The 72089-nt window shown below is 37.2% G+C and overlaps 1 protein-coding gene across 1 annotated transcript; it reads left to right on the top strand.

Annotated features, from left to right (window-relative positions):
- Positions 1-43396: 43396 nt before the first annotated feature.
- SLC6A15 (solute carrier family 6 member 15) lies at positions 43397-68611 on the top strand (the record flags this gene model as incomplete). The annotated part of the gene is made up of 11 exons (XM_084206316.1): positions 43397-43685; positions 52435-52592; positions 53087-53213; positions 54738-54919; positions 56159-56269; positions 59650-59891; positions 59998-60190; positions 61358-61550; positions 64007-64166; positions 66738-66900; positions 68240-68611. The coding sequence occupies 11 exons, from the start codon at positions 43397-43399 to the stop codon at positions 68609-68611; spliced, it is 2190 nt and encodes a 729-aa protein (XP_084062442.1).
- Positions 68612-72089: the final 3478 nt, after the last annotated feature.

Below are 72089 nucleotides of genomic sequence, written 5' to 3'. Positions count from 1 at the left end.
ATTAGTCATAATTCAAGTAAAACTACCTTAGAAGTACTACCAATTAGAAAATTGTGTGCAAGAAAGAGGGGGAAAAAAGAAATAAAGAAGAAAAGGCAGAGAAAAATGCAATTTTTGATAAAGATGAAAATGGGTATGTATGACATCCTGCTACATGAGATGGTCATTCAGTTATAGCTGAAAATAGTTATTGATTGCTTGGATTACCGTCACCTGTTGGCATTAACTGGATCTTTTGTCCAGCTGTTCATCCCAAGAAAAATTATCTGTAGCATCTGTGATTTAAAAAAACCCACACTTTGCAAATGTACGGATTTATAAATTGTATTTTCACTTGCAGTATTTTAATAAAAATTAGTTCAATTGTGACAGCTAGGTATTTTGCTTTTAACTCTAACAGAACTAAGATTTGACCTCAATTTTCTGCACATGCCTTTTATTTTGTGCTTTTGTATTAATTTTGATCCAAATTTGCCATCTTCTGTTTCATTTTATGGTGAACATAAGATTCTGTGTAAGCAAGAGAAAGGGAAATCTTTGAGACCTCTAATTTCAACCTGTGATCATTATATAAACAGACTAGAAGCCAGAAATGTTTCATCCTGCCCCACAGCCAAAGAAAATCGCTTATGACTGTTGATGGAGACAGATTTAATTACGGCACAGTTTCCCAGAGACCTGGGCGTACGAGCACACAGTGGACATGAAGTGTTGTCAAGGTCCATTTGGCAGTGTTTCAACTGCCAAGGGCAAGACTAGAGGTAAAAGAAAAGAGTCAGAAATCCTAATTGCTGTATGAAAGCCTCGTTTAGACCAGGCTTGCTGGCAGGCCTAGATCAGACTCATTGTTACTTTTGCTATTTCTAGTTATAGAAGAAAAATTAGGCTTGCCTATGAATGTTTAAAGAAAAAAAGACAGAGATACTGAAGAAAATCCTTTAGCCAGGGAAGACCTTTATCCCTTAAATTCATTCTTACTTCAACACTAAGAATTTAAATTTTAGAGTTAAACTCAAGTCCCTTGTGAACTGGAAATTCCACCAGATTTTGCTTTTGTCCTCTAAATCCCGACGGCCCTGAGGAATAAATCCCTGGTTGACTCAAGCAGAGTCACCTGATAGCTGAGTTTTTGGATATAGAAAATAGGTGTTTCCTTTAACTGTTGCTTTCAGCATGTGCCAGCAGCAACCTATAGGTATGAGACTGCTGAGACATTTTTGTGTAAGTCTGTGCACTTTGTTAGGAGGAGTGAATTTCTTTGAGGACAGGGAAGACAAAAGAATTTCTTGCTTCAAGAGAAGGGAGACAAAAAGAGCTGTCACCTCCCTTCTCCGTAGAAATTAAGGAGGGGTCCAACATGCTCTTACTTCCTACATTCCTCTCTCTTGAGGGTTAAAAAAGTCTTCTCAATAAGAAGATGAATACATGTCTGTAATCTACTCTTCTTTTCCTCTGAACCAGAGAATCATTTCTTTGCTTGGCTAACATGAGTTTTCGGACCCTAAGCCTGTTTCAAAAATAATTGAATTTCCCAAACTTTAAAACATGTTTTAAAAAATAAATCCCATTAATATTTTGGAATGTGATTAATCAGACATAGTTGTTGGTAGGGCAGTGTAAGGTAAAACAAGCTTCAGAATTGGGGTTTTCATTGGCTGCATAAAACCTTTGGTGTTAGAAGGCTCAGATCAGTAGCTTGGTTAAAGTGAGGCAAAGGCAGCTGTTTTGTCAGAAAATTGTTTCATAGAGAGCCTGCGTGTGGTGATTTTTCACCAGGTTCTGGGGAAAAAACCCCAAAATTAGTGTGTCTCTGTTTTCTCCATATTGCTCAAAGCGCAAATGACCTTTCACTATTGCTAGAGAGCTCTCTGAAGGCATTCTTTTTTTGACATAATGTAATCTTATTACTGAGAGAAATTGGGGTAACATTTATTGTGCACCATCTATACTGCATATCTGATAATTCCTGTGTCTCTTAACAGCTACAACACTGACACATTTCTTTTCTCCGGAGCATCTGAGTAAAATTACATGATCATGAAATTATCTTTTTCAAATATTTTTCAATTGCCCCTTATTATCAGCTTTTTTAGTGCTTATACAACCTTACAATCTGCAATAGCAGAACAAATTTTTGATGTTACATTTGAAAATACATCCTGATTCAAAATTCATCATTTCACTTACTTGTCTCATGAAATAGACTCTGGAATTATTTCCCATTAATCTGATGGGAATTTTTCTATTTGAGTTCAGTGGGAGGGGGACAGGACCAAAAGATATTCTTTATACTCTGGGAATAATTCAGAATGAAGACTTACTAACTTATTTTCTGATAAAACATTTAGGATTTGATTTTTTTTTTTAAGTGATCAATATTTAACTGTCAGAAAACAATCTTTACTTCTACTTTACTTGTTGTGTAAGCTATGAAAGGAGGAAGTGGGATGGAAAATTGCTGAAGAAACCTGTCAGACCAGAGGAGGGGGATTTTCTGTAGTCACCTAGTCCAGAATTCCCACGCTTCCAAGGGCAGTATATCAATGTCTACTCCTATTTCTGTCCTTCCACGTTTCCTTTCCTTACCATGGCATATGCATCCTCATCTTAGTCCCTCATTTCTGTAGTGATAAAATTCTTATGCCCTCATTATTGAGAAACCTTGAGACAACTCAGTTGCATAAATACTTTTTGGTTTTTGTTCTGCATCTTTTTTTCTTCATATTTTACAAAGTTTATGGCAAAATAACATTCCCATAAAAATGTCTGGAGCTTTCAAGACAGAACTGAAAACATGACTCTTAGTCTGTAGTTGAAACCTAGTAATCAGGTGACAAATATCCTTTGACAGATGCATATGCACACACCAGACCAGATGATAAATTAGTCTGCAAAAGGGATTTTTTGTGGTTATGTCTGAGCCGCTCAGGCTGTATAAGGAGACTTGACAGAAATAGTTTGTAATAGCTAAGTATTAAAAATAAATCTTTTGATTCAATTGGATTTAATTTTTACTAATTGCAAATCTCCTCTTAAAAGAGGCAGTGTAAAATATCCAAGAAGGTGTGAGTTTGGATTTGAAAACAAAAACTCTCTGCATATGTTTATCATAAGTTCTATTTTAATGTTTTGGTTATGTATTCACTTTTTCTTAAAACAGTAACTGATCGCCAGTTGCAGAAGAAGCCTAACTGCTATCTATAGTGTAAAGCCTCTCTTTTCTCTATGATACAACCACAGGGATTTTTCTAGACTGAGGAATTGTGACCTGTTCTTGGTCCCTCTTGCTGGGCTGTTTCACTGGATGATAAGTGCATCAGCAGAATTTAGACAGAAGTGTTCACCTATGAAGATTAGTGTAAACACATTTCTTTTAAATAAGAATTACAGAATCACAGAATCAGCTGAATTGGAAGGGATCCACAAGGATCATCAAGTCCAACTCCCAGCCCTACTGGTGTGATTCTCTCTAAGAATCACAGCAGTGCCTGACAGTATTGTCTAAACTCTTTTTGAACTCTATTAGGTTGGTGCTGTGACCACTTCCCCAGGGAGTCTGTTCCAACCACCATCTGAGTAAAGAACCTTTTCCTCCTATCCAGCCTAAATCTCCCATGACCCAACTTCCCTCAGTCCTGGTATTGGTCACCACAAAGAAGAGATCAGTGTCTGCCCCTTTTCCTTTTCTCCAGGAAAATAGTTTCATGGTCATGGATTAAACAGTAAGATACCGATAGAAAAGTTTTGGTTCTCTATCTTTCAAATGCAGTTTCAAAGAGTATAATATTTTTTGTTATTTGTTCTCTGAGATTGCTAAAGTATCACATATATTCAACCTTTCTCTGTGACTATTCAAGATAAACACTTTAAAATGGCACAGAGGAACAAATGAGAGAGATTAAATCGTGGCCTCTCAGAGGAATGCTGAACATCATGTGAATATCCACACTGCGGATGAAGAATTATTAAGATGACCTTAGGAGAGCACTTTAAAAAAAATCTGCTAAAGAATTATATTTTTCTGTGGACACACTCTCTGAAAATGTTTAACTCATTGTGTTGCAGGGGAAATGATAAAAAAAAATTAAGAGTCCAGCACGACAGAAATACTCAGCTCAAAATACTCAAAAAGGAACAAACAATTTATGTCCCACTTATGAACCCAAATAGCTGAAAGAAGCAATAAGCACCTTTGAATTACAGACGTCCCCTAAAAAGAGAGAGATATTGTAAACACACACGATAGCATAATTCACTACATGTGCTGCAAATGTGTTCTTAGTTCATCATATCATTGAAAGATGCAAACACTTTAGACATTAAATAACACAATTGAAACTTAAAAATGGGAGTCTTCTAAATGGCATTAAGTGTATTTATTAAAGAATACCATGTACAGAAGCACAAAATTTGAGAAAGCCATCTGTAAAACAGAAATTCAATAATTTCTACTGCAAACTGGTGGACATGCCTGCTTTTACATGACTGCATCATGAGCTTATATGTTTCAAACTACCAGCACAGAAGACCACTCTAAGTGTGTCTGGTCCTGGGTTGAGACTCGCTGGCTGAGGCCCTGCTGGCAGCACACCTGTGCAGCAGGTGAGCGCAGCGGCAGGATGTTCACTTTGCTTCTTGGGAGATTTTCCCTATGTGACTATTGTACAGATGATGAATGAAAGGTCTGGGAATTAGGATGCCATTTCAGTACTGAGAAACTTGCTTTTGTTGTCACTCGGGGAACACCACGCTCAAATCTCGAGCTGTGTAGTGCATCAAGTTCAGAAGGAGTGCTCCACAGCATCCATAGCAAAGATATTTCTTGGGCTACCAGTCATCTGCTGGGGGGAAGATGTAGCTTGACCTGTAAGTTCTGTAATATCCACAAGCCAGGCCTCTCACTTCCCAAGAAAGTGCTGTAACTTCTTCACTGCTCAGCTATAAGGTAGGTATAGTTACCATGTGTTTCTCTTCTGGCAAATGAGATCCCAAGTGGCTAGAAGTTCCTACCATCAACAAAGGCTTCTTTAGGGTAAAAAGGGAGTGTCCAGCTTAGCAAGATTTCTGCCTCTAGTGAACTTCCCAGGGTTTATACTTTATCATCTAATGTATGTGAGTTTTTCAGACTATTAGTTCAGTAGCAGGCCAGCCACTGAATCTGAGGGAAACGGTGCTTCACTGAAGTAACCTAAATGGAAAGGCACTCAGAGTATATTCTTGACTTTATATTTTTTGCACAATACATCAGAATACACTGATGTCTGGAGTGAAAATGAGAGCTGTACTGCAACATTAAAATCTGCATAAACTACAGCCAAAAAAAAAAAAACCCACAAACAAAAACAACTCAAAACCCAAGCTTTTTCTTTTTTTTTTATAACAGCTCCCCAAATAAAATAAATTGTGTGCTGAAAAATCTGTGTAAAACGTGATGGCCTGTGGATCAATTCTAACATTTTTGTTAAAGACATCCCCTCCTCCCTCTGAAAATTAAAACAACTAACTTTTCTCTTCTGCCACAGCTTTTGTCATAAACACAGCTTGAGACAATAACATTTGCATCATGTTCCTGAGCAGAGGAAAAAAGAAGTGTGATAGAATGGGGATTGCTAATGGACTCTCAGTATAATAGAAAACATTTCTGTCCCTGAAAGCTGGGTGCTCTTCTCTGCCAGCTCAGCAAAATATAGATTATTTTTGAAGTTTGCAACAAGATGATCAGGGTTTTTTTCTGCATTTAATTCTTTTAGCATTTGCGTAGATATAATTTTTATAAGAGGAAGCAAGATGAAAGAGATTTATCTGTAAGATTTTTTAAGGCACTCAGAGTATTTATGGATGTAAAAAGTTCAGCTTCTTGCCATCTTGACATTGAGCAATAGAATAAAATTTATACCATAATGTTGAGATAGTTTAAAATAGTTTCTTTTTTTGTATTATATGTATATAGCTGCAACTTTTCAAGAACTGTAGCTGTATTAGGATGCTGAAAATTATGTTCAATTAGAAATTCATAAAAGAAGAAACATTCAATTATTTTGGCAGGCAAATTTACCTGAACATGTATCTTCATGCAGCAAGAATGTATTGTAATTAATCACAATTATCTTTTGTACATTTAATCCACAAGTTAGGCCACAGATCTGTGTAAACATTTCTGAGAAGTCAGTTAGCAGACATTTGCTATGGAAAGTGAGTGACACATGAATATTGTATTTAGGACATTTCCTGAAAAAGAGTAACGAAGTCAGAGAAAATGATATAAATACTGCACCCAGCAATATTGAATAGGACTACAAATCAGCAATGGAAAATCAAAAAACAAACCAAACACCACTCAAGACCATCTTCCCCCCTCCCTAACATGACACCACTTGAACAACAGCCTTTAGGATGTCTTTTCCAAAGTTTAACTAAAAGTGAATAAAATGCCTGTAGGAATGCAGTAGTATTCTTTCTGAAACAGGTTAACCAAGTAGCCTCAAGTGTGTCAAGCCTCCATTGCAAATTTTAGTTGATTTACACAAAAAGTTTCCTGCTGCTCTAAAAACCTCTCCAAGAAATACCTGGATGAAGGTGTTTCATCTCATGAATCTCTGTTCAAACGACTTCTTGAAAAAGTAATTAGATTTTCTGGATTCTTCAACACTAACTAAACTGAAATGCATGTGAATCAATTCCAACTTGCTGAGTAAAGAAAAACCTAGGTGATCCTTAAACATGTAGAGGGCAAACAGAACAGCCTGGCAGTTTTTACAGTTATGTGTATCTACTTGCACACATACAGGCATGAACAGAGCCCTGGAAACACCAAAAGAACTATTAACACAGGAAACTAAGAGTGAATTCTGGCCTGGCTCTTGCCAGGTCACTGTACTTCATAGCTTGTACATTTTGGGAAAAACATTAAGAAAATAAGAACGGCAGACATTTCAAAATATTTTATGCATCTTTAAATAGCTTCTTTCTGCAAGGTGCTAAAGAGTTGCTATAGAACTCATTGAGGAGTAATGTACAATTCAGCATGAGTCATGGAGGCATAATAAAGGAATAAACATTTTGTGGGTGAATGATGACAATGTGTATTCTGTTCTCATTCAAAATACTCAATGCACTTTTATGTAATATGAAATTAAAATGACATCTCCACGTGAATATTGAGCAAAGTTGGCCTAAATATGAATGTAATGTAATTAAAATCTCACAGATAAAACTATTTCAGATAAGTATTTCATGTGTCCTAATCAGGCTAAGGCATGACTAAATCAAAACCAAGTGTTGTCATGGTGTATAAACACCTCTGTCTCAGAACTGCAGTAAGTGTGTGATACAGAGATTACACCATTTGGATGAATTTATGCATCTGTGAAGTCTGAGAGAAGTGGATTAGGGTGAGGAATAAAGAAGATATTTTTCTATCAGGTCAAGATGACCTTTAAAGGATAGTGCTGAGACAGATCCTGGTCATGCTCCTGTTTGGCTTCTGCATAGTGATCATTAAATTCATTTCATTCCATGAAAATATACATTTTCATACTAGTTTAAACGTGAAATTACAGATTTGTTTCCCCCTGAAGAGATAAATTTGATATCTTCATCTCGGGCTTTTTTTCATTGGTTTTTTTTTCCCTAAATATTTTCAGTATAATTGTTTCATGGATTTTTCAATTTATGGTCATATGGGGTACAGTAAATGTGATTCCTGGCCTTTTTTTGTCAGCCATACAAAACAACTTATGCAAATCCCAACAGTTCTAAATTCTTTTTAGTTCTACAGTGGAGGAACATGCTCCTGAAAGCGCTGTTGGGGTCCAGGTTTTTATGAAAGGAAGGTGATGGAAACAAGTTACATCCTGGAATGCATTTGTCTGAAAACTAAAAGCAAATCTGAAATTAAACACAACACAATACTTATGACAAGACAGATATATTAAAATATATGAGAGCATAGTATCGTATATATATGTATTTTTTTCTGCATATCAGTCCAAAAAGTTATGAATCAGGATTGTTTATATTCCCATAAACAGAAATCTTTTCATTGCATAAATTATTTTAAAAGCCTCAAATGTTTGCAAACAAATAACCAGCCCAAAAATATTACAATTAATTTTAAAGTGTGTCTTCTATTTTGTATTTCAGTATCTGCTTTTCGATTTTTTGGTCCTTTCAGCACACATGGGTCAACTTTTTAAAACTTTCTGTAGCAGAAAAGATGGAAAATTTGTGTGGGATTTTGGACAACACTTAGATTTTCTACAAAATCTAGTCTTTTTTATAAAAAATAGGATTAAAATTGTAATTTGTTGTATATGATTTACCTTCATCTAATACTACAAGAGAACAAAAGGGAGATCAAACTCCATATGTACTATTGCTTACCACTCCTTCCCATCATTTCCTGTGGTAATAAGTAATTGAAGCACTGTGATGAATCTGGGCCTCAAATCCTTTTCTGTGTACAATTTCAAATTATGTCTCTTTTGTAATACTGAAAATGTAATATTCACTTCAATATTTTAACATGAGTTATCACAATTAGAAAAAATTGTGAAACCATATTTATATGAATGCAATTATTAATAATTTTACAGAGAAGGGACTTCCTTTTTAAAGGACTGATGGTTCATGAACTGATAGAAAAGATAAGTCTTTCTTCAGGAAATGGCAACATGCAAAAATACATAGAGTAAATGAAGATTTGAATTTGTGCATAGCTAATTTTTCTACAGGTGAGAAACACTTGATTCAACAAAAGGGGTATTTTTTGTTTGTCTTGCTCTATCTATCTATCTATCTATCTATCTATCTATCTATCTATCTATCTATCTGTCTATCTATCTGTCTATCTATCTATCTATCTATCTATCTATCCATCCATCCATCCATCCATCCATCCATCTATCCATCTATCCATCTATTCATCTATCTATCCATCTTCTGTGTATGTCTATGCATATAGGATGGCATTAAAACACCTCAGCTCCAGTTTTCATTGTAAAGAGAATGATGAATTCAAAGACAAAATCATGTGTGTACAAGCCATTCCTTATGGCTGAAATGCTGGCTTTCTGTGGAGGAGAGATACAGCAGTACCAACAGATAAAACTCTATAGGCATGGACAATCTTCTTTTTAGTTTGTCCAGCTTCAGAGCAAAGTCACATGCAGTGGACATCTTGTGTAGGTTGTCAAGGGATACATACTCTTCTGAATACTGGAATTGCAGAAGCCCAGTCACTTATAGAAATGATGCTATCACAAGTATAATTCAAAAAGCCCAGCAACATAATACCCTAATCTGAAAGATATTTCCTCATTGAGAAAGAGCTTAAATACTCTTCAAGGACACAATTGTACTTGAATATCATTTCAGAGACAACCATGTGCACCATCTCTGGGGTTCACAGGACACAGCAGCCTTTCTTTTTCTTGCAAAGGTTGCAGGCTTGAGTAAAGGGGGAAATAACAGGAAAAAAAGATGTCTCCATTAATAAGCAACACTGATTAACTAATCAGTGTACGAAATCACTGGCGTGACATAAGTTAGCACACAGAAATCAGTGTGCAGAGAAGCAGAACAGAGTTAGCAGAGACTAAATTATCAGAGAAGCATGTGACTCATATTATGGTCAGAATGAAAGCAGAAACTAGAAGGATTGTAATTAAAATATCAAGGTCTTCAGGTTACAGAAACAGTAATTTCATACAGTTTTCAGTTCCCAAGAATCAAGTGTGATGGTAGCCCTATAACTGCAGTCCTTGGTGGGAGTATTGTTGCAGTTCCTTATTTACACTTGAAAGAGTTGGTAACAGAAAAGTAACATCCCTGCAATAGTAGCCACAAGTGGCTATCTAGGGAAGAGGGAAAGGACACAGAAAATACACATTTCCACAGAAGAGTGTGGCAGTCCCAGACATCCTCCCAGCTTCTGGTCTTTGTCTCCCATGGTGGAAGCTTTGGGCTTAACCTGCCTCTCTCTGCTCCTGTCAGGAACCAGACAGGTTCTGGGGCTGCTCAGCTGCTTCTGAAATTGTAGAACCACAGAATGGCTTGAGTGTGAAGGGATCTTAAATATTACCGACTCTGAAGCCCCTTGCTGTGGGCAGGGACACCTGCCACTAGACCAGGTTGCTCAAGACCCCATCCAACCTGGTCTTGAATGCTTCCTCTGCTGGGGCATTCACAATATCTCTGGGCAACCTGTTCCTTCAGTAAGGAATCTAAACCTAGTTTCTTTCAGTTTAATGACCACAGCAGATTACAGCCTGACATCTAAAGGTAGACCCCCATGAATTTCAGTTTTCTGTACTATGTAAGTCTGTCTTTCATGGCAATTCAAAAGCAGCAATGCACCTATACCCATGGCTTAGTGTTTGTTAAGTGGCAGCATGCTGTGGGATTGCACGTGTCCTAGTGTGGAACTTGGCTTCTTTAGGAGTATTGAGATGTTGGTATGCAATGCCTAAAAAACCACAACACACAACAACACCTAAGAGCACTGATTTGCAACATAATTTTTATGAAATATTTAGTAGTTGATAATGGGTAATAAGTGTGGTAGCTCAGTAATCTCAATTCTCTGTGACAGACATAAGAATTAATATTTCCTCATCTACAAGTTGACAAGAGGCTGAAATATTGCTACTGGTTACTGCTATCAATTTTGCCTCCCACTAAGGTGTTTTTGTAGGCTTTAGTATATATTTCTGTGAATAGGACAGGATTTACTGTATATGATAGTGCCATGCAATTTAAAAGAATTATGATTATTAGCAGAAATAAAGATTCCAGTAAGGTTTTACAAAATAATCTAATACCAAATAAAAATTCATATTTTTGATCTTGAAAATGTGATATATTTAAAACTACTCATCAGACTTCCTTTTACTCACACTTTGGATAAACTGTACAGTTAAATATTCTCTCTTGTTGTCTTTAAAGTATGATGTGTTTTATAGAATTCAATTACTTCTGAATTCTGTATAACAATAAGCAAGTTCCATAGAAGCATATAGCGTAAACAGACAGCACAATCATAAATGAAAATATTGACCAATTCATAATGAATTTCCCATTAAAATGCAGTTTCTCTTATTCCTCAAGAAAATGAATACAGGAAAAAGCAATAGATACATACCTATATATTTGTTGCCGACAAAATAAAAGATATTTAGTGACACAGTCAAATCTACTAAAACATAGGGAGAGGTTAAAAGAAAACAGGGACCAGAATTCAATTGTATGCTTGTTTAATTGTATGTTGAATCTCTACTTAAGATCTTTTAAGATCAGTGAATCATTCCAAACTAGAAGATCTATACTGACTTGGAAATTAAGAGTTGATGTGTGAAATGGTACATGGTAATCTTATTATCTGTTGAGACCATAATCTGATATATTTAAATAATTATCTTTGGAACAGTATTTAAAAGCAAACTATGTAAGCCAAGACTGAGAAGAAATTACAGGCAAGTTTATTCTTGTACCATTCTTTTCTTCTCTTAGTGTTTTAGCTCACTTTAGTTTCTGATTTTCCTTTCCTTCTATCCCTTCTACATCTTTTATTATTTCTTTTCTCATATCATTTTAGCAGACATTTTTTGGTCAGAAGTTCTGATATTTATTTACCTTATGATTTCTATCCTGTTTTTCTGGTAGTGGGAGCAAGATCTTGAAAAAAATTAGTCCTGAAGATTGTAATTATTTATTTATAAACTACATAAATCTTTGTGTCCTCACCCTGCCTATATTCCAAAGCAAAAAAAATTAAATGAAGCAAAGAGTATTATTTCTTCATAGGTCTCCTGTGGGTGTAGTTTATGCTATTCAGTATATTATTGGGCAACTTGTGTCTTATATTTCATTAGAATCCTTTAATTATCAAGATTAGTTAAAGGAAACTAAAGAAATATAAGACATCAAATTAATCTTATAAAATTTCTTTGTCTCAACAGATTGAATTTGAATCAGTTTTGGGACTTCTGAGGAAAAAAAAAAAGGAAAAACCCCTCAAACCAATCAAAAGAAAGAAATGCGGTCAGAAAAAAATGCAGACAGCTTTCATCCTTTCAGAATAATTTTGAAAATAGCTAGAAATTTTCTTTTCTCTTGTGATGAGAAAGAAGTTATCTTTCATGTTACCTGAGAAGTGATGCTTGGAATGTGTTAAAAAGAAAACTGAAGGTGAAAAATTCAGTTTCTGGAAGTTTCTAAATTAGCAGTCAAGTACAAGATGGTCTGACTGGTAAATCGAAGACTATTGATCAGATGAGAGAAAAGAAAGAAAAGAAAAAGTCAAGACACTTCAAAATGCAGTCAGAAAACTCGTTTGCTATAAAATTCATTACTAGTTGGGATTACATTTTTCTTCTTACCTATGAAAGAACCACAAAAGCAACCTAGTCCTCTGAGATGAAGATAAATTATTGTACCAAAATGAAGATAAATTATTGCGCAATATATTATAATTATTGTGCAATATATTATAACTATAACATGATCACAATGTAAGACAGAGGAGCTTGAATTATCTTTACATGACTGGTTGAGGGAAGGGAAGAATTTCAGTGGCAGCACAGGGACACAGTGCACTTGGGCTGGGACACAGCTCACTTAGCAAACAGCAGTTCCCCAGACGTGTGTGTGCCCCTTCCTCTGCCGGAAGTTCTCACATCCATAACCCAGGATGAAGTGTTTGCTTCCTAATTAAGGTTTTGCAAAGTTGGGGGCCAAATCAAACAGCTGACAGACAATTTTCAGTAGGAAGAAATCAATAAGTTGCATGGCAAAAGAAAAAAATCAATGAAGAATCAGTTTGATAAATACAACTGAACCTTTAAATATTGCTTATAAAGCTAAACAAGATTCAAATAAACTCTCCACGTCCCAGCCTTTACATTGGAATATAAACCTAAATTTTAAGATTTATCTTAAAAGGAAAATTGTCTAGATGTCGTTACCATATCAAAATTAATCTTTTTTCAAAGGTGAATAAATATTGCCTTTAAATTTTTGATTAGCTTTCTTTCCTTTGCAAATTTTGCCAAAATTCTTTAAGACAACAAATTACTGTGAATGATAATTATAATGGACATCAGTTGCTGGCTTTTCATCCACTGATGAAAAAATTATGGGAATATATTAAAAGACAGGTAAAAGGTTTCAAATATGTGATTCATTTAGCTATTGTAAGCAAAAGTTGCTTAGATTTACTTTTGCTAGATGGTACTGTTTAAAACATTTTTTTCTTGCTTGGAAAAGTTAAAGGAAAAATAAACCTCTTCATTCTTTACACTTTGATTTGGTTTATTTACATCTGTTTCCATAATTGAAACTAATTTTCAACCTCTTATGGCTGAATCCTATCCCATACAGCTCTTGGCTTTGGTGGGATTACACACAGAAAGGCTGAAAGACTCAGAAGCACTTGCTTCTTTGACTTGCCTGCTATTAGAACTACCAGTTTTGTTGAAAGTATAGGGCAGCAAAGAATCACATTGATGCTTACTGCATTTATTTTCCTTTGGAATAACTGGGAGGCAAAAACCTCTTAGGCTTTGTATTCACTTGTATTCCTTTCACTAATGTCCCTCAGAGAGGCATCTTTTTAACATAATGTTTTACTAAACTAAGCAGTAACAGGGGAAATGGTGTCTCTCAGTCTGTTATCAGTCAGAAACAGATGGGAAAATTGTGGCTTTGATGCAGAATGCATTAAAATGGGGATTGTTGGGGTTTTTTTGAGCATGTTTTCCCTCAGTTTTGTCCAGTTGATTTGATTGTTTCATGTGCTATTTATGTCCTATCCTTCAGACTGAAAGCTTTTAGGGACACAGACCATATCATCAGTTATGCTCATGCAGTATTTCGCACAATGAGACTAAGACTTGTTTTTAAGTGGTAGCAAAGTAAAAATGACTGGCAAATACAGACAATAATAAACAAACAAACAAATAAATAAAATTAATAATAATGTAAAACATTGACTTATCTGTCTTGGTTTGAAGAGGTGCTATTTATAGTTGACAAGATGAGATCAATCAGGTGGGATGTCTGGACGGATGTTGCATCCTTCCTGTGGAAACTACAGAGGGGAAACGGCAACAGAAAGAGCTGCTCAGTCTCACTGAGACGCTAAAGAGAGTGCAGTGGGCAGCAAGGACAGACACACTTCAACCTTGCCAGATTGTGCTTCTAGGGACCAGCCAGAGGTGGTGTCACTGAGAAAGTCACTGACATTCAATAACAAACACTCAGGGACTGAGAGCAAGGTCTGACCTTTGGCAAATGGCAGAAAGAGTGTGGATGCCATGGGACAGAGAAAGAGAAATGGCAAGCGTTTCTCACAGCAGCTTGTGAGAAGTTCCAGGGAGCTGGAAAGATGTGATAGCCTGTTGACTGTAAACAATTTGCAGGTGGTGTTTTCCTACTTTATTTTTCTGTTCCTCTCAAGGACAGTGTGGGAGAAAGATGTTTCTGTTAGTTAGCCAATAGAATAGAATGCATCGTACTGCTCAATAAAACCGTGTGGTTCTTTTGAATAAAGCCTTCTTTGCCTTTTCTACACTCCTGCCTCTCACCTGTTCCTGTCCCAACCTCGGCACAAGAGTGACAAAAGAGAGCAGTGTGAAAGCTCCTAGTTTAGACTTTCTCCAATTGAAAGCTGCACATCTTGTTTCAAAATGGAATTTCTATTGTCACTTTAACCAAATAAAACTGATCTCAGAAATTCTTACATCCTTGTGGAGAAAGTTAAGTACCTCTAGATCTAGCCTTATGAGCCTATTGGAAACTACATAAGATTTGTAAAAATATGAATCTGTTATTAAGACTCTGTGAAATGTATAAATAACAGATTTTAAATGTCATAGGACAAATTTCTGACAGAGAAAACCATATAGGACTAGTTGAATCTTCAGTCTGTCTTGCACCTTAATTATCATCAAGACTACAGCTTGCACTTACTTGGTTTAAGAAATACAAGCTGGCTCATGTGCACTCTGGCTGTGAAATAGACTAAGAATGAACAGAGAAACCATTGTTTTCCCCTTAGAACATAAGTAATTAGTAGTAATAAAAATATTTTAACAGGACAAGAACCTGCATGATACTGTTGTTAAAATAACCCATCTTCTCTTTGCTTGAACACTTTGAAAGACAGTCCTTTTTCTTCAACTCTGTGTAGAAGGTCATATTAATTTGTACAATTTGATGTCACATTCTGCTGTTTAATATTAATTTTATATGGCTGGGCGAAAAACTCACTTTAGTCTGTGTAGTCAAGATAAGCATCTGCTGCCATTTTATAAAGTGTCCTTCAATTTGTGCTCATGCTGCTTTATGCTGTGGAAGAGCACTGCTTTACCATGGTCCTCTCCTCACCATGTGTCTCCAAATTTCCATTCCCATTTTATGCAGGTGCCACCTTTGCAGCAAATTGCAGAGGAAGCTGTGAGCTGAATTGATAAAAGGACAGGAGGGCTGCTGAGCAAACGCATGGATTGTGTTGACTGCCCTTTATAGTAATGGCTCTCAGCAAAGAAGGGGAAATACAGGTTAGTCTTCTTCAGATGAGGATATTGTCCTGGACTTTGCAAGATTCAGTACTTTTGCAGTCCTATGGTCCAGATGGACCTGATCAGCAGCATCCTGAAAGAGGTCAAGGAGGTGTTTGGAGCTATGGTTCTGTTCTGCCAGCTGCCCAGGGTTCCCTGACCAAGCAAACAACATGCAGCAGAGTGTATAGTGCCTCATGATTTAGTAAAGGAGAAAGTCAAAGGGCATGGGCTACACTGAAGAAATCTGCATAAAATGTGCTTATTTATCACATCTTGATGTTTGATCAAAACAATATTAAACCCTTACCAAATGTGTATTACTCTAATGTTATTGTAATGTTCAGGTCAGAGTAAGTTTTTGCAGTCACATACGGAAGCCAAATGAGATTGGAGTGAACAAAGAGGAGGAGGTGGACTTTAATTTTTAAACAAAGTCAGCACCAGCATAATTGCTGATCTTCACTGAGGAAATAATGTGTAAGTTACAGATGGCTATTTATTTGCATTCAACTGTGGAATAGTTTTAACAGTTCAAAACATAGCCTGTAGTTATATATTCATATCGAAATAGGCCTCTTTAATCTGTCAGCAAGATTCTGAAATCTCTGTAGCTGACCAGATAAAGGACTGAAATATTGAAGGATTCTTCTGTTTGTGTGAGCTTGCAATTTTTTCCAAGCACTTACCTTGTTCCACAATCTCTACCTTCCCCTCACAAAAGAAGGTGTAGCAAGCTGCTGCACTGAAAGAGAAGTTTGGATGGTGGATCTGAAACTAAGTTCATGAGCAACAGAGCACAAGGGCACAAAGCTAAGTTAGTGTCATTGTTTCTGACAAAATTTCTGTCTCAGACCTAGGGCTTTTAGCATGAAATCAAAATTATATTGAAGAAGTGATACTACCTATATTTGGATTTTGCTCATACCTTTCTCTTAACAACTTTTTCCTTGAAGAGCAGAATTCGAAAAATAAGCTGATGATCTCAAATGAGAATTTTTCTCTGCCTTGCTTGCTGTAGTTATTATGGCACATGATATAAGCCTTAGCTGCACAACAGAAAAATAGATTCTTTGGAATGTGGTAGGCTATTCTCTGAAATCAATGCTGATTTTGACATTTCTGCACCCCTTCAAGTTATTATTTTGCAGATTGGCTTTTTATTTTTTTGGCACACTCTATATCTGTTCATGTTTTTCATTTTAGCAAAAGGATGCTAATGGGATATTAAATGTTTCAGAAATTACATGAAAAAGCCACCTATAATACCCATAGTAGAAAAACTATAACATTAGTTTGAGTTTCTGACCATGTACAGTGGAATACTTCCTTATGTGCATTTTCAGCACAGGAATTTGGAATAGATTATGCTTTGGACAGTGAAACCTTTATCTCTGATTCTCATACCTACATTGAGACAAGTCTCTCTGAATGTTGGAAACTCATATTTGCTTGTTGGAACAATGAGAAAAGATAATATTGTTGTGACTCAAAAAGTAAAACTGCAGAAATGCTTAACATATTTCATGATCATAATTAGATTACAATTTCAATATTGTCTTTAAAATGCTTGACATGCATATATAGTATAAATGAGAATGATTTGCCTGTTTAATATACAAGAGAATGTGTGCTTCATTACTAATTTTTCATGCTCTGTGATCTTTCAGAGCTGCAACTTCATCTACCTTTGATTAGTTCACTTGTTTCGATTGCATCTCTCACACAGGATTGGATAATGAGCAGTAGGATAGGCTTTGTAATCCTACATTGAAAGGAAAGATTAGAAATCATGATGCTCATATCAGAGACAGAAAAGTAACTTTGAAGACAAGATATTTCAGTTTAAAAGGGTGTTTTGTTTGATGTAGAATTTTTATTCATCTTATTCAGGTTAACCCCCCCAAACCTTTGGCTTATATTAGTTTAAACTGTTAAAGCTGGTGGAGCTTTCAGAGTCTATCCTTTAATCACTTTCCAACATCTTCCTAGTTTGAAGAGCTCTTAAATTGAACATGAGTTACATTTTCTCACTTAATACTCTTCTAACACCTAATAAGAATAGAATAAGGCCCTATTAATTTGATATTTCACAGGTACCTGAAACTCATAAAATGCTAATTAATTCAAAGGTTTTATTTTTTAGCCTGTATAAAACTTATAATCCTTTCATTCTATGACCTGATGATTACAGGTCCAAGACTTCATTTTTTTATTACCTGCAAGGTAAAGGTTATATTACAAGGAAAATAAAAATGCACTGTTCCAGGTTCAGAGCCTCAAAGCAAAACTTAATTAAAGTTGAATGGAGTCTTGTAAAGAAAATATGTCAAGGAAAGCAAAAGAAAAAACCAATGCTATTTCTTAATTATCCTCTAAGGTTATACTTCAATTGTTTCTCTTCACTGCCAAGCAATATTACTCAGAGTGAGTACTGGTGTGTTGTAAATGAGCTAGAAGTAGCACACTTTAGGTTGCATATTGAGATTTGTTTTTCATATGTATTATCATCACCTCGGTAGGGAAATCTCTCTGAGCAAGAAAAGGGGTGCATGCGCAAGCGTGTGTACGAGCTGGTGTGCAAGCAGAGCAGCAGACCACAGCAGCAAGCTCACTGCTGCAGGCAGGTGAGTCACAGCAGCTGCTCCACCTGCCCTTGGTCTGTGTGTGTCTGCAGGGACCGTGCCAGGCTGGCTGTGGGCAGGCTGGCAGTCACACAGGCGGCCGCGGTGCCGCGAGTGCCACGGCGCGACGGGCAGAGCAGCCGCGAGGGATGGTGTGTGCATACATTGACATTCTATATCTGTGTCCCTCGATGAAGACCTTTACAATTCATGAAATTCTGTTAAGTAGCAGCAATAATTGATTGTCCTTAATTCAGGGTGACATGGTTTAGTTTTATTTCTAGACCTCAGATATCTCCCTTTCTATAAACCCCCCAAACTTGCAAAATTTTATTCCAGTAACATTTTGGGGCATTATTTCACAATGCACACTTAGTATCAAGCAGTTAAGAGAAAGTGCTGTAACAATTCGTTTTGATTTGAACATCAGAGGTTGAACATCAAGATAGGTCTTTGAAAAACAAATTGTGCAATAAGCAGAGAAAAAAAGAATGAAAGAGAGGAGGATGAGACAGGAGGAACACACATCCATCTGGTATTGTACTAATAATGAAGATGTAAAAGAAGCCAGTTTACTCTTGCTGACAAAATGCACAGCACCAGCCAAACATAAACAAACTTTCAGTTATGGAAAAGAGGAGCCAGAGCAATTTCCCTTAGCTGGGAGGGAAGAAATGTAGACAAAAAGCTCTTTCAGCCAAGCTAAGACATGCAGAGTAACATGTGATGCTGCCCAGAGCTTTGAACATGATGAAATACTCCTAACAAGATGTTAAAGCAGAAAAAAAACCCCAACCAACTAAAATACAAAGCACTGGTGAATTTGCCACTCTACTGATCCCTAAAGATGTGTTATGAGCCAGAGGTGGGTGAGTAAACAGATGAGGAAGGTGACTACCTTCTTTAGTACCACAAAGGGAACCTTGTTCCTGCTATCACTGCACAATGGGTGTACCCTGCCAGAGTCCTCGCTCAGGATCTTGAACCTGGCAGCTGCAATTTAAATTCTGGTTATCTCCTTTCTGGTTATCATATGTCTAAAGGATGACATATCCACTTTGTTGATGCTTTTCCATTCCTCCAATATTGTCACTCACAGAAGAGAATGAAACTGGGCTCTGAGTAATAGCTGTTTTATTGTAGAGTATATGGAAATCATCAGGGAGACAAACTGCTTTGACTAGTCTATGCTTCCAGGGTTTCCCAACCTGTTGTGGATTGCCTTATTTATCCCACAGAGTTGTAACCCTAAGACCCTCACTGCCCCTTTTTTCAGCATATGCAGCATATTTTTCCATTTCATATCAAAGTGGTCAACTTAAAAATAAGAGAGAAGAAAAATGATTGAATGATATAAAAATAAGATATAGTATATCCAAGCTGGCATATAAAATGTTCCCTACTCCCCATACCTGAATGTTGAATTAATTCTGAACTTGGTTGTTATAATAAAATCAAGTTCAGAAGTTTCTGTGGTCCAAAACTTGTGTCTGTTTTAAATCATATACGCAACCTAATTTTAGGTTATTGGACAATTCAGTCATTTAGGGGTCGAGTAATATTTTCATTTTACTGCTATCATTGTTTTATCTGAGATGTGACAAAAAGTATATTTTTTTTCCTATGGGTGAATTGGAATATTCCCTACACTATCATCTAAATGAAATATCACCCAAAACAAACAAACAAACAGACAGACAGGATATTCTTTCTCATATATAGAAAGGTAAAAAGATAAAAAGCGGTTTGTGTCCATATACTAGGGAATGTGAGTACATGTCACTAACATGAAAGGAAACCAATTTTAAAGTATATGTATAATTCAGAAGCATACCTCCATTTCAGACTGATAAAAATCATACTTTGAAGTAACTTACTTACTTATGATTTTAGAAATCATAGCCAGAAGCAAATACCTATTGTCAGGAGAACAGAGTTATATCCTAAGGGAAAGGATTATTATCTGTATACCAAAATATGGCAGAGGAATGTACAACTTTGCTGGTTGTTTCAGATGATTTTATTTCAGATTTAATTTGGCTGTGATCTTCATCCCCAATAGCTTTCAGAATGACTTTCTTCTACTCCTCAGGAAAAGAATAACTGGATAATGAACAATAAGTGTTACAGGTTATATTTAGTCTAACAAGGTGCAAAAAATTAAATAATTTCTGTATATTTGCAAGTTAGGACAACATTTTAAATTTGAGATTTGTGTAGCCAGAAGACAAATTTTGTGGCTTAAACTGGGAAGCTGGCAGGATATCACTCTTTTGATTATATGCAACAGACATAATGTCATCCAATATATGGTCTAGAATCTGGCATTAGCTGCTGAATTATGTCAATCAAATAAAATAAGCAAAAATATCAATTAAGTATATTTCCCACATGCTGCTTTACCATCACCCTCCTTTGACCCGTTTTTAAGTAATTCCCACAAGAATTCACTCACACGGATATGGAAAGCAAATAACATTTCTACCATGCACTTCTTCACTCTGATGCCCTTTTTTGGAGGGACAGTCTCTCCCTGTAGTTATGGATGGAAAGGTGTTCATCCAGGAGACACAAAGTTCCAGATTTGATGCCACCCTTTGACTAACTCTCTCCACTGATGACACTTTCAGGCCTGGCTGGGTCACCTGTCACCACTGAGTGTCAGCACATAATTCCTGAAGCAAATCCATTCTGGGCTTAGAAACAGCAGCTTGTCAGTCCCAGTCTTCACATGCAAACAGTGCTGAGTTGTGGGAGTTGGTGGACCTGACAGATGGATATGCATCTGTCTCTGCCTCCCCTCTACCACTTTCTCTCATTCTCGATCTAATATATGATTTATCCATAGGTTAATGTATGTATGTATACCCTCCCCACCAGATATCCATGTATAAATACATGAAAATGCATGTGTACAGGTGCATATATGGGTGAACAGTTTAGGTAGGCATTCTTGCAGAAAGAGAATATTTGTCAGCTCCAGTAGAAATATGTATAATTTTATAAGTACTATCTGGTAAGAACAACCTGTTGGTCAAAGAATTAAATTTTGAAGCTTTTTTCATGTTAGTCCATCATTTGTAGGATGATTGATCTCATTTTTGCCAGACTTGCAACAAAAAAGAAAATGGTATGATGATGAGTAATATAAGCGCTGTATAAGTCCAAGTACCACAAATGTAGAGTCACCCTCTTTCTTCCCCCATTGTGAAACAAAATCCTTTTGCCAAATTAAAACACTACATGTTTACTTGCTCATTTGTTTTCCATGAACTTAAATATGAGCCACAGGTGTTTTATTTTATACAGAAGCATTTAGTAACAATGTTTTCCTTTTTTTTTTTTCCCTTTACCTGCTAATCTGTATAAAAACTATGGCTAACTCAAAAACTATGGCTAACTCCCACCAAGCATCTGCACAAAATAGCTATCCTCCTTTGGCTGATGTGAGCTAGTGAGAACTATCTTTTTTCCTTCTTACTACAAAAGCTGTTTCAGTTTGGATTTCACAGTGGTGTATCCGACTTAATTTACACAATTTTTCCAACAGACTTAGTAGATTCTGCTTGCAGGGATTTTGTGATTTATAATCCTTCTATTTCTCACATCAAAGGAGATGACATAGAAGAGATTTCAGTATTTTGGCTCAGATATAAGAGAGAAAATTTTAAAGAAACCAAACATAAAATCTGCTAAATCACTGCAAAGTGAAAACAAGAATATCTGTTTGTTGTCTTTATTTTTTTAATAAACTTTCTAAATATGCAAAGTTGAAATGTCTGAAGCCATCTTCCCCTTCTCTGACCCCATTTTAGTTTCTAATGCCAATCCCTCAAGTATGTACTGTACTGTAACCCTAGCCAAATTCAAACCACATGAACAAGAGAGCTGGCTTAATGAAGTTATACAACAGATAATTTTCTCTTTTAAATACAAAGTCAAATTGTCAAATATATAATTATTCTACTGGTTCAGAAAATAATTAGGCTAAAATATTAACAGTTTTAAATTATCTAAGATTTTTAAAGCATTGTCTTTGAATTTTTGTTTTAAAGAATTCTGTTTTCAAAAAATGAGCCTGTAATTTCTATTGAATAAAAATGGAACATTTTCCCACTCCCAACTGATGATTAAAGCCCTGTTATGAGCCAGTGTGAGTAAACAGATGAGGAAGGTGACTACCTTCCTTGGTACCACAAAGTGAACTTTCTACTTGCTATCTACTTGAACCTTCTGCTTACTTCTGCATGGCGCTGCAGAACACGTGTACCCTGCCAGAGTCCTTGTTCAGGACCCTGTACCTGGCAGCTGAAAATTAAATTCTGGACCTCCTTTCTGGTCTAAAGGATGATGTATCCACTTTATTGGTGCGTTCCTATTCCTCCATTTTTGTTACAGAAGAGAATAAAACTGGGCTCGGAGTACTTATACAAAAGTGGAAACATAAACATATGTTTGAAGAACTTTACTTGCTACACTAAATCACCTTTTTCAACATAGTCCACTCTTGACTCTTTCACTACATACTCAACTGAACTCTTGGTGCTGCTGCTTCTCCAAATCCACAATTTGTGCAAATCCTCCAGCAAACACCAGAGTTCTTATGCATATGTGAATCTGGTTGCCAAAAATTACACAACATTCAAGTTGCCACCATGAAGTATGTACCAAACCTCATCCTCCCAACTTTTGGCATATCAGTGAGCTTATTTATTTAGCAAGACACTCTGTCCTTTATTAACTTTTTTTCTGATTTTGACAGATTTATGAAAAGCTTTTGAAAACACAGTCCTCTGTTAAACAGCTGGAAAAATACTCAGTTGAATTCAGTAGTATTTATCATTTCTATTGGGTAAACATGATTGTAACTCTCTGACCCCAATATGAATAAGCATTTCCCATAATTAAGAACTGAAGTTTAATTGTTTGCATTTAGTTTACTTTTACAGGTTAGATAATAATATTACATGCTTTTTCACTGGCATCCCTTATGAAATCCATTATATATTTCCACTTTTTAAAATGAAATCCATCCTTTTCATTGATTAAACAATGATATCAGCACTAGGAACTAGACAAGGCTTGTTTTGCAGGGTTTTGTCCTCATTTGTCTTGTTTAAATAGGGTCACTGCATTTTAAAGATAAGACACCAGGAAAATCAGCTTTCTAACTGGTGCTTTCATGTAATGCATCCAGTATTAATTGTCTCCTTGTGCAAGAGATTCATTGCTTTGAACATACTATTTTTGTGAATAAAACATGTAAATATGAGGAAGCTTTCTGTCTTTCTAATCATATACTTCACCTGAAGTGTATGATTTACCTGTGTATGATTATACAGACATCAACCTTGACAAACTTTCTTGATCAGTTACCACTTGAAAGTTGGTTACATGTGCTGACTTCCTGAGAGCTTTTGGCTTAAAGCAAGTCTGGTGCACAAAGCAGCAGAACTTACAAGTACCGTGTCTGTCTGCCCTGAGGCACTCATTCCTGCCTACTTCTCTTACTCTGGGGAGTTATTTCTTGCTAGTTCATACCTGCAGCAGAATACAGCTTTTGTTCATGTGTATTTTAACATTGTCAAGGATTGGGAAACTCTGGTTGTTACTTACCGTGGAAATTTTGCCATTGACTGCCAGGAACAGGATCAATCCCAGCTGTCATAGGCCTGAACACTAAACCAAATAATATCATGAGAAAAGCACATGTAAAAAGAATTAAGCTAACAATCTACTCATTAGTTTGTGATTTCAATTCCACAGCAGAACACCCCACACTGCTCTCAGGTGCAGAACAGTGTCCAAAGAAATAGCCCCGAAAAAAGAACTAACTTAACAAGGTCTCCACAGCCACCAAATATTGGCATCTCAGTCCCTACAAATTTCACTATCACCTCTGAAAGTTTTGCTTTTGAGTCACAAGCCCTGTATAGTTGAATATCTCTCATTTTGATAGTTTAAACTGCTTTGCTAAAATTACTCTTCAAGGTCTAGGTCAAAGAAAATTCTCACCATAACAACATAAATTCCTTGATACATCATTTGTCTACCAGTAAGGGGAAACTAAATTAGATTATTCTGTAAAGAAAGCATTCTACAATATCATCAGTGTAAATATTGCTTATGTTGATTTCTGTGTACGGAAAATAATGCTTATTTTCAGGTAAATAAGGGTTAAAAATTTCCAGCATTCATAAATGCATTTTCAAAAAAACATAATTTGAGAAAGTTTTATGCCCAAATTGAATCATAATACTCTTTTTCTAATATTCAGATAGTACTTAGGATGCAAAATAATATCTAGAATCCAAAGTCAATTTTTCTACTGCCTGTTACTTTTAAACGAGCATTTTTACATAGCCTAGCACTGTCATACAAAGCTACATAGCCTAAACTGTCATTCAAACACTCATTTTCAAACATTTCTTCATCACAAATTCTAATTATATGGATTTAGTCAAAGTGTACAACCAGTTAGCTTGAATCTCAAACTCATGTCAAAATATTTCTGTCATAATGAGGGCAATTTAATGACTTGGTATCTCATATCTCTACCTATGTAAAATGGCTGGGTGAGAAATGGAATTTTTTTCAGTTGTCGCAAAATTAGGAGTCTAGATTAAACTAAGGTTCTTCTTTTGAGATGCTGGACAGAACCGGTATCCACAACCAAACTTATCACATCCCCCCAGAGGAATCTAAATAAAAATTATGTTGGGCTGGATGACACTGTGTTAGGTAAATCATGTCTGTGAAGTAATTGTGATACACCAATATGTATTTTTGCATTTAGCATAGCAAAACCAACCAACAAACCAAACCTAACCAAAAAAACCAAACAAAAACCTGAATTTCATGAGTTAGCTAGTTTGATATTTTAAGGAATTCTGAAGTTTTCTAGTCCAAACTAAAGGCACCATTGCAAATTTGAACTTGGTCTACATAAACACAGAGGTTAAGTAATTCTGTAACTAACATTTTAGCTCCAGAGGAGCCAAGAGTAAGAAGTTAGGAAACTCATTACAGAAGTTTGTGGACTTATGCAATGAGTAAGTACAGAGTGTCCTTAAGCAAAATATGCAAAAATTTAGATGGCTTGCTAGAGTCTTCAAGCAAAACTGGTGGTGTAACTCTTGGTGGCAAAGGCAGCTTTGCTAATGAGAATGATTAAAATTGAGCACATCTCAACAATAAAACTTATATTTCTGGAAGTGTAGCTGGAGACAGCTAAGGGAGGAAAAAAGCTATATTATTTCCATCCCAGAATACCAAGAAGTATTATGTATGACAGATTCTAATATATGTTTCTAAGACTTTCCTTAGTAATTTTTGACAATGAATAAATTAAGAATAGTAAATATGTCTGAAAATAAATATATTTAAGATAAACAGTGAGACTACTCATTTGACTTCAATCATACGCTGATTTTTCAATCAAAGTGATAGAAAAAGTAGTCAAAGATAAATAAAAGTTGGTAAGCTCTGTATGGATTTTCTAAGGATAACTCATGCATACTAGCTTCATATTTTTATTGAATAAACTAGTATTTTATTTTAATTACAGGAAATGCTGTCAGATATTTATTAAACATTTGCTATAATATCAGAAGTCCTAATTGCACTGTTCCTCATGCTGTTCTGTAAACATCTAGCATACAGCACTGCTGAAGGCAGATACTGTCCAGGTGGACCTTTGTTCTGGTCCTGTATTCACATGGACACTGTACCGTGCTACAGGGGAGCTACTTGTGTTTCACACAGATGCAATAGATTAACTCAGGACTAACACTTCTCTATCACAAGATTGGAGTAAACTATCCCATGCCTGCTCCTTTTAAGATTCAAGCTAATATCTTTTCATGATGTGCATGACTAATATGCTATGAGATTAGTTCTGTATCGTCTTTCATTGCTGTAAAACCCTTGGTTTTTCACCCTACTAAAACAAAGGGAGGGAACAATGGAGTGACCCTCCAAAAATACATAATGATACATAAAATAGAAAGGCAGAAAGCATTTTAAAAACCTTTTGACTCAAGAAAAAATAATGATGGATTAGGGTGACTGTTCAAAGAAGGTTTCAAACCATCACAGGAGAGAAGTTCTAGAGAAACTTCAGCAAGATGCAGTGGTGAAACCTAAGTAGTTTTAAGAATGAACATGATAAATATAGGGGCAGGTTTATACAGGCAGGTTAACTAGGATATCACAGAACTAGATTTGCTAATGCCAGTTGTCCCCTCCAGTCTCTTAGTCCTGTGAAGGAAACACACATACTGATCCTCACTCCCTGGCCTTAACTGATGGTCACCAATTAATTCTAATTCTATTAATGTACTATAGGCTTACATATCCTCATTGCTTTATGACTGCAATGCATTAAAATAAAATTATTTCACATGAATTGCTTGTGCCTTTTGACACAAGGGTCAAGTTGTGGTTGAATCATAAGGGCTTCATCTTGAGGCATATGGAAAACACCAGTCCTTTGTAAACAGATTTTAAACAAAATTCCATGCAGAAGAAAAAAGTAATTTCCACCTTCGCCCATCAATAACTGAAAATGACACAGTGTGTGTAAAACATGGGCAAAATCTAACATGAAATTTATATTATTATAGAATAACCCAGTTATTAGGCTGCAAGTAGAGAACGATAGCTTCTGTGGGCAGTGATGACTCAAGGATTGCACACATTAGTGGAGCCTTACATTTGCCTTTGCCAGTCCTGGGATTAAGAAATACGCTTGGGTTTTCTAAGCCCAGAACCTGTCATCACAGGACATATGTCAAAATATACTGGCAAACTGGATTGCTCTGAAATCTCATGAGACAAAAGACATTTTGCAACTTTTTTTAAACCACTTTTCTTCAAACCACTTTTCTTCATGCAATGTACAGATTAACACAGCTCGTGTTATCTTAGATCCATGAATTTTAGAATTCATTTTGAGGACATTAGGATTCCATTCTGGATCACTTCCTAATGCAATGATAAAAAACCCCAAAGCACAGCAAAACTTTATATTTTAAAAAATTTACCTAGCTCAAACATAAGGAACAATTCTGAGCATCACGTGCACTTTTAGGCAGGAATTAACATGAAGGCCATTCTGAATGGAGACCTCAATATAATATTTAAAATGTGACGCATTGTTCAACAAGCAAAAATAATTTTAGGTGACTACTCTCCAAGCTTTAAAAAACAGAAAAAACTTCCTGACATCATTTTACCTTCATTCAGGACATAGTACATCTATGAACAGATCACTGTGCCCACCTGCATATTGAACTGTTACGTGATGTCTATGTGTGTGTATATATAATGGTTTATATTAATAGTTTATATTCATTTAAAATGTTCTAAGGCTGAGTATATGGCTATTTGAAATATTAGACTTCCATGTAAACATTTTATTTTTTGAATGCTGTGTTGCAATACAGATCTATTTTTGATGTAAAAAAACAACTGAGTAAACTGCTGGCTTCTTAATTTTCAAAGTAAGTATTTTTTAGCACAGCTGTTGCAATGACACCTGTGGCTAAGATCTTGTTTTTCTTCTACTTTCTGGAGCAGAGCACTTGTTGTTCTCCCTACATCCTGTTATTCTCCCTACATCTCCCTACATATAACAGCCTTCCTTATGTTGGAGACTGCACATCTGGATGCAGCACTCCAGGTAGGGTCTCAAGAGATCTGAGGAGTGGGTCAGAACCATCTCTCTCAACCTGCTGGCCACACTGCTTTTGATACAGCCTGGGATGCAGCTGGCCTTCTGGGCTGCAAACTCACATTGCCAATTTATGTCACTCTCATCCACAAACACCCCCAAGTCCTTTCTCTAGGGCTCATGTTGATCCATTCTCCACCCAGCCTGTATTTATGCTTTGGATTGCCTGATCCTGTTGCAAGACCTTACACCTGGCCTTGCTGAACTTCATGAGGTTTGCATTGTCACACCTGTCCAGGTCCCTCTGGATGGCACCCCTTCTCTCCAGCATGTCCAGCACACCACACAGCTTGCTGTCACCTGCAAACTTGCTGAGGGTGCACTTGATCCCATTGTCCACGCCACCAGCAAAGATGTTAAGCAGTGCCAGTCCCAATACAAACCCCTGAGGGGAACCCTACTTGCCACTGGTCTCCACTTGGACACCAAGCTGCTGACTGCAGCTCTGGGCAGCCAATTCCTTATCCACAGAGTATTCCATCACCAAATCTGTCTCTCCAGCTTGGAGAGTAGAATTCATGCAGGACAGTGTCAAATGCTTTGTACAGTTCCAGAAGGAATACTAGATCCAGGCAGTTGTTGTCAGGCACAATTTGCCCTTAGTGAAGTCATGCTAGCCTTTACCAATAATGTTCTTATTTTCCATGTGCCTTAGCACAGTTTCAGAGGTTCCTTTGATGGTGTCAAACGCACTATAGAAACATCCATTTACATGCCTAAATGCATTTAAGCATCTCTCATGGACGGCTTGCAATTGCTTTTTATTCCTTGTTGCCACAGAAATTATTTATCATTGATTAAATCTGTAAAAGCCTTTTGTGGATTCCTGAAAATAAATGCTCTCCTTTTGTCTTAATAGTAGTTTCTGTTATTTACATGGTATTCTGAATTGTAGTAATTGAAATAATAGTTCCTACTTGTTTCATTCTATCATAGAAGTATTATTTTATTTAAAAAAATACATCCCTAACAATTTTCTGGAAAATGGATCATCTCAGATAGAACACATCATGAGAGGAAATTAATTTTTAACTCATGCAGAGTTTTGAGTTACTATAATCTTTTTCTTCAAGTCTCAGTGAATTTTGGGGGTCAGAAAGAACTTCCCCTGGGTATGATTTTATTGCTATGACTTTATGGCAAGCACTGGATCTCAGAGGAGAATATAGCTTCTAAGGTTCTCATGATGTTTTACATAGATGAACCTAACACATGGAAGCATTCCTTAGTAAGCAGTAGGTTTTGTATTACTTTCAACAACAAAATTCGTAAGTTTATGGCTACACCTATACTTTACATGATACTTTGTATCTATCTAAATATTTTGAATGCTAATTCTTTCTTCTCTGACTAAAATAAGGTACTTATCTAATTTATTCCGCTAAAGAAATTATGGTCACTATGTAATGTAGATGTAGTGTAGATGTAATGTAATGTACATGTAATTAATTCCATTAATTACATCTAAACTTTCAATTTAGTGAAAATTAATCTTCAAACACCTATCTCAAACCCTAACTAGCCATACACTCAACTGACAGTGTCCCTGGAACTATTTTAATCTCTGTACTGGCCCAATGCTAGCAATGTACTCGATTTGCCCCAGTCTTGGAAGAATAAGGTGCCTTTCTCAGTGTCTCCAGAACACAAAAAGCAGGTGCTGTAGTCAAGAAATCCATGCTTACTATGCTTGCTATGTCCAAAGGGATAATTTGTGTCTTGAGCAATAAGACAAAATCTACTTCAGAATCTTGACCAGATGCCATCTCCTAGAGAACTAAGAGCAGCCAGAATGATGCAGCAATAAGAAGCCACAGCGACGTGTCAGTGGTTCTGTTCTGTTCAGCTGAAGCTCCTCAACATATTCATTATCATAAAATCAGTAATAATAGGCAACTTATATAAAGCATCTTTACTCTCTGTCTTTTTAATTAATCCTACTGGTACTGTTGGAAACAAAGCATATTTTTATTTTCTTGAAGAGATTACTACAGTTCTTAACCAAAGAAGCTACATTTAATAAAAGGAAAAAAAAATTGAAAAAGATCATAAGTGATTTAGAATTACTAGATCATGAAACCTTTTGAAAAATATAGAAAAAATAGGAATGGCTGTTTATTACACAAACTAGTATAGCTGTTAATTACTGATATCGCTGAGTTTATAATCTACAATATTCTGGAGTGCAATCCTTTACAGTAAAATTCAGTGCTTAGCTAACATTAAGACAATATTAACAAAAGTGACAGATTCAAAAGCTGTAAAATGCAATACTAATTCTGCATTTATCCAGCATGTGAAAAAGTGCCATTTATATGCGCTGACAATATTAATGATACTTGATGCAAAAGGCCCAAGTGTCAGATTCTGCACCTGGGATGGGGCAGCCTTGGATGTATGGACAGTCTGGGCCAATGCTTGCAATGTGTTCGATTTGCCCCAATCTGGGAAGAATCAGGTGCCTTTCTCAGGGTCTCCAGAACACAAAACCAGGCAATGCAGTCAGGAAATCCATGAATCCATCCAGAATGAGTTACTGGAAAGCAGCACCGCAGAAAACCACCTGGAAGTCCTGGTTGATGGCAAGTTGAACATGACTCAGCAGTGCCTGGGAGCCAGGAGGACCAACCCTGTCCTGGAGGACATCAGGCACAGCATTGCCAGCTGGGCAAGGGAGGGGATTGTCCTGCTCTGCTCTGCACTGGGGCAGCCTCACCTCAAGTGTTGGGGACAGTTTTGGGCACCACCATATAGGAAAGACATGAAGCTCTTAGAAAGCCTCCAGGGTAAGGACATGAGGTCGGTGACGGGCTTTGAATGGGAGCTGTATGAGCGACTGAGGTCACTTGGTCTGTTCAGCCTGGAGGAGACTGAGGGGAGGAAACCTCACTGCAGTTACAGCTTCCTCATGAGGGGAAGAGGAGGGGCAGGCACTGATCTCTTCTCTGTGGTGCCCAGTGACAGGACCCAAGGGAAATGGCCTGAAGTTATGTCAGGGTTTAGGACGGATATTAAGGAAAGCTTCTTCACCCAGTGGGTGGCTGGGTACTGGAACAGGCCCCCCAGGGAAGTGGTCCTAGCATGAAGCCTGGCAGAGCTGGAGAAGTGTTCAAACAATGCTCTCAGACACATGGTGCGTGAGGGGTTGCTCTCTGCAGAGCCACGACTTTGGACTTCGATGATCCTTGTGGGTCTCCCAACTCACAGCATTTAAAAGCTCTGCGCGAGCGACAAGACAGCAAAACTTAGCAGAAAAATAAAATTGGCATAACTGCTTTTCTTCCAGTCATTTTCTCTCCTGCATTTTTTTTCTCTAAAGGTTTGATGGTGTAGAACTTTTGTACATCAGCACTTGCGCTTTGATTTTTACGATAATGATTTTTGTCTTGCTGGCTTTTCTTGCTTTCCACTTAGATTTTTTTTCTCTATCCTCAAATCTCCTGAGTCACAAGCAGAGACACTTGGAGAGTCAGACCAGCAAATGAGGCTTTCTCTGTGTCTGTGTGCATGTAGCACCCTACCTCAGATCTAAGCTCACATTAAGGGCACACAGAATTTAAAGGGATCCAGAAATGACCTCTTCCTGTTTCAATTAACTATGCAGTCATCTGATTAACATTACTAGTAAATTTACTAAATAAAAGTATCACTCATGATCTGGCAAATGAAAGCATAAATTCCTCCTTTTATTAGTACTTAGTGTAAAAGAAACTTAATTCACAGTTAGAAACTTACTCAAGGCAAGTTCATTTTTCCTGAGTTGCAAAGAATATTCAGTGAGTACATAATCTATTGTCTACAGGGCTGTTTTTTACATAATTGAAATACACTGTGGAAATTATTATTCAAGTCAACTAGCACCAATATCAAGAAACGCACAATGCTCTGATGAATTACTTTTAATAATGAAGCAGAAATGAAAAGAAGTTTGTATCACAGGTTTCTCAGTAAAAGATGAAGGAAATGCAAATCATAGTCAGACTACCTTCCAAACTCTGGAGGAAAATCTCCCCTTGATTCACGAGGTGTAATAAGGTTATGTACGTTAAGAGTAAAGCTGTTGCAATAATTGTTCACACAGCGAGCATTTAAACCAGTTCATTCTCTATTCAATGGTGCCTATCCTCAGCAAAGCCAATGAGCCTCTACCACCTGGCTGCCGCGCCTTGAACAGCTCACTTCCTCATCTTTACTACGTCTTCCTTGCTAGACAGGATCGATCTGCCTTCTTCTTCTTTTTTTTTTTTTTTTCCCCAAAAGAGAAAATGCAAGCAGAGAAAAAAACTGACCGAAGGGCAGTGAACACTTAATGACAGAACCCTTCGGGGAGGCGTTGAAGCCAAACATCACCTTCCTGCGACTGAAGCAACTGCAGGAGTCAGGGCTACAAGACCTATGCACCAACACCACAGGGATGGTCGGTGCCTTCCACTCTTCTCGCCGTGGCTCCATCCCTTCAGCCCCCAAGCTCGCCCCCACCGCCTGCCGGCCTTCAGCACGCAGGTGTTGCACTTGCTGCGACCGCCCCCCTGCTTCCGACGGACTTCTCTTCCTTCCTGGGTCCCACACCCCTCATTCCCCCTAACCACCTTCTTTTGGAAAACCTGCGTGTTCCCCTGTGTGCCTACCTCCCGCCTCCAGGCCGCCCCCGCCCGTGTGCCGCGACCCCACCACCAGCAAGGCCAGGGCGGGCCGCTCGCAGCCCGCGTGAGCGGCACAGGGACCCGGGCACCGTCACGAGTCTGGGCGCAGAGAGGCGGAGGCGGCAGGGGATGAAGATGAGGATAGAAATGAGGCACCCGCGGTGCCTAAGCGTGGCCGCGGGGATTTTGGCGCGGCGGCCTCCGTGTCCTCTCGTTGCCGCGTCTGCCTCCTCCCCGCCCGCCTCCGGCAGAGAGATGCTGCTGCAGGCGGGAGGGTGGGCGCTCCTCCCTGCGTCAGGAGGTGCGGCTCCCCCGGCCCGGCGCTGCCCTCCCCTTTCCTCTCCCCCCGCCGCTTTTATGTCTGTCTTTAAACGCCGCCGCAGTGAGGGTTGGGCACATGTGGCTGCCACCGCCTGCCCGCCGCTGAGCCCCGCGCCCGCACGGCCCCGCTCGCCATCCTCGCCCGTGGGGGCACCCGGCCCCCCCTTTTCGCAGCTGGCGCCCGGCGGGCGGAGGTAAGGCACGGCAGGGCACAGCAGGGCACGGCAGGGCATGGCACGGCGCGGCGCTGAGCATGGGTGCGCGGGGCGGCCCGCGCTTTCCCAGCCCTGCCATGCGGCTGGGGCCGCGGGGGAACGTGGCCGCCTCGCGTGTGTCGCCGGGCGGGAAGGGGCAGGATGTGTGGGGGGTTCCTTTCCGCCCGGCGTGCGCCTTCCTGCGGGTCGGGGGTGCCCCCCAGCCCAGCCGGGGCTTTCGCCCTGGTGCAGCCTCTCGCTGCCGCGGAGAGAGCCGGCCCCTCGGGAAACAATAGCGAGCGCCGGTTAGAAGCCGCCCATGTGTTTTAAGTCGGCGGTAGGTTGAAAGGATGTGCGGAGCTGTTTCAATCAGCTTTATTGTTATCATTGCTATCGGCAAGGACGAGGAACTTTTTATCTTTTTCCGAGTGAAAGAAATTTCATTCATCTCCCGTGTGTTGCGTAAAAAATCTCAGATGCATGTGTAGCGCGTGTTCCGGGAGGAACGGGGGCGCGGGCTGTCCCCCCCGGGAGCGCCGCGCTGATGTGCCTCGCCGCACGGACGAGCCCGGGCTCGGGGAGAGCGGGGCGAGCCGGCCGCTGAGGGACCCCCGTACCATCGGCAGCCGCCCGCGGGCTCCATCCTCACCATGTGCCGCGGGCGGACGCGCCACGGGGCGGGGGCCGGGCCCGGGCGCTGCATTGTTGCTGCGGAGCGTGGGCGTCGCCCGGCGGGGCCGCACGGTGCCTCCCGGCGCCGCGCCACTCGCCTCTCCCGCCCCGCGAAGGCGGGAGCACCCCCCGCGGCCGGGGGCTGGTGCGCCCCGGTGTCAGCCATGTTTGGGTGGGTATGGTAATGAGGACCTTCTCCCGAGCTTTGTGCCTCTTGGATTTATTTTCTGTGCGGGATTTTGATGGTTGCAGCCCGCCGTGTGCCACTACGTGTCCACAGGGTAGATTCATACCTGCAGTGTTCTCGTAGTGATTCTTTTTCTCTTCAATTTGGTTATTAATCCTAATTTTCTGTGCCCGTAGTGCCTGGTTTTGTTCGCTTTTTGCTAGTGTTAGAGCGAACTGGAATTTCTTCGCAAGGCTTTGCTTTTGTTGTGGAAGTAAATGAGATGATTGTAATATGTCTGCGCAGTCACACTGACCTGGCACACGTGAGAGTTGTGATGGGATTTCATCTATTTAAGTAAATTGCACTGTGTTTTACTTGTTAAAAACCACATTATCATCAACTATTTTATTTTCAGTGTGCTACTGCTAAATAACAAGCTCACTGCTGTAGTTGGTATGTTATCATCTGTGTGTCACTGTGGCACACCATAGGCTATAGAACCAATTTCCCCCCTACAAAGAAAAGTGTAAATGAAGTAAAGATTTTGTTATCTGATGTCATATGCTGGATGTATTGTGCAGCCAGCTTTCTCCATTTGATTAAAAAGCGATGACAACATAATCAGTTTCTTTCTATTTAGCAGTATATTCCCGATTATTTGCCTCACATTAGAAAGGAAACTATGAAAATTACTTAGGAAAGATTGCTTAATTTCATTTTGGCTAATATACAAGTGTTTTGTTTACCCACACCCCATATTAAGATAACCATAGACTCACAGCCTGCATGCAGTGCATATTGGACACTCCCTTTGGGCTCAGCTCTGCACTTCAGACCGAAGAACAAAAAATCCCATTGGTTTTGATCTGTGCATGAAAAACCAAACCATTCAAAGCTGTTCAGATGTGTCACCAGTACAGAAAACTGAGTATGTGAAACTGCCAAGGCATCTTGAAACTAGTTTTACAGCATAACCTGATTCCTTTTGACCTTTCGTGTCTTGTTGTTCTTACAGTTGCCTTTTTTCCATATTGCAAAAGCCCGTATGCACAAAATTTTTCTAATGCTGAATTAGTTAGAAAAAAATCACAAATTCTTCAGAAACACAATCTACTCATTGCAGCTATTCCTTTTGATTTAGATGACATTGTTAAGGAGTAGTCGCTGCTAAAGTGGTATGGAATTACCACTTGAAGTATTTGTGGTAGAATCTTTCTGGGAAGATTTTTTTTGGAAATTCTATAGAGTACTCTACTAGACGTGTATGCAACATTAAGAACATTTTTACCTGCTTTCCCAACTACTTTCCATTGTTCTGACCATTTCACTCATCTCCATTAGTAATGTCTTAATTAAAATACAAAATACCTGTTGATATTGGAAGAAGTTTTCAGTCCCAAATTTTAATAGATCAGCATAGCAATGGTAGCAGCTTTTACACATGACTTTTAGAGATCTCAGAATTCTCAGTTGCAGAATAACTTTTAACATATCAGCAGGTGGCCGCTTGGGCAGCTCCATTTGTCCTTGAAAATTGATTCAGAGTAACCTTGCCATTACTCAGGAAATGTATTGAAATAATTTAGGGGAAAAAAAAAGCATCATTGACAAATGACAACCAAATGCTATTCGACTGAAGAGCTGGAAGCCCAAATCCTGGTGAGATGGTACAAAGTGGTGTGAAAATGCAGTGGTAACTGCCAGATTGGTTGCATTAGGCAATGGCAGTACTTGGACTGAGCTTCCCAAAAGCCTACACTGAGACAGAGCTCTGCATTCTTATCCTTCACTCCTAAGGCTAGGGATTCCTTGTTTGTAAGGAGGAAAGCAAAGAAAAAGTTCATGAAATGCTGTGGACAACAGTGCCTTGAGTCATGGTGCCAGTAGTCTATTTCCCACTTTGGGGAAAGAGTTTCTTGCTGCTGACAAATGATAGTTTTGCATTTCAAGTGTCAGAAATGCGTACTGCAATATTAATAAGTCAGCTCTCCTTAGGCCAATATGGAGAAGGGATGAAAACTGTAGTAGGACATTTACAGTGTTTGATTTTCTGTAGTGGAATTGGTATTAAAAATTTTCTTTCTAAAGACATAGACATTTATTGTAACATAACATGAAAGCATGATTTGTGTAATTAATTCAAATAATCAGATGTGATGAGAAGTAAGATTTCCACTAACCCATATGTCCAGTCTGGCTTTTTGCTTTTATATAGAAAAGAGGAAGAAGTAATCACAAATTCTTCCCAAGGACAACTTGATTGACTTATTGATGCATTCTAAGGCACAGAGGTCAGAGAATTAGGGTATCGGGGCAACTGTGTATCTGGTAATATCTAATTTTCAGTAACCGATTTTGCAACTTAGTAACTTTAATGCTTTATTGAAATATTAAATGTACTTTTACAACCTCTCACTTCTGAGAAGTGTAATAAAATTGTACAATAAACTCATGGCTCTCTTGTATCTTATATGATGATTTTACAAGATGGAGATTTTGTTTCAAGTTTCCAGTAGTTACACCTTTTGAGTTTTACCAACCAGGGGTAGAGTTTCTTCATAATTGCTGAGATTGCTACACTTGAAGGAGTGGTACCACTGAATTTGTTCCTTCAATAAAGTACATATAAGAAAAGACTGCTGAATTAGTGATATACTTTCTCCATTTGAATAGGAGGCTGCAGTTAGCTTACCCTGTAAGTCTCTGAAGTATTTCAGTGAGGTTGGTTTGTGAGAAGAAAATACGGAGAAACCTGTGCAGAAGCGAGAAACTACATTAAGGCAAATTAATTCTTTAGAGATCATGTGCAATGAAAAAAACCCCTGACATTTAAGAGCTCTAAGTTGTAACATTCTGTCTCTAGATGTTTCTGTTGGGCCAGGGATTTGGCAGTAGTCCTACAAGCTGTTAAGATCAAGTCTATTGATAATGGACAATCCTGAAAAAGAAACTTTGCTGATTTTGTCAATTTATTGTGTTTGTTCTATAATAATAGGAAGAATTCTCCTGTAACTAAAATTTAAGGAGACTAATCTGGACCAGAATTTTTTTGTATTTGAGTCTGTGCAGGTTTTTGTTGTAGGATAAAGCCATGAACAAATTTTGTAGGAATGGAGAGCAAGTTTCTTAGCTGTGTGAAACATACAGTGTCACTAAAGACTGTATAACTACCTGTATGTGCAGCAGGTGTGAATTCAGTCTGGCATTTTTAAATAGCTTTGCTGTAGTATAAATGATTCTGTTGTAGACACCAGAATAAAAACTTTTTTCTATTGTGTTTGTCTCCCATAGCCCACAGAGCTCTTATTTTTTTACACTGTCGTGAATGTGTAACATATTTCTTTACATTCTTCAGTGATGTTTTCTGGGACATGCTAATACAAGTATAACTGTATAGAATATAATTATCTTTAATTGCAATTGAGTTAAGCACCTATTGAATCTATGTCTTACTGACAGTCTGTATTAAACTAGGTAGGAAAAAATGCTAGTTCATGTAGTTCATGCTGAAGAGCAGCATAATGGTTGATTCAGTTTATAGAGAGATGGGCTTGACTAGGCAAAAAGGTTATGGTGTGTATTTCCGCCAAAGAACACAATGCTGCATTGCAGCAGTAATTCAGTCTGTGCAATGAGTACTTTAACACAGTGTAACTCTTCCTGAAATAATTATCTGTACACAGATTCCCCCAGCGATAGCCATTCTTCATAGTTGCAGTACTCCCATGAAACCTGGTTTGCTCCTGCAGTCTTCTTCCTCTCTTCTTCACTCAGATATGATGGTCACTAGGTTTTCACCACATCCTGTCTGCATAGATTTCTTTTTTGCAGACTTACAGCCATTCATTGCTCCTAAACCTTCAGTTTTCATTTTCTGTATTGCTTGTTTCCATCATGCTTTTTCTTCCCAGCTTGTCGACTCATATTTGAGATGCATTTTGTACATTTCCTTTTGGTGCAAAAGGCACCTCTTTTGCACTTTCATACAGGCTGAAACATTTGGCATGTATACTAATAAAAATCTTTTATGAACATGTGTCATGGTGACAATTCTGACTTTTAGTTCCATGTCCTCTGCTTAACCATACTGGTTTCTTAGGTGGGAGTCAAAGGGAAGACTTGGTGAACAGGAACATAAGACACGAGCTTGTGGGACTGGACTGGCACACCACACTGGCATAATCTACTTTCAAAACTGATATTATAGTGATGTGAACTGGCTGCAGATTTTTATTGAATTTTACCACCCTCACAGCAGCATGTTGGAGGTAACTGCTTCCTCAGGGAAGAACACAGTGCTCTGAAGAGTAGAATGTTGATCTCTTTAATCCCTTCAATGGCAACCATTGAACCAAAAAAGGTATCGAGGATTATTTGTAAAATATTAAAAATTAAATATGAATAATTTGTCAAATCACTGTTTTCATCAGAAGTAAAAGTAAGATTATAAAATAAAAAATGCACTGTGTTAGAAAATAATATTTTTGGCTCTCCTTTTCAGTGGGAAGTGCTGGTTTTAAGAAGAATGCAATGTAAGAATTACTGTGCTGTAATTTATGTTGGAAAAACGCTGCTAGAAGTTCATTAATACTTAGTTCCATCAGTTGTTGCAATAGTATTGTGGGATGTTTTAAACATGAAATTGCCTTACAAATGGCTTTTTAGAAGTTTGTGCTGAATTTCTAAGAACATGGGGCAGCTGTACTCAATATACTTTCAAATCCATAAGTGGGGAGATTTTTTAGTGCCTCTTTTTCTGTACATGTTGGGAAAATCTCCAGCCTTGTAATTTTAATTGTTTATTGGTTTTACACAGCTGAGAGAACCAGAAGTACAGTGTTCTTCTAGTAGGTATCTCTGTATTGATTGGCATGCAGATCCATCTGATAGTGGTGCTCTGGAAGGAGCTCGACACAATATTCACTGCTAGGGTAATGGGGAAGAGGAGTAGCAGTGCTGAACAGAACCAGGACAACTCCCTTACTAAGCATTCCTTGCAAAAAAGATTGTGTGAAAAGGACATGGAGGGATGTTTTTCAATGTCTCTTTTGGTGCTTTGACTAATGATGTTCCTTTGGGTCTTACTGCAAATGCTTGCAAGTTTGGTCAGTGGAGGCATTGCAAGTCTTATCTCCCTGTGCCAGCATTTCTGAATGCAGGCCTGAAGCTGAAGTAAAAGTTCTGTAGTGAGCATGGATCTCCCAGGGAGCTAATTTGGGTCTGAATTCCTTGTTGTAAGGGATTATTATTGCTTAATCTGCTAGTGGTGTGGAGGTCTAATCAGGTTATTTTACTTCTGCATGCTGGTGCATTGAGTTGATTCTTTTTCCATGGAAAAAAATAACAAAATTCCTGCTGTGTTCTGAGAGAGAAAGTTGGGGTCTGCAGTTTGCTTGATATCAGAAAAGTCAGAAAAGACTTACTGTTTTATCTTTCAGTATGTGAAAGAAATAGATACTAGCATATCAAGGACAATGCTAGTAAGACATAATTAAAATCTGGCTCATATGTTTGTTTTAGTAAGGTTTTTGCAAAAGTTGTTTATGCCAACTCAGATTATTCATTGCTCTTAATTCAGTGGCAGAATAATTTTCTAAATGCTCCTTTAACTGAACCATATACTGTTCATCAATTTCCATTCTGTTGAATTCCATCAAACAATACAGACACTTTTTAGATTTCTTTATAAGTGGAATTTTACATAAAAAAAAAAAATCATTCTTATTTGCTCATTTCAGTCATGGAAAAGTCCAGAAAAATATTATATTCTCCAATAAATGTGGTAATAAAAAATTCCCTTCAGTGTTTTCATCTGACAGGTTACATCATTTGAGTCATGAAAAGGATGAAATGCTGAGAACTTAATCAGTTGGTCAAATTCCATGATCTAAATTCAAGACAGAAAAAAAAAATGCAACCTACAAACAAACAGCATTAATAAGGCTAAATTATATTTTAGACATTTTACTTTTAATCTAAGGTACTGGTTAAATCATAATAATGTTTTAAAATACTTGAAAAGATTTAGGACTTGTAGTCCTAATATAATGATAGTTTCTCCTAAGTATAATTTAAAAATCTACATAACAAATCCCCATTTTACTAAGGATTTACAAAATTACCTGTCTCATCACACAGTTCTGTATTTCTGTACAAAGCAGCGTAGAAGGTAACAAGTTCTGGAACTCACTGAAGATGTTTAACAGAATTTGGTGTGATATTTCCTGGTTTAATGGTGATGAACTTCAGTACCGGGTTACATCCAAGTGATGTGGGGCCATAGAATAACACTTTATATGGTGAAGTGCTCAAGTTCAATACTCTGAATCATAAGGGAAAAAGAAAGCCTGTTCAGTGGTTGTGTTTTGCTGATCAGTGCTGGTGAGTAGCTCTACTCTTTCTCCCTATTCAGACTTCACCCAGGAGCATTCATATCTATACCTGGCTCAAGCTGAGTAGTTTGTTATCAGTCTTCTGTGCAGGTTTGTTCTGGATCAAAGAGCGGCTTCTGTGCATGTCACTGGCTGCGTTCTGGGAGTGCTGAGCACGGGGCAGCAGGCTCCTTGGACAAACCTGCTGGGTTCACACTTCAGACCTTTGCACCTGATGGTAGTATCTCTTGAGAGAGGACTCCTTATTTGCTTTAGTACCAGTTCCTTTAATACAGAGAAAAGTTGTTAAATCTGAGAGTAGGAGAGTGCCTTTGGATCTGTGATGTGTCCGGAAGGACTGTCCTCCATCCTTGGTGCAGTCTGGCCAGTGATCATGTATTGAGTTAGGGAAGCAGTCCTGTTAGAACCATGCACCATTCTGCTGAGCATGCCTCCCACATTTTCTCAAGCCCTGCAAATGTTGCAGTCTATATGGAGATATTTCTGTGCATAACATACTGCTTAATGGAAGGTTAATGAAAGGGAAATTATTATGATACTGTGCTAGGAGTAGAAGTCTCAAGCCCAGTTTATCCTGAAGCGTAGCAGTGCAATGTTTAATGCATGACAGGACAGAGTGATGCAATTTTTGTTGGAATTGACTCATCAGTGAGAGCTCCAGATAAATCATATTGCTGCTCTGCAAGTTACTCTATCTAAAGTAATTAAAACAGGTATGACCTTTTAAAACATTTCAGTAAATACTTATCTATGGCTTGTGTCTTTTTGACTGAAAATCTCTTTTTGTTATTACAGTTAGAGAAGGATTTCAGACTTAGAGACAAATACTGATGTCGTTTCACATGTGCAGCTGTTTCATTTTAATGTAATCCCTGAACTTATTACTAATTACTGGAACTGAGAAGCTGCTTTCTAATTTACATCAGTGGAACAAAGGGAAAAAAAGTTTGAATTGTGACAAAAAGTAATATTTGAAGTACCAGATGCTGTGGCTTATAGTCCCAGAGCTCCATTAGGACTGCTCAAATGCTTTAGCTTAATGTATTAAGTTTGCATTTTGGTTCTACATAGGTATCTCAGTCAGAACTAAGAGCCACTGAATCATGTATGAACTAGAAGAGGGTGTAGTCCTTTGAAGACAGCAATGCAAAAGAGAATAGATGAAAAGAGGCCCACACAGACATTCATTTAGCCCAGATACACAGGATAGAGTAGTAGGATTTCTCTCTTGTATAAACAACTTTTCCCCTATTCTGCTGTTCTCTGTATAACTCATACACTTAATTTTTTTTTTTTTTTTTGGAAGAACTGGTATCAGTCAAAGCAAAGCTGGGTGCTAGTCCCATGCATGTCAGAAGGAAGGTTTATAGGACCCTGAACCGTTCAGTGACAGTGGTGAACATGAAGCAGATCACAAGCCAAGTAGGTTCTACTATGCTTAAAAAAATTGGGCTGACTGCCAGAGCTAGAGTTGCTGAGAGGAGGCAGTAACAGAAGGGAAAGTGAGAAGACAGTGACCAGAGTCTAGGGAATCAGTGAGAAGAGGTTACAACGGAGTTCAGTAGGCCACTGCAGTGAACTTCAACTTCCAAATCCTTGGGAATTATTGGAAAAAGTGATTGCCTTGTTGACTAGGAGGCTGGTGATGGGACTTGTGGTGGCAGAGGTTTTATTTCTGGTGCTGTGAAGTCTCATGTTGATAAGCTGTGGGCTGGGTTCCAGTGGCTTAACATCTTTCCTTTGGCTCTGGCACAGCAGCAGCCGCGAGGTGCTCGTCCTCTCAGGGACTGTGTGAACAGTGCCTTGCAGTTCTCCACCGCATGGGATTTTGTCAGGGCATGATGCAGCCTTCATACTATGGACCAGATAGATGTTGCAGCAAGTCCATAAGCAAAAGCTGTAAGGTCTCATGTTTCCTGAAGTAATTTCTGATTCTCATCAGTTAGCAGTTCTTGATTAGACTTCTTGCGTATTCTTTACAGAAGCCCTCTTTAGAGTTTTCATGAAGCTTAACACATAATCTAAATCCCTTTTAAGACTCTTAATTGTGCAGATGGCTTTGCACACACTAGTTTTATCCCATGTGATTAGTGACGAATTTATTGAAATACATTCCTCCCCAAAATCTTATGGTTACCTTTTGTATGGCAGCTGCAAGCAAGTCCGTCTGTCCTTTTAAATGATTATGTTTAAGAAAAACACATATTCAGACACAGGTCTTTTTGTTTCTGTACATACACATTTGAAACAGTAGGCTTTTAAAATGGATTTGGCATTTCAAATATTTCAGATAGTTTCTTAGAAAGAGTAAATAATTAAAAATATCTAAAGCATCACCGCTTATAAGAGATGAGCATCTCTCCTTTCAAATTGTGACTGTGATTATATATTCCAGGATGAAAAGTAACAAGAAAATAAGTCACCATTGCTTTTGAACTACTAGGTGCATCCTACCTATCAAAATTTTAATTGCTGTGTGACTTTCTGAAATGGTCTGAAAAACTTAATTTATTTGGGTCAAAATATACTTTTAATAAATTCAAGTAAAGCTATTAAGTCAGGAAATAAGGGAGTTGGGCTTCTACATTTTATGTAAAGTGCATACCCTTTTATGCCTGATAAGAAAAATCTTGTTCTGGTATCAAAGTATGAGCAGTTAGCCTGTCAGTCCTTAGGAACTAAACCAAAACAAAACCCTTAACAAGGGAACGAAATGTATTATTTTAGACCAAGTAGTGGACTTATTCCCTGCAATTTGAACATGGTTTAACATCCCTTTCTTTTTTTCTCCTCTTGTTAAATCATTGAGATATGCAAAAATGGGTAAAACAAAGGATGCAATTTCAAAATTAAGTTTCTTCTGCATAATAATATGATATCCTTTTTAATTTCTTTTTCCACAGATACTTTCAGTAGAGCAAGTGTTCAGAAAAAGAAGTCCTTACTCTTGATTGTCTCGTATCAAGGACCCATCAGGCACTATCTTCAGTCTTTTTATTCAGTATTTTATCCCAAGCAGACGGAGAGTCTGCTTCAGTGTCCATCTGTTTCAGCTGAACGTCGTCTCCTTGCTGTTTGTTTCAAATTCCAAATGCCTAAGAACAGCAAGGTAGTGAAAAGAGATCTAGATGATGAGGTCATTGAGTCAGTTAAGGACCTGCTCTCTAATGAGGACTCCTCAGATGATGCCTTCAAGAAGAGTGAACTTACGGTTGATGATCCGGAAGAAAAAGATGTAGATGTTGAAGAAGGTTCAGATGTAGAAGATGAAAGACCTGCTTGGAACAGCAAACTCCAGTATATTCTGGCACAAGTTGGATTTTCTGTGGGATTGGGGAATGTGTGGCGATTCCCCTATCTGTGTCAGAAGAATGGTGGAGGTAAGTTTTGTGATACAGCTGGTTGTATCTAGATGATGATGCTAACCTTTCAGATTACAAAGTTAGCAGAGAGAGCCACAGTCAAACCTGCTCCAACATCTCAAGTTTTTCTTTTAGTTTTTGCCAGAGTCTATGAGGAAAAACTCACATTCTCTTTATTTAGAAAGATGCATTTGTTAAAGTAAGTAGAAGATTCTTCCAAGATGCCATTTCCTCATTTTAGGGTAGAAAGCTCTTGATAAAACCTTAGCTACTGCTCAAACAGTGGCTACCCATAACACGTAGTTATGGAGGGTTGTATTGTTTAGGGCCTGGTTATTGTGCTTAAGTGTTCTTTATAGTAATGTGACAATAAATCAAAGCATTAAAACTACATCCACTGTAGAGACCAAAGCAGCATTTGATCTATTAGTATTTAGTGCTACTAAGTTTCACACCTTTACTTTCTAATTGCTTTTAACTCCTGGCCATTTAATCATTATTTACTTCTGGCAAGAACTTCAGAATAATCTGGGAGGGAAAAAATAGGGGTTTTAGTGGGTTTTTTTTGGTTTGTTTTTTTTTGTTTTTTTTTTTTTTTTTAAACTGATGATAAATAATTTAAATAATTCCATTAAGGGACTGCATATGTTTTTGTGCTGTTTGACAGTTTACTATTTTCGTAAATAACAAGGTACCTTTCACTTAAAACAATGGCATCAGGCTGTTTGTTAGTTGACCATCTGTGGTCTTGAATGCAGTTTGAAGTATGAGGCTGGAAACTTTCCTTCCTCTATGAATGCAGAATGCTTCCTCATCCAATGCTATACCATACCCAAATATACTACATTAATGCACACTCTATTGCAGCTAATTACTAAGCTGAATTCAAAAGAAATCTCTTTTTATGACACAGAAAGTGAATGTGTACAGAAAATGAAGAATAGCATTCTACTCCTGCTGCTTTTTTAAAAGCTGAATGATACAACTGATGTAATTGAGGAGTATAGAAATGAGCTTAGACTATGATAAAAGTGTAATTCTTTATTTGTTTTCTCTCAATTCAAGCCATAAAAATTAAATTTATGCTTTTAAATATTCTATCTTCAGGATAAAGTTAAATTCTTTTATATCAGTAGATTTTTTTTTTTTGCTATCATTTAAGTTTCTTTTTTTCTCTTTTATTCTGGAGAGAAAGTCATTAAATGATTGATTTAAAGTATAGTGTCAAGCTGTAGTCTCCAGGATGAGGGACTACAGCAGTTTATTTTGTGTAGTTGTGTTCCTTTGAAAGTCTGTGTCTAATGTAGTCAGGAATTTTGCAAGCCAGTTGCATCCTCTTTTGAACCAAGAGAAGGGATCCATTGGTGTACTCCTTGGGCTGTTGGTTTCATGCCCTCAGGTGCTTTTGAAATTACTGTGTCAGTGAGGGTAGATTTAATTCTGGTCAAATATAAATAATTTTAGTTAATAATTTCACATTTCAGGGAAAAAAGCAAAGCAAAACCCCTAAAACAGTAAACCAGCCAATCTTCAAGGGTTATGACACTTTATTAGTCAAATTTGAAAAAGTAACTTTGATGTCACTTGAGATTGAAGTTAAGTGTTTTCTCCTGTGCTGTGATTGCAGGAAATTGGATGCATAGTTTAGTCTGTGGAGATACAATGTTTTCTGCACATGCTGAGACAAGAGTGTATTTGGCTTTTAACAATAATTTGCACCATTTTAGCAAATGGCAGCCTTCTGAGCAACAGAGGAAAGGAATTGATCATTAGAGCTGAAGCTTGCTTGGTTTTCAAGTTAATCATATTGCAAGATGGAGAAGGTGACACAAAACTTGGAAATATGTAAAGTCCATTGGTGCCTGTATGTGTGTGCCGATGGACAGGTAACTGTCACAAGTGCATAGAAGAATAGGGGGAGGGAGTGAAAACTTCAAGCACATGGTAAGAAAACCTACACACATTTTGTATGAGGTTCTGTTTTCTGCTACACATATTTTTTCTAATGAGTTTTCTAGGTAAAATTAGAGTGGTTTTATGTAGCCCATGTAAACATCAGTGTTAGAACTGTTCTGTAAGCTTCTGCTGATAAAGCTGATAAATACCTGTTGAAGTCTCTTGGTATAAGGTAAACTTTCCTAGTGTATGGCTAGGTCTCTACCTTCAGTTTAGACCTTCATTTTCTTCCCTGTGTTTAAGGAACTTATATCTGGAAAATACCATGTGAGGGGAGGGAGGTATGTTAAAAAGTAGCAAACTGATAGATCCAGTTCCAATTTAAACCAAAAGGAAGTAAAGACCATAGTTACTCATTAGTTTCCTTCACAGCCTTCTTACAATACTAAAGCCACCCGTAAAAGAAAAGGCAAATCCTAACTATAAAATAATCTCAGTTTTTATCTTTTTTTTTAAACTTCTGTGACAAGAACAGCAAAATAAACACAGATAATACACAGCAAGGTTAGCCCAAATAGACGTGTTATTTGAGAACTTTGTGGAAAAAAAAAATCTGTATTTCCCGCTCTGTTTTCAGTAGAGATTTAGTTTGTTTATGGCTGTGGCCTGTGGTATAATGGCACTCCTAATGTCAGAGCCCTCTCCTGCTACAATGAGATACCTGTGACACCATCTTTAAAAGTAACTTGAGTAGCACTATGCTGCAGTGAGAATTTGGATGTCTCTAGATATGTTTGCAATCTCTGTTTCTGAGTCTGGTCTGTTTTACTAAACCAACTTCCTTCAATTTATTTCTTGTGATTATTTAACACTTGCTTCCATTGCTTTAATTCATAGCAGTTCATAAATATTTAGAGTAATAGGTGGTATTTTTTATAGTTAACTAAGTTAAAACTAGACTGGGTAGCTCTTTGCTGGCTTTCACACTTGTCTTATTCCCAGAAAAATATTTGTTGGGAGAGTTGAGAGAAAAGGCTGGTATACAGCTAGGATGTACTTGGATCCACACTGGGAATTTAACTGTAATACTGAATTTATTGAGTGGAAAAAAGAGTCTGGGAGCATCTAAAAGCACTCCAGGGTGCTGATTTTCTTGACTTTGAGAGGGAGGGTGCAAAGGAGTTTTAAGCTCTGTGAAATAGGGGCTGAAGATGTTCAGTAAAGTTTTGAGAACTGACTATAGATCTCTCTGTACTCACCTCAGGCCCTTCTTACCCCTGGCAGACAATGCCCAGACTCCATCTGGCACTTAGGGCACCTCTTCCACTTTTTGCAGCATACAGATAAAAAGCTGTTTCATCCTTGATTCTTGATAAAGACGATTTGTGCTGGAGCTGAGTATGCTCAATTTCATTTTTGCACTGTAGCATTTGTTCATTCCTCCTTTACTCCATGAAGGTGAATATGTGTGTTTCTTCAGTTAAGCACAGTTCCTATATAACAATTTCATAACCTCTTGGTAGCATAACAAAGGTTCAGAGCTGCCTCAGCTTCCTGTGCTTGATAGCCTTAAAAATGAACTGCTCAGGTCCACCCAGTCTTGCCAAGATGCTCATAAATAGTGACAAATGGGATTTTTAATTTCCTGCTGCTCCTAACTGTCATCTGGAGGACAGCCTTGCTCACCTTTCACTATTTTCAAACAAAGAAAAGATTTAAAGTTTATTCTGTTTGGTTGTCATTTCCCTTTAGGATTAGCAGAAGTATAATGTTACTGTTACATAATTAGAAGTAACAAAAGCAAAATAAATTAGCTATTCTGCTAAAATGACTAAGTGTTACTTCGAAGAAAAGTGAGGAGTCTCCAAGGTACTACATGTTCAAAGTTTTGTGTTGCATTTTTGTGGGCATTAACTTAATTTTTCTGATTTTTTTTTTCTTTTCTTTCTTTTTTTTAGGGTAAGTCTTTTTTAATATCTGTGAAAAGTCGAAAGAACTAAACAATTATAGATAAAAGTTGTAAGCAAAATAGAAAAAATTGTAGCATATGATGCCGTCATTGTGTTTTGAAAAGATTGACCGGGGTAGAGTCACATTGTGAGTTTTTAGAGTTAATTCATGTGAATTTTTTACTGAAACACCAAGAGATTGACGTTAATGTTTTGTGGTCTAATAAAACACACAGCAATTGTACTTTTTCTTCTGCAGTGCTCTTAGGAGCAAACAACTAATGCAAGAGAAATGGGAACAAACCAAATACTCCCTTGTACTCCCAACACTCGAGTATGGATTCAGAGATGTAGCTTTGGATCAGTAATTTATATTCTGTGCCTTGAGTTCACTGATGACTACAGTAGAATTTTTTTGAGTTCAGTATTATCAGACTCAAAATTTAGTTGTACTTTAGTGGACTGAAAATGTCTTGTTTCTACTTCGCAAGTGTAATTCTTCATTGAGGCTATTTGGCTAAGATGATATTCACCCTTTAAGCGCAGTTTTGTAAACAGGAACACCTGAACATACTGAAACTGAAATTAGTGACAGGAAGATTATACTATCAGGATGCAGATAAAAACCTACAGATAAAACATAACACCATTTATCAGAATTTTCCTGACAAAAGCAGTTTTCATTTTGTAGTGGTAAATAATTTTACTTTCTGAAGCTTAGTATACTGTTAATTTATAGTGTTTTGTTGCTCATTTGTTTTTACTTTGAAAATTTAAGCATTTGACATTGAAAATCAGCTTATCCTCATCTGAGTGTCAGCTTCTTGCTTGCAATCTGTTAGTAAGTGTCAAGTAAGTGATAAGAGCTGGGATCACTCTACAAGACAGCAGTAAACTTTACCTTGATTGAATAAGAATTAAATCAGACACCAGACACTCAATTAAAATCTAGCATAGCAACAGCTGAAACAAATGTTGAAAGTTAATACATTTTTCAGGTTGCAGCAAGAATTGCTAGGAGACGAAAATTCGTCTGTAGTATCGAGGTGGTAATGGTTATGTTGCCTTGGGTTACTTCTTTTGAAAGTATTTTCCAGCTCTTTAATCACTAATTAATCATGTAATTTTATTAATTTTTTGGAGCATTTTTAAGAGTTTAAATCAAAACCAATGTCATTATTCCACTTCTGTCAATAACATTGCCAAAGACAGTCCTTATGGTAATCTCAAGAAAGACCATTTACCAGATATCCCATTCTGGTGCTTGATTAAATGAAAAAATAAGGAATTCAAAGTAGTGCACAGTTTTAACAATCATGAAATCTTTGTGAAATGTTATATCTTTGTCATTCATTCTAGTAAAGAAGAGTAAAGAAGCATGAGTTTTTTGGTTTTTTTTCTTATTTAATATGGAACCCAATGTTTAGGATCAAAACAGGCAAAAAAAAAAGTGACTTCACAGTTGAATAATTTTGTAAGTGTAGAAAGGAGACCTGGGATCCTGAACTACACAGAATTGTAATATTCTGACGGCAGCTTAGCTCATAGGTGTAGCAGACAACTGACTGTAGGATGTTGTTCAAGGCCAATTTATTATTCAAATTCCAATTAGAATGGTCCTTATCCAGTATTGTAGCTGCAAGGTCCCATGATTTCATGCACAGGCAAGGGACATGCTGGGATGTTTCCATAGTGATTGTTTTTTAGGATGAAGTTAGGATGTCTTAAAATGCTTTGAAATATGTCTAGCTTCAATGCAAGACTTTAGCAAAATACTTGCCCAGAGATGCTGTGGTTTCCTCTTGACTATGGGGCATAGAAGTCCTTTGCAGCTATGATATAGCTGTATAATCCAGCTGTATCTAATCTCTATTGTACTGGAGCTCACACATGCACAATTTTCTATTATATCCATTTTGGTGACAAGAACAAGATCAGAAGGAAGCTCAGGAGGTTTGAATAATCAGAAGAACCAGTGCTTCAGGTGCTTTGCACGAACCTAGCAGTGTAGAGGTGAACTCTGCTGTCTGGCTACCTGCTGAATTACAGAGCTGTCATGTTTAATGTAATGTGGATTTAACACCACATTTATTGAACTTATTTAGTAGACTCTAACTGATAAATCTTGCAATTTACATTGATACTGCACCATAAAACACCCACATCAGCCCAGTCTTTAAACGTGTGCTTAACTTTGCAGCCTTGTGATTAAGGTTGTGGACTGGGACACTGAAGAGCTGGGTTCAGTTCCTGCTCTAGTACAGTCATCCAGTGGGATACAGGGTAAGTCATTAGGCCCCAATTTTTTTGAGCTGTGTAGGTTTGTCTCTGCTCAGCTATGGCACATCTGTCTAATTAAGATCTAAGGTATCATTTACAGTAGCATTATATGATATAACACCTGTGTACTGTTGGCTTTCAATGAATTGTGTGAGCAGTTTTTTTTAAAGACAGTGATGCCAAAGCTTCTCACTCGCAATGTAAATTCCGTGTTGCAGAAATTTTGAGAGTCAGTCAGGGATGTTTAATGGTTTCTGTGTTATATGTTTTTAAGACAGATAGTCCCCCTCATTTTTGAATGTGGTTGTTCCTCTGTTCCTCAATTTTCCTCACATTTATTTTTTTCTGTCTCTTTTCTTAATAGCAAGTAAGTCCTTTACATTCTTTCCATTACGTGCACATAGAAGATGAGCTGCGAGAGACGCCTAAGTACTGAACAGGAATGTAGCTGGTACCTCAGTAAAAACAATGCTTCAGTAGACACTGTCAGACAATGTCATTGCATAGCATGTTATCATGGAGCTACTTCATTGATAGCATAGCCCCTAGATTGTGAGGTACATGAGACTAATATTCTTTGCCTGGTGTGACAGTGGTTTTTCACAGAAGTGTAGAATGGTTTGGTTTGGAAGGGACCTTAAAGATCATCTAGTTCAAACTGCCCTGCCATAGGCAAGGACCCTTCCCCTAGACCAGGTTACTCAAAACCCCATCGAACTGGCCTTGAACAGTTCTGGGGATGGGGAGTTCAAAACCTCCCTGGGCAACCAGTGCCTAATCAACCTTATACGAAAGAATTTCTTCCTAATATCTAATCTAAATCTACCCTCCTTCATCTAAAGGCCATTCCCCCATATCCTGTCACTACAAGCCCTTATTAGAGGTTTCTAGCTCTCTTGTAGGTCCCTTCTTGTACTGCTATAAGTTTCTGTAAGTTCTCTCCAGAACCTTTTCTTCTCCAGGCTGAATAACCCAAATTTTCCCATGTCTGTTTTGCAGTCCTGTGACCAGCTTGGTGTCTGTGGACTCATTCCAGGTGGTCAACATCTTACGTTGGGGCTCCCATTTTACTCAGATTTTGTTTCTTCTTTTTTTCCCCCTTGTCTTGAACTCAAGTCTGCAGTTAATCCATGATTAACTGCATGAATTTATAAGATCTTTGTAATGGAAGGGGATGTCCAATTAGTGTGTACTTTGTGAGGAGCAAAATAGCGAGTGGGCCTAAATGGGAATGAATGCTACCAGAACATCTGAGACCTCCTGCACAGCCTAGGAAGGTTTAGCTTTTCTAACATAAACTGTATTCCATGAGATAAATTGCCCACTAAGGGTATGAAAATGCCAGTGCATTTTGATAGATTCCTAAAAAAGCCCTAGAAGGTTGACCCTTGATGAGGGAACTTGAAGTAGGACTTAGCTGGAGTTGAGGATAAATGCCAATACGGTTTCTGAACTTTGCTCAGCTTCTCTTTCATCACAGGATGAAGACATTGATTATACAAGTTAGCAGCTCTGAGTCTAAGCTTCTGAGGTCTTTAGATCTTTGCTTTGTAGCTTGCTTCAGCACACTGCAGTCTGCATCTCTCAAAGGTTTTCCCTTAGCCCTTTAATAGTTTCAAACAGAAGTTCTAAGGCCTTTGAGTTAGTTGTCCAGCATGGTGGTCTATATTGCAGCTTAAGAGCCACACAAAGTCAGGTGCCATGTTGCTTATGCTGATGCCTGCATGTTTTATTAGCTCTGGTACTAAATACTCCACCACACCAAGGAGGAAGTTAGGCTTGGAACTTGTCAGTCTGCTTAGTGTATGGATATTTACTTGTAATCAGACTTCCTGAAATAGATGGAGATGCATCCTTAAGTTAGAATTGTGTATGATCAGTTCCTGCGAATAAGAACTTAAAAAGGAGGAATTGCTTTTTATATATATGTTTATGTAAAGGTGAAGTTACAGTTGCATTTTCAAATGTGACTTGAAGAAAAGAGTTGGTGAGTACTGCAAGATACAGATCTACAATACTCCATTTCGCTTCTACCTCATGTTTCTGTTTTCTGTCTGGAGCCTTGTGGCAACAGGCTGATACAGTTTTCTTGCTTAGCTGGGAAGCATCATTATTATGTACAGTATGAAATCCCCTTTTTGATCATCTGAGAAATGGAGAAATCAAGAGATATCTTCTGAAACTTCTTAATGATTGAAGCTCACTCAGGATGTTGTGTACAGAGTGTTTTCTATATTTCCTTTATATTCAGTCTTGCTGCTCTGTTACAGGTCAAGCTGTTGGGTTTTCTAAGAAATGTTGATTTAGATCCCGATTATTCTGTATTTCTAAAAAGCTTGATTGAATGTCCCATATTTCAAACAAATAACTCATTTCAGTAATATCTCACTTGCAGAAAGACTTGCCTCAAACATGTTACAGGGCTTTATAGGTTAGGTGTCTTTGGGTTTTTTATATCTTACAAGACATATGAGCGAGGTTCAGCTAAAATGATTCTTGCATGTGATCAAAAAAGCTTTGCAATGAAGGACACTAATTCGAATTTGAAGCTATTAGAAATTTTCACATGTTTTATGTCAATTTTCACATTTGTTCTGACTCTTCTACCATTTACTCTGATTTATTCTTTGTTCCCCTCATAGGTGCCTATCTTGTGCCGTACTTAATCTTGCTACTGATAATAGGGATTCCACTCTTTTTCCTGGAGCTTGCTGTTGGGCAGAGGATCCGTCGAGGGAGTATTGGTGTGTGGAATTACATCAGCCCCAAACTTGGAGGAATTGGATTTGCAAGCTGTGTAGTAAGTTTTTTAACACTGTGTTGCTTGATTTCAGATGTCATGATTTAGACTTCCTGTTTTGCTGCAGGGAAAGGCCATTGATTTATAGCTGGGCATCAAGGTCAGTTTACAGTGGTTTTGAAGATCTTACAACTTGAATTGATCCATTGAAACTGTTGGCATATATGTGTCTGTTAAGTCAGTCAACTTGTATTTTGTTATTCTTTTGAAATTGGGAACTGTGGAACAGAGTACCCTTTTGGAGGAAAAATGCCTGTAACAGTACAGGTATAACATAAATAAATATGGAGAGAAGTGAAAATTTAGAAAATGTCAGGTACTTTAAAGGGACAAGTCCTTCCCTTCTTCTTCTGATTTAGTTGAATAAAACTAAATTTAGTTAATCAGGTTCATTGACTAATGTACAGAAATATGCAGAAGTTCAGCAGGCATTTTTTTATTTGCTTCCTAAATGTAACTTTTTGGTTTTTTTTTTTTCTTTTCCTTCTTACAAGGTATGCTTCTTTGTGGCCCTGTACTACAATGTCATTATTGGATGGAGCCTGTTTTACTTTTCCCAGTCTTTTCAGCATCCGTTACCATGGGACCAATGTCCTTTAGTTAAAAATGCATCTCATACATGTAAGTCTATGTTAACATAAGGTTCTTGAAAATCACAGAAAATATATAAAATTGGAAGCTTTCAAACAAAAAGGAGAAAAACTACAATTTAAGAAGATATTTGTGGGCAAAAGTGTTCTCTTTGTGTGTTCTTAAGTGTCCTATAAGAGCACTGTTTTCTATGTAAATTAATGGAAATGAGATAATCAGTCCTTTGAATTTTGCTGTAATGAGATAATCTCTGATGGACATATTCTATGACAGCATTAAAAGTTCCTTATCCCTTTGGTTTGGTTATCTTATAACAGTACATATTTTGTATTATTATTGCTATTGAAATATGAATTATTTTCTCTTTTCCTTTTTTTTCAGATCCTAAATTTTCTTTAATTATCTTTTGTGGGTTTATTTACCACTTGAATAAAGAACAGCCAGGGATGTTTGAAAAGTTGTACTTTTTGTAGTGTCTTTTCCAGAGTTGCTTGCTTCAGTTATTATTTAGAAATAGTACTTGTGAGTGTTGACACACAGTCAAACTGAATGTGTTCCACAAGCTGCTGGCCATTAATTGAGCAGCAGTGGTTGCTGATGTACTCTTATCCTTCCTAAATACTAAGACACAGTGTGTCAGCCTAACTTGAGTAGAGGCTATCTGAACTGAGCTTAAAAAAAGAAAACTATTATATTTGATAACCCCTTACCATTTTTAATAGGTTATTTCAGTGAAGATCTGTCATCTATGTTAGGTTAGGTTAAAAAGTGTGCATGTTCCCCTTTTTTCCCATTAATTCTCTTGACTCAGGACATGCTTACATGTATGCTTGATTGTCAGGTATAAATAATTTAAAATAACTTAAGTAAATATTTTCTCTGTAGAAATCTTTATGTGTTACATGTCTAGATAGACACAGTTTCTTAAACTGTTTGGTAACATGACTAGAACAGAACTATAGTATGATCCAAAGAATCACTTCTGGAATATGCATAGCAACTTTCACTGTGTAGGAATCGCTTATTTCCTTTTCTCATCACTTTGGTATTATTATGTTATTATTTTATTATTTATAATGGCATTATTATTTATTATTATTTATAATTTGAGTGTCATATCAAAGCAGACACAATGATTCGTTTTCCGTATGTCTTCAAATTTGTGTTCATTGCAGAGAGGTAGTGTTCATAGTATGTAATTCTTAGTATCATATGCAGATAATGTAATTTTATTTGTGATAAATTGAATATATGTCTTCATCTAAGACTGCCTACTGTTTAGTTCTGAAGTGAGAAGTAAATTCTGCCTTGGAGTAGGTTTAACCATAATGCAGAGGAATACATTATCCCAACAGGGTGTTTTAAAAGATATACCCAGAAGCTTTCACTGATAGCAGTTGCTTTTTCTTTTAGCAAATGTCTTAAGACTGTTCTGTGAGTTAAGTTTTTTAATAAATGATGATGGCACAGTTAGAAATATTGAGAAGTGATAGAACACTGTTACAAAATCTCTCTCCTGAACCCTTTCTTTACTTGCTAACATCTCTTTGACAGTTGTGGAGCCAGAGTGTGAGAAAAGTTCTGCAACCACTTATTACTGGTACAGAGAAGCACTGAATATTTCCAGCTCTCTGTCAGAGAGTGGGGGTTTAAATTGGAAGATGACTATCTGCTTGCTGGCTGCTTGGGTCATGGTATGCTTAGCCATGATCAAAGGCATTCAGTCTTCAGGCAAAGTGAGTATACCGTTTACCTGCCTGACATTGTTTTATTTTGAGGCATTTCAGGACATTTCTGTTCACCAAACTGTCTGTTTACTCTCATGAAATCTGTAGGAGCAGGTTAAGTGCTTTGACTCACTCCTGCGTTTGTATAATCTCAAGTAGAAGAATATTAGTAGTTAAGCATTAAAATTCTATCAATTTTATTGGAAATGGTAGTTATTTAGTGGGAATTGAGATCTGAAGAAGAATCATTTTGCTTCTCATCAGCGTAGTTGTTGCATGGAACTGTACCTCAGCTTTATTGTGCAGCATAAGTCTCTGTGTTATGAGTGTCTAAGGAAATAGGTTTCCAGGTGTACTCACTGTATGACTGCAGTGCATTCACGTATGCATGCTTCTGGCATTAACACAGCAGCATTCCAGGTCTCTGGATGGTTTCTTTTGATTAATGATTTACCATCCCTTTGCGTCTGAGTACCGATAACTTGTCTTCTTTCCTTTGCATGCAGCCAGCTGGTGAAAGATTTGCTAATCTCTTGATCTTGGTGGGATTTTCAGAGGAAAAACAATTTGTCCCAATAGCAGAATTCTTTTTTTATTAAAAAGTTTGGCACTGACATGGCAATTTCTGTGACCTCCTTGGGGCATTTCAGTTAAAGAAATAAGTAGCAAGTTTAACTAGAGAATCATTTTACTAAGTTTTACAGAATAAATTTTCTTTTTAGTGATGGGTAATGAAAGGTCAGATTTGATTATTATTTTTTGTTGTTTTGACAGTAAGCATGTGATCGAATTCATTGGTTGTGTACTTTCTATTGATTCTTGTCCCCTTGCCTTCTGAAGACAAAATTATAATTTATTCATGCTGCGTACCTTTTCCATACCCAGTCAAAGTACTTTTGTAAAGAGAAGCATTTCTGCAACAGGTTACTTCTGTCTTTGTTTTCATCTCATTGAATTAATACTGAATTTCCCTGGAAGTCCAGAGGTTCTTCACAGGTTAGTGATAAATACATCAGGCAGTTTTATTGCTTTTGTACAGTAGAGAATTTAATTTCTTTTACAATCATGTGATTTTCTTTCTTCTACAGAGACAAGGGGAAGGGGAAGTGTTCTGCATATTTCATAGAGCATATGATTATCAATGCAGTCATATATCCAAAGGATACTGTGTAGTGAATGAACATATTGAAAAGAAACTCGGTGTTAAATGTCATGTTACATTTTTTTCCTTGCCTTCTTGTATTTCAGATCATGTATTTTAGTTCCCTTTTTCCCTATGTGGTACTTTTATGCTTTCTGATCAGAGGATTGCTACTTAATGGGTCAGTGGATGGAATTCGTCACATGTTCACCCCTAAGGTATGTACTTAATTTCTGTTTGCAGGGTATTAAAGTTTCAGTGGCAATTTGACCATTTATGAATGCTCTCATTTAAGCTTATTGTTTTCATAGAACTTTTGGCTGTATTTCTGTTTGCTTAAATTGCAAAATTTTTGTTGAACTCAGTGGCACAATGCCAAGCCCTAAAGTCCAAAGGCTCAAGGTGTTCCAAGGGTCTGTAGAGTTACCTCTCTTAGGTGAGGGCTCCTGTTGTTATACTCCTCTACAGAGCTAAACAACTGAGAGTGCAATTTAGAGGATTCAGGAAGCTTAGAGAGCTCTAAATACTGAAGTTTGCCATTTTCTAATATTGAAATGTCTGGTTCTGGGTTGTCAGTGCCTTACTTTGCACTTGGAAAAGAGCATTTTATTTTCCTCTTTAGAAAAAACTTGAAGCTCTTTACATAGTAGCCCAAAGTACAGGTGACCTGTATTTAGTAGTGAAGTAGTGGAAGTACTCACCACTCAGCTTTCCTTATTACTTTTCTTATGACATGCCAAGATAGCAGCAGTTCTAAGCATATTTTTTTTTTACTGCTAATATTTTTGCCAGTAACATGCCTTACACAGGTTTAGGTTTTCGAACTATGGAGGTGATAAGGAGTGTTATGAATCACTGTTTAGCTTAAAGATCTAAATTCTACCCACACCTATCTCAAATGCTTGCAACTGCATCTATACTATAGGAACAGGATGATTGAATAGTCAGAGCCGTACTCAGGAATGAATAAGACTGGGCTTCATATTGTATTGTGAAATGGGCTTTCCAACAAGTCCACTTCACAATACAGTTGAGAAAAACAGGACTATTTTTTCACAAATGAAAGCTAAATAATAAGATAATCAAAATCAATGTACATAGTGGCTAATGCCAGATGACAGGGTGTTGTCAGTTGTTTTGATTCCAGGTGTTTTGAGTCTGGAGAGCTGTCATCCTGTAAAAATGACCTTTCTCGTCTCTCACGTTGATGCAGTCATGTTCCACTTCACTCACTGTCACCACTTGAGAGTCATGCTTGTGCAGAGAATTGCAGGCTGCTCAGGCAAATTTGAGAAACCTGAGGAAGAGAGAAATGTAATGACTACTAATGAGAGAAAGTCTAAAGCGAAGGTGAAATACAGATCTCTATAAGATATAATTTGGTTTCTCAACCACAGTGTTAATACTTCCTTTGGCTGGAGAAGTACCACTAGATACTGAGGGAAAACAAATATAAAAACTGCCATTGGATACCAAAACCTCTTCAGTATTCACTACTTCATGAGGTATACTTAAAAAAAGTTGCAGCTGGTGTTTTCTTTACAGTTAGATTATACTTAATTATACAAATGTTTCAACTGTTCATTTAAATTATATCAAAAGAAAAATGGTTCTTAATTTCTTCTGACAGTTTCCAGTTTTGTATCAAAATTTAAGTTGTGGTTTAAATTTGAAGATAGGAGGCCTGTATGTCATATGTATTATATGTGAATATAAACCTTACAAAATATTTCCATTAAAATTTTTTTGTACTTCAGCACTAATTTGGACTGTAGGTTCATAGGAGACTACCTGAAGAAATTCAGACTCCCGCCCCTGTTGTTTCATTCACTCTACTGTGCTAACACTTTATTTGGGCATCCGGGCTCTGAAAAGGAATGCTAAACCAATCTAGCATGTAAATTATCCAGGTAGATAGATGTGAGAGGGAGAAACATCTTTTTGGCCCAATTAGATGAACAAATGACCACATTTTGAGCACAGATGATTGCAGCAAATTCCCATCAGTTATGCCAGCACGGGAGAGGGCTGGCACACATTGGTGCAGGTGTGAGAGTGCAAGACTAATGCAGAGGGCATTAGTCTTTTGGCATGGCTGTTAAACAAAGCAGGAATTCTAAATAAGAAAATTCATGGAAAACCTAAAGAAAGGTATGTGAAAAGCCCACTTAAATACTGCAGTTAAATTATGGGATTATATGAAGCTGAAGTACAGAGACTCCAAAATTTCACATACAATACCTAATAGTAAATCAATCTAGAGTTAATTTTGAAAGTCTGGGCAACATGTATCCCAAAACATGCTACTTCTGATGGTACCAAAGGATATATTATAGGAAGTGAGAAGTGTTTTGGTATTTCAAGCAGTTAGGGATTTATTGCAGTTAAGTGTTCCTTGCTCTCCCTCTGGTGGGAAAGCTCTGGCATGGCAGTGCCAGAGTTATCACTACGTGCAGTAGCAACCTGTGCATTGTTATTATAATCTAAATTGTAAGTCAGGAATATATTTATTCTCATAAATACCTTTTCCCAATTTTATTGTATTTCAGCTATATATAAGTGAATAAAGAAGCTTTCTGCTGCCTATCTGTAATAAATATTGCATCTCCATGGAAACAGACATTTTATCCAAAATGTTGTAACAATAGCAGATTAATTTCTCCTCAGAGTAAGACAGTCAGTCTAATAATTCTGGCATCTATGCTGATGCTTTTTATTTTTACTTCTATGGATAAACCTAGAGCTTAAAGAAAATAAAGGTCACTTGCATTAATAGAGGCCCTGATTCAGCTTGAGCAAATCTGATGTTTAAATTTGACATGTAGTTCTTTAATTCTTTTTCGTGAATCAGTATCTAGAAGAATTTGAGATATACAAAAGTTGGTTTGTTTTTTTTTTTTTTTTGAGCATTGCAGTTGATCTGAGTGAGCAACTCTGTTAAATTTTTTGATAAATGATTTAGTTGCCCCTGAAATACATGACCCATTTAACATAGGGCTAAGTTCAAGGCATCTGACTTAAGAGATTTGACTCCTGCACTACACAGCTTGTGGTGGCGAGTGTTCATTTCATATATTTCGTTTTCCTTTACACATTTGCATACAACAGAATTCCATATAAGCACGTGTATCTCATGTTCACCTTCTTTTTGTTCATTTGAAAAGTAACAGCAAGGCAACTTTAATCATACTCATTACATTTATTAAAATGGTTGATCCATCTAAAATACATCTTAAGTCTAACAGAAGTCAGTATATATACTGTAAATAAAAGAGTACTGTAAAAAAAAAAAAAATCTCTTATTTCTCAGCATAACTAGCTGCCATTTCAGTTACATAGCTCCAGTAGTGTCTTGTTGTTTGGAACATATGTATAGCATGTTTCTCCTCAATGTTTAGATAATATAAAATAAATAGAAATTCTGGCCCATAAGTTTGCCAGTTCCGGGGGTGCATTCAGCTTTCATTTTATCATAATGAAAATACAGTTGTAGTGGAGTATTAGCAGTTTTATGATGTCGTGTTTATTCTGTTGTTTTTTTTTCATATAATAGAAATGCATTTTATAGCTGACATATATTATATCTAATTTCAAACAGCTTGAAATAATGCTGGAGCCCAAGGTCTGGAGAGAAGCTGCTACTCAGGTGTTCTTTGCCTTAGGGCTTGGATTTGGTGGAGTCATTGCCTTTTCAAGCTACAACAAGAGAGACAACAACTGCCATTTTGATGCTGTACTGGTGTCCTTCATCAATTTTTTCACTTCTGTGCTGGCAACTTTGGTGGTGTTTGCAGTTCTGGGCTTCAAAGCCAATATCATAAATGAAAAATGTGTTACCCAGTATGAACATCCATTTCTTTTTTAAAAATTATTTTTACGGTTTATTTCATTTATGAGCTAACACAGACCACTGAGTTTGTTCTCTCTGTTCTGTTGTGTTTTACAGAAATTCGGAGAAGATTTTAAAACTTTTGAAAATGGGCAACCTCAGCCAAGATATGATCCCACATCATATCAATTTCTCAAGCATTACAGCAGAAGATTACAATTTAGTTTATGACATTATACAGAAAGTCAAAGAAGAACAGTTTGCTTCTCTTGGTCTGAAATCTTGTCAAATTGAAGATGAACTTGACAAGGTGAGATTAAGTCTGAATACAGAGATTAGGAAGAGATGAATGTTTGTAAACCTGAAGTAAGCTGTGACGTGTACCCTCACAGAGTATCAGTACAGTGTACCTGGGACCTGTGCACCTATAAAGACCTGCATGGAAACATGGTTGCATTCTGTCTCACTTGAGGACTTTTGGGTCTGATGTCTTAATATAGTCTTCACTGATTTATAATATATTTGGCTTATTATATCATTCTTCTCAGGAGGTGATAAGTTTTTTAAGCTCTGTTTTTCAGAAGAACTGAGCCATGAGGGTTTTTCCAAAGTCTAAACAGAGGTGTTACCTAATGTCTCAGACTGCAAGATATTCTAGTGTTAAGATACAATTATTAGATATAAAGATTACTTCACTAAAACAGAAAAATTATCTACTTATTAGGTAGTTTAATGAGTGTCATCCTGTTTTGAAATCTTACAGTAAGCCAAATCTGTAACAGAAATTATAGTTTTCTAGCTTTAGAGAGTCAATTGCAGATTGAAACACTGACTTCTATATGGTTGCATCAGCATCTTAAGATAAAATTTAAAATTGCTGAGTTAGACTTTTGAAGTTTCTATGCTATGGCTGCTGTTTAAATTTGAAACAAAAGTATAGAAAATAAATCCTTTATATGCTTACTGGAGAATACAGAGGGCATTTTGTAGTAGTCCTGTATTGTAGCTGTCATGCAAAATTATCAGTGAAGGAGAGAAAGAAGTTCTGATTGGAGAAGAGAGGAAAATTCTTCATAATGAGTGCAGTCAGCCCTTGGACTAATCTCTCAGTGGATGTGGTGGTTTCCAAGTCATACGACACTTTTAAGATTCAGCTGGACAGTGTCCTGGGCCATCTTGTTTAGACTGCTTTTGCCAAGAAAGTTTGGACCAGATGATCCATGAGACACCTTCAAACCTCGTAGTCTATGCTTCTATGAAAGAAATGTGTTAATGCTAATCAACTTACAAATTCTCATGTTGCAGTAAATAGTATTAATTGGAAGAATTACGTATTAGATTGCAATTTCCTGCTCTGCCTTCAAGAGGCAATCAATGACACTGAATGAATACAAAGTCAGACTTGTCAGGCTGTCACTCTACCAGAAAACCAAAGAAAATTCATGAATAATGATTTTTTTTTTTTTCCTCACGACAGGCAGTTCAAGGAACTGGTTTAGCTTTTATTGCATTTACAGAAGCAATGACCCACTTCCCTGCTTCTCCCTTCTGGTCAGTCATGTTCTTTCTCATGTTAGTAAATTTGGGACTTGGAAGTATGTTTGGAACCATTGAAGGCATTATCACGCCCATTGTTGATACCTTCAAGGTCAGGAAAGAAATTCTTACTGGTGAGTTACACAAACTTTCTTTTCTCCATAGAGCAGCAAACAAAATTTTTTTTGACACTATGAATTTTTTTTTTTTTTGCCGTGAAGGTTTGCAGAGCAGTAAATCACTGTGTTCCAGACTGTACTTCCATGCACAGGCACATTAATATCTGCCAGTAAAACCTTAAAACCTTGTCCTGACTGTTATAGTAGCATAAACACCCTAAAACTTAAATTTTAATTCAATTTCTGTTACAAGTTTCTTTATGGTCAGTACTTTTGGGCTCTTTCAGAATGCTTTCCATGCCAGCCTGTGTCACACATTGGAGAAACAAAGGAAAAGGAAAGAGTGAAAATACATTGCAAATTACTACAAATTATTCCTGCATAGGCCAGATGAAATCTTAATTTATAATGAAATTTTTATTATGCTAAAATCAGTACAGTAAGTCTCTAGAGAAACATATTTTTCCCTGTTAAATGTTTATGAAGTCTTAAACAAGGTGTCTAGTTGTTTTGTTTGGGGATTTTATTATTTAAATGCCCTAAGTTATTTGTTTGGGGTTTTTTTATTACTTAAATGCCCTAAGTTATTTGAGGTGTAGCATGTTCATGTAGCTTTGACTTGTAGGGATTTCTCTTTTTTTATATAAAGCATCAGCAAAGGTGTGAAAGTTAGGTTTCTGAAAACCTTCAGGACATGTCGCTGCAAGAGATTTGGTGTGTTATGCACAAATTCAGCTTTCCTATCAATGCCTGTAAAATGTGGGATAGAAAATAAATTAAAAAAAATGGTGCTTTAACATTGTCTATGAAAAAAATAATAATACATTTTATAGGAGTTAACTCCTGATGCAGCTGAGCAACTGCTTTTTCCCCAATTGCTTTCCTTACTTTACTGAGATAACAAGTAATATTTGATAGGTAAAAAAATCAAATCCTTAAAAAAGTGAAATCAATTGATTTTTCAGAAGTCCTTAATTATTGAGCACTTTTTGGTCTGTTTGGTTTTTTTTTAATTAGGTCTCAACTTCTTGCTGAATAACCAGTGCAACAATTAGAATTTAGCTGTTCTTCCTAAGCATGTGTGCAAGTACCATGATTTATAGTCATTACACTGGAGTAATGGAGCATTTTACAGTAATTCCTTGTTACTCTGTTAGACAAAAAGAATTATTAAGATAAAGAAACATTCAAGAACTGCCTTTCTCTTGTAACTTTTGGTATGCATGCATGATTTTAGCTAAATTCAGTTGTACTCAAAAGATTACAACTTGATATGGTGTTTTGTTAATTAACTGAAAAAAATGAAATATTTGGATTATTTTTCATGCAGTACTGGTGGTATTTAAGAAGGATTATAGCTGCAATAGATTTTGTGCTTACAAGACAGAAACTTTCAACTTGTACAGAATTGTTAGTATATTTGCAACTCTTCAAGTTCAGAGAAACCAACTCAAATGCTTAAATTTATTTTGCATTCAACAATGCCTCATGCTGAGTGGTGGAAAGTCCATAAAGACATTATAGTAATAGCTCCTACAAGGTTCAAGAAAGTGGTTAGATTTCTACTACAGTATTTGAAACAGTGTAATTGTCTTACTTTCTGTACTATAATCAATAATAACTGATTGTTTTGGATTCATGCAATGGGTGTATTCTGTAAGGATATTTTATATTTTGACCCAGCTTAATTTCACCGAATTTTGGACTACTTAGGTGCATCCTTAGCCTAAGTTCCCTGTGAGAAAAAAGAAAAAAAAAAAAAAAGAGCGCTTATAACTGTAAGAATCATCTTACTGATGCTTCTCCTACTACCGATTCCACGATTTTTTTAAATTTGACTTACTTAAGCATTAAGTCCTGTTACTGACAAATGTAGTTGGAGAAAATTATATTGTGATCCATTATGCAGGATCAGCCTTTCAAGAAATATATTCTGGGTTGTCCCTAAAGAAGGGACAGAAATGTTGCTTAATGTAGAAATACATTTAGACACATCCTAATAGAACTTTATCTTTTAGGAGCAGTCTATTCAGCCTTTATATTTTTTAGAATCATAGTCTTTTTAGAATCATAGAAACTATTTAGTATTATTTTATTCCTCATATTTTCATTTCTAAGTTCTTTTCACTTTGAATTCCAAAAAGTGAGCTGGTGACCAGTTAACATGATGTGTGATGTTTTGCCTACTGGTTGATTTTACCTTTGCATTTACATTATGTTTAGTGAGAAATAGTCGCTTGATGAATCTCTGCTGATTACTCTCTTAATCAGGACTGCTGTGATATGTTGATTCTAATTTCCTAATTTCTCTTTTTTGTAGGAAAGAGGTAGTATCACTAATATTCTTAAAATTGAGAGCCCCTAAGCAGCAAAATGTTACCGACTTGATGTTTATGAAGTAATGTGTTAGTTCCTCTTTGTCCATGGAACTTTTTAGTAGTTATAGCTCATATTTCTGTCCTTTATTCCAGTCATCTGCTGCTTGGTAGCATTTTTTATTGGCCTGATCTTTGTGCAGCGCTCTGGAAATTATTTTGTGACAATGTTTGATGACTACTCAGCTACTCTGCCCCTGCTTATCGTGGTTATTTTGGAGAATATTGCAGTCATCCGAATTTATGGAATAGACAAGTAAGTGAAGGAAATGTATCTCACTGTCCATATCAACACCATTCTTTACAATAATTAGTGCTATTTTTATTATATTGCATGAAGCATTTGCATTATACACAGAAATGCAAGTAATTAGAAAGCAGGACAGTCTGGTCTAGAATCTAGTCTGTTACTAAGAACAGGATTGGAGCAAGATGCTACATCAGAAGAGTGTACTGAAACCCAAAGAATAATTGCAAGAGGTCCAAAAACAAGAGAATGCAGTAAAAGAGACAAAATTAGAAATTTAGAAAGCAGGCTAGATAGAAAAGTGTAGGGAATTTGTATCAACAAAGAAAAAGATTTCAGAAATAACCATGATCTAAGCAACAGATGAGGATGAGTATTTCAATGTAGTATTCCAGGCAGCCTGAGAAAGAAACAAAGCAAGCTCTAATGGCAGTAAAAAGAAAAAAGTGTCAATTTAAGAACTAAATTTAGTTTGGGGTGTTACAGCAATTAATTTTTCTTTGCATTAGTTGTGAGAGAGGAGATGACAGCAAAAACAGGGTGAAAGTTTACTTGGAAGCAGCACAGCTGACAATGAAGTAAAGTGACTTGTTGGAAGAGGAATGACCATAAACCCCTCTTTTTTTTTCTTTTTTTTTTCTTTCATTTGAATTCATTTTATATCTAAAATCAGCAGAATGTGTTCAGTAAGTGAGATCAGTATGTGCCATGCTTAAGGAATAGAAGAGGTTGTATCAAAAATAACTTGTGCCTTGCACAGGTTAAACAGAACATGCTGTACTAATATGTTATAGTAATTAAAATGTCTGTAATTCATTTTCATGAAGAAAAAGTGTGACATAGAATGGGTGGGGTTTCATTTGACTTTTCACTTATCTGATCTGAGTAATCAGCCAATCATTTATCACGATGAAACAAAACTATAAGAAAACTTAATTTTATGGTTTTCAGACATTGTTTCTGGTCTATGCAAGTAGTACTTGGTCTGCTTGCTTGTTCAGGGAGAATTCCAACTTGGACCACATGTATAATTCTATAATTGATCATTTAGATATAAAAACACCACTAGATTATTTTACACATGCAACCAAAAGATAAAACAGACGACCTGGTTATAAGGTTGGTAATGTCCAGGCTCCACTGTGAATGGAAGTAGATATACCAAAAGTCAGCAGGTGACCTGTGAGGAGGTTGATGTTTAAGCATAGCTAAAATATGGTAATCCTTTGCTTATGACTCACAGTGCAGGCAGTTCATGTTTTCAGAAGAGGTTCTGACATGATACAGTGAAAAGTTAACAGCCAAGTTTCTCATTTATAATGACCACCCGAGTATTCCCTCTGCAGTATTCCTAGTATTTCTTCTGATGTATGTTTCTGCAGAAACCTAGCAATTCAGTTTGCAAAAACTGTCAGTATCAACAGCCACAGGTTGCCGTTGGCTGTGATAATACCAAGGGTTCCCTGTAGATAAAGTTCCGTATAAATGTCTGATTATTAGACATCAAGTCTTTGATCAGATAGTAGAAACCAAAGCATAGCATCCAAAGGGTGCTATAGAACAGAGACAATGTATGAATTTCTGTAGCCAGGAAGGAAGATCTCCCATACTGGAATCAGGGAGTTTGAGCTAGAGGAGGCTTTTAGAAGAGGATGAGTAGGATAGAGACAATGGGAGACTACTTTAAAGTAAGGATAACAGATTCATGTTCAACTGGAAGAAGAGCTGGAGATCTCAGAAAGAGAAGGCTACCTAGAGAAGGTACACTCCATTTGTAAATTCAGCTTCCTTTTAATAATGTGTTTTATTTCAGTGTAAACAAACAATAGAATGCCTCAAGCTGTGCAGTTAAAATATTTTTTCTGAGAGTTTACATGACAGAAACTTCACATGTGTAACTGCTTGGAAAACATCCTTCTGTAAGAGCTTTTTTGAGATGCACATTTCAAAAGGGAGTGGGACCGTGAGGGAGTTAAAACAATCATTGCTTGTTTACACTCCAAAAGAATTATTTCTAAAATCATTCTCTGTTTCTACTGGCTCTGGAACCATGTACTCCATCATGAGTACAAAAATAGGAGTTTTGTTCATGTCTTAACTTAAAATTTTGAGGAGAAAGGAGGCAATTTTATAGCTTGGCAGAGTTTTATTTCAGCAGCTTATATGATGCAAACCATATCTTATGCATAAAGTTGGTTTTTTTAGACTGCAGCACGTGTATGGGTTCAAACTTAATGTTGCACAATCTGTAAGATTGTGCTGGTAAACAACCCAGTAGACAATACAAGAAAATGTAAAAAAGAATCTTCTAAAAGAAAAGTGAGTTTAAATATCTTCCAGCACAGTCCAGCAAGCAGCTTACTAAATCACTGCACTGTGCAGGGGTTCCTTTTGTTCGTCTGGTCTGAACTACTAGTGTAAGATCTATTTTTCAGCCCATCTGGTAATTTAAATTACAGCTATTTCTGTATGCACAGTTTTTCCAGTGTGTTGATTCCCTCAGGTTGGGTGCTATGTGTTGATTACAGTGCTCAAAATCTCAGTGTCTACACTAACAATAACATTTTAATCTCTTCACAGATTTATGGAGGACCTGAAGGATATGCTGGGGTTTTCTCCAAGCCAGTATTATTACTACATGTGGAAGTATGTTTCACCCTTTGTATTGTTGTGTTTGCTGGTAGCTAGCATTGTCCAAATGGGATTGAGTCCTCCTGGTTACAATGCTTGGATTGAAGATACGGTATGTATATAGTATGTATGTGTATATGTAGGGTTTGTATGTATGTATGATACCATCATCATCAGCATCATCATAGTGATCGTATCTGAAGCATTTGAGAAACACATGACCAGACAAAAAATCACAATTAGACATTCAAAATCAGCATAAATAATGACATGATTGCTTTTATCTCAAGTAACTTTGGTGTAAAACCAACAGTTTTTTAGTTTTAAGTAGTTCTGCTTTAAAGTATAACTGATTGACACAAACCTGTATGCTCTGGGTGACTTATTTTGTAACGTATGATAAAGAAACTCTTAATCGTGGGAGAGGCTGTTCACATTCATTAAGTCTTATTTTACTGCAGAAAATAGATGATAACTGCATAAATCATTTCAGATATCACATTATGTGTCATAATTTTTTCCCTTTGGGAACACATATCACAGTGTAGGTACCAGCTGTATTCAAACCTGTCTCTGATAAGAACTTGTCTGGATGAGTGGCAAGACAGATCTGAGCTTTGACTTCAAAAAGAGATTCAGTCAAGGGAACTCTGAAGACTTAGGCTAGTTGTAGGCCCATGAGCCCTCAGCTATTTCTACAGGCTTTTTATGCAAAATAGACAGAGAGAAAATGTCAGACATATTCATCTAACGAAACTTTCCCAAATTAGCTGGGGGGAAGTCACAGCAAAGACAGGTAAAGGATAAACACAGGAGGTTGGCTTTACTATTGATAGATAGTATGCCTGCCTCTATCCAGACAGCTGCAGGATTCTCAGAAAAATGCTCTTGTTACATTTGAGTCTTGACCTCAAAAATTAGAGAGATACCTTAGAATACCAAGCATGCCATTCCTTTCCACATACGAGGTTAGGCAAGCAGAGCTTGTTGGCCATTGATGCTTGGATGCAGTAGAGGAGTGGGGTATAGTTGTGCCCCAGCATTTTAATTTATCTGATGTCTAGGCAAAGTGCAATAACTAAGATAGTTCCTGTCTAGACCAGCTACTAGCCTACAGAACAGGGACTGATTTTCCAGGTGTACTTACATAGATAACCACTGCACACTTGTCTGTTCTGGACATCCTTTAAAGGATCAGGAAACTACAGAGAAATGTAGCAGAAAGCCTAAAGTGAAGATCTTCACTGTTCAACAGTGTTTTAGTCCTGCTCACTGGCTGAAAGATAGCAATCCTACATCTCCATCCCTCTTCAAATCTGAGATCTGTAGTGGTGCCCAGACTGTGAATGCCGTGGAGTATGTGCTTGAAAACTGCAGACCTTAATGAGGACTGCAGTATTTGTTATTTTTCTGGTAAAGATTATTAAATGTTTTTCTGTTGTGTTTCTCAGGCTATGGAAGAGTTCCACAGCTATCCAACATGGGGAATGATTGTCTGTATATCTTTGATGGTGTTGGCCATACTGCCAGTCCCAATAGTCTTCATGGTACGCCGTTGCAACCTTATCGACGACAGTTCTGGTAGTTTGGCATCTGTATCCTACAAAAGAGGTCGGATAATAAAGGAACCTGTTAACCTGGAGGGAGACAATACAAGTCTGATTCATGGGAAGAGTCCAAGCGAGGTGCCGTCTCCAAATTTCGGCAAAAACATATATCGCAAACAGACTGGCTCGCCGACGCTGGACACGGCTCCGAACGGACGTTACGGTATTGGCTACCTGATGGCAGATATGCCTGACATGCCAGAGTCTGATTTGTAACCGCAGAACAAAAAAAGTGCTGTCTGTTTCTTCTCTCACTGATCACGGCCCTGCTGTGAGAAGTGGTCAGCGTCACTTACTAGGGTGCAATCTCAGGTGCTCCATAGTGACAGTCTTTAAAATGTCATGGCTGTACGTGCTGGCTGAGAACATTCACGTTGGATTAATTCTCTGAGTTTTCATTTGCACTGAAGGAAACATTCAAATGCGACGGCAGCCTACATCTGCCGGCATAGCCAAGATTTGATTTTTAAATTAACTTCTAAATTTCTGAAGCCCAGGTTTTGCTCAAATGATAAAATATTTCTGAAGGTTATATCATTGAAAATGAATTTATTTTTCTGCTGAATTTCAGGTTGACTCCCAAGTATTAACGGTGAGCTCAGTAGTAGTTCACCAAACCTGTGTTTGTGTAAACACCTGTATATACCTTATGTAGATACGCTGTACTTATTTTATTAGCACTGATAATTACTTAGGCTATTAGCTGAGTAAAAAACAAACCTGCAAACTATTTTCTTATGTAATAGCTGTATAGAGCAATAGTATTATAAAATCAAGGAGTAGACTTATAGGAAGGCAATCAAAGATTCCCTGTTCACTGGGGACTGCATAAACTGTGGCTGTATATTTTGTGTAAAATATTTGCTTTTTCAGTGTGAAAACAATGTTAGAGTGAGTCACTCCAAGAATCTTAAGGATTGTGCAGATTCTGCATTTTTTTCTATGCTGTGTGCCTAAAAAAGACCTTGATATTTATTGTGGTTACAAGATTACATATATATTATATTTATATAATATACTTGTAATGTAAATATGTATATTATTCTGTATGTAATCGTTTCAAAAGTTGAAGCAAGATGGCCTTTTTAATTAGTCTCCTTCGGTTTTGCTTCTGTTTTATGCAGATGATTTTTTTTCAGTCAGTAATTGTTAAGAACTGTACGGCATTACATTTTAACCAACGAATAAAGAGATTGATAAGGTATTTCTCTGTGATATCTTAATACACTTATTATAACACAGCCAGCTTTTTCCTCGTCTGGACTACCTGAAGGAGCGACATTTACTAGATGAATGGAGATGCTAAAAGAACTTGAACACAAAATATCAGTCTTAATAAACTTCTGGACAGGGCCATTTACTGCGAATACAGGAGGTGATGTAGCGTTGTAAACTGGCAGGATACGCTGGAAACTGGTAAATTATCTACTCCTTACATTAAAGTGTTTTAAAATTAGGCATAAATTCTGACTTTTCTACCTCTACTGAGCAAAGGAAAGAACTTGCTTACATTGTCCCAGTGTCAAAGAACTGGATTAATTTATTTGAGGTAATTGCAAGTCTCTGAGGCTCTGTGTCTCAAGACTACAGTTTCATGCATGTCAGCATGGAAAAACTATGACAAATAAATGGAAAGGAGCAGAATGTTAAACCTTCAGCAACTTGATAAAAGTCCTTATGTAAACACTTCAGCAACTTGATAAAATTCCTTATGATAAGTCTTCTGTCACAGGAGAACAATCTCAGATAATTTTCCACTTTTAACCTGAGAGCTTTTGAAATAATTTCCAATCATTGGAAAGTTGAACTAGTAGCATTAGTTGACAAAAAGCTATATTTAATTATCAGGTTTATTTTACGTGTGATAGAAATTGTGCACCTAAAAAAGCATTTAAAGAAGCCCTCTAAAACACATGTATTGGAACATATGGGGTAGAGTTGGCATAATTTAAGCAGCTTGTTCTTTTATAACTTGTATTGGTAACATTAGCATGTGTGTAATATCTAACTGTTAGAGACAGAGAAAGCATGTACAAAATATTCCTGTTGTGGCAGGGCAACAGCAAATTTTCACCATCATGCCACATCAGGCTTCTAACATGACTCTTCGAGGTAGTTGCCATGCTTCCATCCCTCTGTGCCTAGTCCACAGAGTGCAGAATTCTGTTCTTACAGATGAGTTACCTGTACTGACACAGGCTTTTACTTTTATAAACCCTAAGTTTTCAATATATAGTCATGGTCAAATGCTTGCTGCTACAGAAGAGCTCTTAAAATGAATGTGGGCAAGATCTTAATATTAAGATGCAATAGCTACTTCTGTTTAATGCATCACAAAGGGGACTAATGCTGCCTTAACCAACTGCTGATGATTACTCTGCTGGGAGTATATGTCTGCCATTTTGCTCTTTACTTCCAACACTTTTAATGAGTATTAAGATTTTTCACTCATTTAAACCACTAGTTCTCAATTGGTTGCTTCCTATTAACTCCAGTTAGCACATCACCTCAGCTTCATGAAATGTATCAGGCTTGAGAAAGCCCAGAATCTATGTCCTGTCTGCTGTGAGATGTTCAATTCATAATTTGATAATTACTATGATTGGACATGCTCAAGTGCAGAAGTTCTTTAGCTGTTGTTTAGTATGATGGTCTCAAAAAGGCACAATATGTCCAGCCTAAAGAAGCAGTACTGATCAAAAAAAACCAGCCAGATGTGAAGATTTAAAAAATCTGAAAGTAATTACTACAAAGGGGGACATCCAGTTTCATACATATTAATGAAAGAACTACTGAAGCAAAGAAAGAAATTGTGTGTAAATTTGCTCTTAAAGCCAAGGGAATCTACATTGCTTTGATTCTTCAGTTTTGTGAGCAAAGTAGTAAAAGGAGAGGGCAGAAGAGAGAGGTTTCTTATTTACCTACTTAAAAGTCTGTGTCATGTCAGTTATAGCTACATTTAATCGGGGGGGGGTGAGGGTTTAAGGAAGCGATCATTGCAAAAGTCAGTCATGCTGAAAATTAAAAAAAATCCTAATTGAGTCTTACACAATTTTGTTCTTAGGGAATGGCCTAAGAAGAACGAGATCATCCATGTGGAAAGTGATAATAGATTTCCAATATAATTATTGCAGAAGGCATAAGAGGCATAAGGTTCCTCTAACCAATATTATTTTTGGGATCTGATTTTGCTACAGAAATTTAAAAGGATCAGTCACCATTAATATGGCACAAATGAAGGCCACATAATTACTTCCACACTCATCAGTGGAGGTTCCCTAATTCACTGAAGTGCAGGATAAACAAACTGTCTTGATGTCTGATTTTAGTCTTTTTTGGCAGATCAAAATTTTATTTATACCTTACAGAGTATCACGCAGTGAAAAAAAGAAAGAGAATAGGGAAAAAAAAGGAAAATATGTGAGCATGAAAAAGGGGGGGAGAAAGGGTCAACAATCTTAGCCTATTCACAAGAAGCAGCAGATGCAGTTTAGTTGTTGAATCCTTATTCTGCCCTAAGGAGAACAATGGTCTTGTCACACTAGGGAGGAATCAGTTATGATTGTGATAGCAGTAGCAGAGGAAAAAAAGGATGTGTTTGCAAAAGAATTTTAGATACTCTGAAAATATTTGCCTATATTAACCAGCATGGAACACTCAAGCGCCCTGTTCAGGTGACATGCAGAATATTATA

This window comes from Fringilla coelebs (assembly GCF_963513975.1).
Source record: "Fringilla coelebs genome assembly, chromosome: 5".
NCBI classification, from domain to species: domain Eukaryota; kingdom Metazoa; phylum Chordata; class Aves; order Passeriformes; family Fringillidae; genus Fringilla; species Fringilla coelebs.
The sequence above is the reverse complement of the archived record's forward strand: the minus strand, read 5'-3'. Positions and strand labels throughout refer to the sequence as shown.